This window comes from Papaver somniferum, chromosome 3 (assembly GCF_003573695.1).
Source record: "Papaver somniferum cultivar HN1 chromosome 3, ASM357369v1, whole genome shotgun sequence".
NCBI lineage: Eukaryota > Viridiplantae > Streptophyta > Magnoliopsida > Ranunculales > Papaveraceae > Papaver > Papaver somniferum.
The window spans coordinates 167,018,923-167,091,011 of record NC_039360.1 but is presented as its reverse complement, the minus strand read 5'-3'; the positions used below and the strand labels follow the sequence as shown (position 1 = coordinate 167,091,011).

At 36.7% G+C, this 72,089-nt stretch overlaps 2 protein-coding genes across 2 annotated transcripts; one reads left to right on the top strand and one right to left on the bottom strand.

The window, feature by feature from the left end:
• Window positions 1-27,344: 27,344 nt before the first annotated feature.
• Window positions 27,345-29,125, top strand: LOC113361866 (transducin beta-like protein 2). The gene is made up of 4 exons (XM_026604959.1): window positions 27,345-27,465; window positions 27,582-27,690; window positions 27,908-27,968; window positions 28,049-29,125. The coding sequence occupies exons 1-4, from the start codon at window positions 27,379-27,381 to the stop codon at window positions 28,848-28,850; spliced, it is 1,059 nt and encodes a 352-aa protein (XP_026460744.1). The 5' UTR covers window positions 27,345-27,378; the 3' UTR covers window positions 28,851-29,125.
• An 8,130-nt stretch (window positions 29,126-37,255) lies between these two features.
• On the bottom strand, window positions 37,256-39,900 carry LOC113360305 (F-box protein At3g07870-like). The gene is made up of 3 exons (XM_026603828.1): window positions 39,896-39,900; window positions 39,080-39,689; window positions 37,256-37,447 (listed from the first exon to the last, which is right to left on the bottom strand). The coding sequence occupies exons 1-3, from the start codon at window positions 39,898-39,900 to the stop codon at window positions 37,256-37,258; spliced, it is 807 nt and encodes a 268-aa protein (XP_026459613.1).
• Between the last annotated feature and the right edge of the window lie 32,189 nt (window positions 39,901-72,089).

Here is a 72,089-nt window from a genome sequence, read left to right as displayed (position 1 = left end):
GATATGCAGTGGCGTGGTTCACTTGCTCATCAGTTAACGTTCCATTCTTTTCCTTCTCCAAGGTGCCTCGGAACATATTCATCAAAGCTGTAATGTTGATCTGTCTTGTTCTATAACTGGCATGCCTCCTAAACTCTGTGTTGTTGTCTCTTCATCCCAACCTAAGCACTTGTTAGTTAGAGAATAAAGTTGTGCCCAACTTAACTGCTTTGTGTAGTTAAACTTCACAGCTGTGCCTTGGTCGGGAAGGTTAAGAATCTGCACAACATCATCCGGGGTGATCGTCATCTCCCCAAACGGCATATGGAAAGTATCGGTCTCAGGATACATTCTCTCCACGAACGCCGATATGGCCACACGATCATGTTCCAACAATGAATTCTCGCGGCATTAGCTAACCCCGAGTTGGCAACAATTGTCTTGAACCTTTCACATTCACCGGATAAAGGCCACGCAAGCATTTTTGTTGGTGCGGCGGTAGGTTTGAGTAGACGGACCGCATCTTGATGATCCTATTAAAGTACATAAAAAATCCTTAATACAAGTATTACGATATAACACATAGACAATACATTAATAAAAAAAGTAATTTTATTACCTCGGTTTCATATATTTCTCTGGCCCATGAGTCTTTGTATCCAAATAGCAATTTTCCTCCATCCGCTGAGTCCAAGGATTGTGCCTGCTGGAATACCCTTCTTCTTCAAGTGCTGAGGGACAAGATGTGATGCTTTCTTAGCAATATCCTTCCTTACAACATCTTTTCCTTTTTTGGCTTTTTGGGTACCACTTGGTTGTCCTTCTTTTCTACTCTTGCCACTGGATCAACTGGTTCAACACTTGGTCCTGCACTTTGTTGAGCGGCTTGTTCAACACTTGGTTGCACCCCTTGTTCACTGCCTTGTTGTTCAACAGTTGGTTGCACTCCTTGTTGACTGCTTTGTTCTTGTTCGCTTTGTTGAGCACCTGAATTATCTTTGGCACTCCTTTCCCTCCTAGCACTAGCTGTCACTTTCTTCCTCCCTTCTCGACTTTGTCTAAACAACAAAGAAAGGAACAATATTTACAAACTATACAATCGGAAGACAAAGTATGGAAATATAACCCGAATGTACACATTCGGACGTAAGAAGACATATTGTTCCCGAATACAAAACAATCGGAAGCTAACTAAACATATTTGCAACCGAATATACATCAATTGGAGTTCAGAAGCTGTAAATTTTTCATCCTACACAATCGGAAGACAAAGTGCACATCTATAACCCGAATGTACAAATTCGGAAGTAAGAAGACACATATTTTTTCCGAATGAAAAACAATCGGAATATAACTAAACATGTTTACAACCGAATATTCATCAACTGGAGTTCAGAAACTCTAAAATTTTATCCTACACAATCGGAGGTATAAAACATTATATTGTCTTCCGAATAAATACTGGCCCCAAAATGGGATTTTTCCTATATCAGAAATTTTGAGATTTTTTCAATATATACATTCGGTAGTGAGTGTTCTTCCGAATACTTTGTGTCTACTTAAATATATTCGGTAGCCAAAAAATTCATTAAACTACCGATTATTAGCAGTTTGTATCCAGGAAGATATGGCCACCAATATTCGGCAGATAATCATCAAATCTTTCTCCCGAATACTGTCGATGTTCTTGAAAAATGAAGAACACGACTACATTCGGAAGTAAATGAGCATGCATATCGTCCGAATCTGGATAAATAACCGAAAACCCTAGAAATTTTTTTTCTCGATTCGACGAATTAAAGCGAAATAAACCCCAAAAATGATAGATTCTTACCTAATTGGGGCCATTTGAAGTTGACGAAGTGTTTGAGTCTCGGAATCGCCACCACCGACTACATTGTCGGGTACTTCTTTCTTCGCGTTCTTCGCGTTCTTCTTATTTGCAGCAGAATTTCTTTATTTCTTGCTAAAATTCCAATGTTTGGATCGATACCCCGAGCAACATTTTTGGTTCTAGGTCTGTGGGTTTCATTTCTTTATCCATTGTTTTATAATCGAATCGACGATGTTTTGATTTTACGATTCGCGGCGATGTTTCGGTTGAACGAGGAAATTTTTTCCACAATCGGAAGATAATATGAAACTGGAAGAAGAAGAGTTGAAATGAGTAGAATTGTTTTTGATTTGGTTTCTATACAGTTTTACCAGAAGGGCATTTATGTAACTTCAATATCATATAGGGTACCCCTTAACTAGAGTCTTTGGCTGGGTATAAATTGATGGCCCCTAAATCCTTTGGGGTGGCCCCTAAAAACGCCAGGTTATTTTTGTGAGGGGACCATGATTTTATTAGGCCAACTTCCCTATACTTGTAAGGGGTGTTCTAAAGTGTGCAAATGACTAACCTATCCTTAACCTAATTTAATTGGGTCATTTACAGATATGTCCCATTTTCTAAAGTTGTTTATAAAATAATCTTGTTTTTTTTAAAAACTTACAAAGTAGTCCCGTTACAAAGATTTCCATCCAGTTACAAGTTAACCGGTGTTAACTGAGATGTGGCAGATTTAGGGTGGTCTGAGATGCCCAATATACCCTTCATTTAAACTTGTTTCCTCGTTTCTCCAGGAGATCTCATCGACAAACTTTGTCTTACCTGTTAGAAACCAGACAAAAGAACCATAAAATCGTAAAAACAGAGCAAGGAAAGCCAATGACACTAACACTACCATTTATTGATAATATTGAATCAAAGATCCAATACTCAAAACATCCAAAAACAATATCTCTGGGAGGTAGCTAATATCCAAACAAAGTAAAAGCTAAACTAAAACATAACCAAATAAACAGAGCAAATGAAGGAAGTTTCATAGGTCTCACTTGAAAGCAAACAAAAGACATCCTAACCAAAACTAGTTTCAAGTAAATCTTCAGTGAACACTACTGCTGAGTCATAGCTTTTTTTGGCTTCTTCGTTGCAGGCATAGAACCACCAGCACTTCCAGCTTGTGATGATGATTGGGATTGAAAATGCCAGTCCGCCTTCTTCAGATGTAGACCTCTTTCTCTTTGTATTAGAGCCAATTGCACCACCAGGACAAGTTGTCTTGTTGTGACCAGGCAGCTTGCATTTGCTGCAGCACCTGACTTTCTTCTCGGATAGGGTCTCATTATAGGCCTTCCTTCTGTTCTTCCTAGGCCTGCCTGGTTTCCTAATGAGCAATGGAGGAACAATAATTGGTTCTTTGGCTGTATAAGAAAACAAAGAAAGTTAATATTGCATAAAGAGATCAACAAACTAGTAGTAATGTGTCAATAATCTCCCAAGTAATAGACATAGCAAAAAAAACAGAAATGAAAATACTAAAAATGATTACTTAGCCGCCACAAAAATTAAACATCCTAAATATCTACACTATATATGTTACTGCAGAGTCTGGAATCCGGCTTCCAAGTACTAAAATCCATTAAGTAGCTAGGTACAGGGTTCATACAAGAATTGAGAAGAATTGAGTTCAGATATTTCACAGAGTACTTTGAATTCATGTATCACAATTATACTTTAAGTAGATACACACAGATATTTAAGGTAAACCTAATAATATAATATAGAAGGTTGTCTAAGTTCATAGTGCTCACATAAATCAGATCCAATTAAAGAAAAGTAAACATGAATAGTTGAGAGTTAGGAAAAAACCTCATCCCAGTCCTCAGGCCCTTCCAATGGTACCATATCAGGGGCATAAGTGGTCTTGTAGTTATCCACTGAGTAGTATCTGGCACAATACCTATAAAAATGCACACAAAACAAACAGGTTTAACATTTCACATATTGGTAATAAAGAAAGAATCATAGTTAAAAATACATGTGTTCTGCACACTTACTCAACCCAATTGGGTCTGATTTGCTGCAGAGCACAGATTGCATGTTGACATGGGAAACCCCTCAGCTGCCATTGTATGCAGCTGCAAGTATGTTTCTCAAGGTCAACAGTGAATACTGTATTATGTATGCTTGTGACTTCATAAAGCTTTCCAGCAAGCGCTCCTTCTACCTTATATTCCCCTATTTTCTTAAACATCTTCTTCAGTAATTTTTTGGCAGTAGGAACCAAATCTCCAGAATCCCATCCAACACAAGCATTTCTTCTCTTGTAAAACAGCCCCATCACCAGCTGTCCATACATCAAAACTAGCTTGCAGACAGGTTTCTCCCTAATGTTGGTTATCATGTTATTGAAACTTTCAGAAAAGTTGTTACTCAAGTGTTCACAAGCGCTCTTGTGGTCAAAAAAGGCCCTGCACCAGCTTTTAGGATCCTCGCCCATCAAATACTGACAAGCACTAACATTCTCTGAAATCATACTATCCATGTGTGCCTACAGTTGAAACATATTTAGTGTTACAAGAATTTTACTTTATAAGAATAAAAAATGTCACTCATTTCATTTACGGACTAAAACAAACCTGAAAGTGTTTAGGCTTATAAGCTCTAGCAGCATTTCAGAATAGTGTGTGCAGTTTAGATCCCTTATAGTGCGTTTTGAAGTTTGCATACATGTGCCTGCCATGAATTAGAGGGTTAGTATAGAACATACTTTATGTATTTTATAACGATAAAATGATCAAGTTGAGGTTAGTTTGTAACCTGAAGCAGAACCTATGTGGTGAAGTAGGGAACAACTTTTGGACAACGTCTCTCAAACCCTTCTGTCTATCAGATATGAAGTAGATTGGCTCAACGGGATGATCGGCCAATCTAGGCTTGAGATTATTCACGAACAAGAACCAGTCCTCCGCACACTCATTTCTACAAACCATGATACCCAAAGGAAACAATCCATTCTTCCCATCAAGAGCAGTGGCAGATAGTAGACAACCACCATACTTTCCCTTCAGGTGACAACCATCCATCCCAACCACATTTCTACAACCATATATAAAACCCCTCATAGGGGCATCAAAAGATATGTCACATATTCAAAGAAATTGTCTCTGCACAAAGAAACAAGGAAAGTTTAAAAAGTAGAACTCGAACTAATCAATTTTACGAACAATTAAAGAAATGATATTACCTTCCATAAGAGAAAGTAGCAATTTATCCGGGATTAGTCCTTTTGATCATTTCACACATACTTGGTATGAGTATAAAACTATCATCAAAGCTTCCGTTTATCCTCTCCAACACATTGTTTCTAGCCTTCCATGCAACGTGATACGGGATCAAAGTGTTGTGGTTTGTCCAAAACTCGGCAGCAATCTCAGAAGGTTTGGGTACAGTCTTGCCATGTGACTCCCTTAGCTTGTTAATCACATGTTGAGCTACAAATTCAGAATTTGCACATGAATTCCTCTCATAAGGATCCCCAATACAAGTGTGGTGCAAGTGGAAATCTCTTATGCTCCAAGTCGCCTCACCAGGGATCCTCCTTGCATATATATACCACGGACATAGAATGGGCTCTCCAAAGCCTTTACACACATCATTGATTCTAATATTATCACTCTTAGTAAACCTGCATACTGTCCTAGTAGATACACAATATTTTCTGAGATGTTTCTTAAAAGCGATCTTGTCAGGAAATTCCATCCCCTCATCAATTTTGTCATCAACTAAAAGTTGTACTTCATTTTCTGGTTCAGGGAATAACTCATGATCCACTGAATCAGCAGCAGCAAGGAAATATTCAAAATCATTGTCATCAAACCAATGTTTCCCATTATCAACCACTTTAACTTCATGATTAGGTAATGGCCTACCAACCATTTCAGGAGCATAATCATCTTCCGATCCATTAGCAATTTCCTTCCCTTTACCCTCTTCAATCTCAAAATAAATCAGTGGTTCCTTAACTTCTTTGACAACTGCATGTCATGACAATCAACAATGAAAAAGTAATTAACACACCAGGTATCATTATATCATTATAAAAACCAAATTTTAAAAGAGAAACCAATACTACCTTCAAGTTCATCATACGTCTCCAACAACTGGTCATAAAGATCATCTACATGTTCAGAAGCATATAAAAATACACATTAATATCAAATTGCAAACTTAACATAATCGATGAGTTCTAAAATTTCAAAATATGAACATTACCTTCATCGTCTTCCTCACTATCCTTACCAGTACTACTTTTCATACTAAAATTGTGTAAAAAGTCCTTCCAATCTGAATCATCTTCACCCTCACTGTATATGAGTGGTTGGCTCCATGGTTGGTCTTCCGGGTGACAATCATCTGCATTAAGATTCTGAAGGTGCAACACTGATTCCTTAGTCGCATTGACAGCTTCTTCAACAACATCTACTTTATCCGCGGCTGATTTACAGAATTCGGTACCTAGTGAATCATCATCTAGATTCACAATACCCTGACTGCTAGCCTGTGTCGGCTCCTCAACATGGTTCTCAAAATTCAGAACCATCTTTGCTAAATTAACACCAACTGTCTTTTTAGCTTTTTCAATCAGCCTTGGGCTTTTCCTGGGAGATAAAGTTGTCATTGGCTCTTTCTGAGGTGTTGAATCACTGTTACATAACAAAATAGCATTATCACTACAAGATATTCATCATATGCTAAAAAAAACATTATCACCAACGTACATCATATTATCACACTAGCAGATAAACAATCAAACTGGAAGCAATAAAAAGGATTACCATTTATGCCATCACTTTTGTATCATCGTAAGTTAAGATTAAGACAAGAAGAAACAAATACGGTCACAATGAACTATTCAACAGTTTAAGCAGCAAGTATTAACGAGAGACAAAAACGTCATGCAGGTCAAAACTTAGAGAACATGCTTGAGTCATTACCGCTAGAAATAACAACTAATTTAAAGAGATTCAGAGAGATTTGCCTCTTGTCACACATAAAAAGCTCGGAACATGAAAGACACTAAGTACATAATTAACCAAGATTTGTGATGCGTCTTCTTCCACTCAATCTCTGAATATGGCCGAGTATTCCTCTCCCATAGATTTATATTAATAATTCTCATTCACATTTATTTTCTTTTTTAATAAATGTATAAAAAAGTTGCACTGGTGGCCTTTTTTTTAACTTCATATAGGCCGGTACCTTAGTTACCAAATCCATTCAAACTGCATATATCTAAATTAAGAAAAAAAGATTTGAACTGAATTTCTAAAAAGATACTTTCAAAAATCCCTTAATCCACATGTAAAATGGTTTGGGCCATCTCAAAATTTGTTAATGCACATATGCTATCGATTGACTGATCTCGTCACATGCCAAACATTTTTCAATTATTGTTACCGGTTAAAACAAATAAGTTGATTTAAAGTTGAAATGACCAAACCATTCAGAACTGTACTTACACCCCACATCAACCCTTAAATATCCAGTATCCCCTAAATGGAATTACTGGACTGACAGAATACTGTAATGTAACTACTCTTGGCTTATGGAAGTACATAACGTCGACCATGAGAACACACTCACATGGTCAAACAAAAACATCCCTATCAAACTGCCTCAACTAATGCACTCCTAAGAATGTCATAACATTGATGATTAGTGAGAAAATAATAAATAAGTGAATGAACAGCAAAATGGCGCTACCGATCAGCTAAGGACAAGGACAGACGAAGCACAACAAAATTTGATCCCCGTCGCTAAGAAAAATTAGCTAAAGCATGGTTTAGCACAAAAAAAATATGATCCCCGTCTCAACAGGTGCTACCGATCAGCTAACAGAAAAATATCATCTTTACTAACATATTATGACCAAAGAGATTAAGTACCTCTGATTTGCTTGGGCGTGTTTCCTCCAACTATTTGTAACCACATGTCCAGAATTAGATTCCATGTTACTGCAAGAGAACAACAACAAAAACAAGTCACTAACATTCAAAATAAGTTATCATAGATATGCACAAGAAACATTTGCAGACACGAAAAGTACAGAGAAATTCACAAATACAAGGAATGAAGACAATTTCATAAGCAAGGCATATGCTACGTGCCAAGATTCCATTAATTAAACAACAGTAGTTGCATGGAGATCATCATAAAACTCAAGTCATTCTAATCACTAACAAACATTTCAACATACCATAAGAACCCCATTGTTAAGCATGACCCAGCATAATATTATCAGAAAATAAATTGTAATGCTATGGAAAATGAAATGTAATCTCAGAAACACGTATAAATCAAGAGCAGTGATAACAAAAAGAAGATACAATTTCATAATCCAGGGAAAAAATCCCTTCCACTATAACCACACAGTTTGAGAATATCGCTTGACATCCAACAAGCAGACTATGTACATGGCACTCATAGTATCAACAGAAAGAAAAAAATCTCCACTGGAAGAGGTATACAAGGGAATATTGAACATCCAAATTACACCAAAATTTCTATACAAACTACCCAGATTATCACGTCAAGAGCTAAACAAACAGTAATTCAGAAAATTCAATTTCGGGAACCCATTAATCTAAAGAAAAAATTCCATCGAGTCTGACAATATAACATCTCCATTAAAATTGTTCAGAAAAACTCTAATTGTAATTGGAAAATAAAAACAAATAACCCTACAGCCTGAAAGGATAGATTAAAAAACCCTAATTTTAAGAAGTTCCAAATTGAAAATCTCTAATTTTAAATCGAGCAAAAAAACACCCAAAGAAGAACAAATATTGAACATCTATAACAAAAAAATAGATAAACATAGTTAGGGTTAGACGAATTATACCTATTAGAGGTTGCAGCAGTTTTCCTGTTCATTAGTTCTTCATCAACCATTATCTTCTTCCCTATTTCTTAAAAAAAACAGAAATTACTCACTAGAAATTACTTAGGTTTTCACCAGAAAAATACACTCTGTCAACTGGTTTAGGCATAGAAAACAAACTTAGATATTGATTCTTTATATAATGATAGAGTAACAAAATTCTGAGAGAAATCCTAACCAATTTTTGGTGTGAAATATCTTGATAAGGATACATCAGTTGAATTAATTTGGGATATATCCTAAATTCATGCTTGTAATCTTCTCAAACCAGATTGTTCTCTCTGCTCTCCCGCCATCTTCTCTAACAATGAAATATTTTTTTTGATCTTCACATACTCGATAGAGTTGAAACAAAGAAGAAAGGTTACACTAGTCTTTTTCATTTGCTACATATTAATTCCCACACAACACATGGACCTTCAACTGACAGCTCAGCTAGGCCCCACTTCTCAAACATCTTTGACTGGTAACTTTAAACGGCAGGGCAATTCTAAAAGTTTTGAAAAAAACGGGGCAAGGATGTGTATCGGCCCATATCTTTGGGATATAAATGACTAATTCCCAATTTAATATAAAACTAACATAATAACCACCACCTCTGACTACCACCACCTCTATATAGTTTAATTCAAATCATTAACAAAGATATTCTCACAAACCCATAACTTGTCATTCGTTTTTGGTTGAAACATGAGAAGTAATCATCAGAATGAGTTCAAAATGGAAGTTGCAGAGAGAAGTTCGGTTAGAAATTATGTGAAAACTTTGTCGAACTAGCCGAACTCAACTTCAATGAGGTTTTTTTTTTCAGAGAAAAGTTCGGTTACATCGCAAAAAAAAGTCCCAGCCGAACTCTAAGTTCGGTTACGTCGCAAAAAATGTCCCGGCCGAACTCTTAGTTCGGTTACTTCGCAAAAAGTTTAGTTACGTCGCAAAAAAGTTCGGTTACGTTGCAAAAAAATGTCCCAGTCGAACTTTTAGTTCGGTTACGTTGCAAAAGTTCGGTTGCGTGGCAAAAAGTTCGGTTACGTCGCTAATTTTTTCTCCTAACCGAACTTTTCACTGAAAGCAAAAAACTTTATTAAAACTAAGTTCGGCTACCTGCGCTTTCATGAACATTAGCCGAAGTACATTAGCAGATAAGTTTGGCTACCTGTTCTTCAGATCTTGTAGCCGAACTTGTTTCACTTAGCCCAAATCAAGCTATAAAATTTCTCATTTTCTGAAAATTTTGGCCAATACAAGCAAAAAAAAACTAAATTTGAAGTATGCTTGAGTGGTTTGAAGGTTCAGATTCAAAAAATAAAAATTAATTGAGTTTTTCTAACTCTTATATTCTCTTTCTTCTTCCCTATCAATAATTTAATTTTAAGAAAATAATGTTGATTTAATCTTACACTAATCACTAATTAACCTACGTTAATTGCACTAACTAATAATTACACTAACTAATCATTACACAAACTTAATTAGGAAGGGCAATTTTAGTATTAATATAGATATTTGGATAATGGGTGTCTTCACTTTACTTCTAAATGTCTTACTAAAAATAGAACCATGGTCCCCAAAAAAACCATGGTCCCAAAAAAATCGTTCTTAAATAAAGAAAGCAGGAAATAAATGGGTCGAGACCAAATCCTACGGATGACATTAGATTTAGCCCATTGAGCTATGTCGTGTTGCCATTGGTTCATTGGCAACACGTTAAATAAATATAAAAGAGTGGAATTTAAGGATTTAATATCTCGTTGATCTTCCAAGAAAGTCTTTATATTTATTTACTCCAAAATAATTAAGGTGTCACTCTCAATAGTGATTTGATCAAGTCACTTTTCCAAAACTACCATCAAAGCATTTCTAGTTGCTCGACTATGCTTTTTTTGGTGAGAAACTTACCTAGTAAGTTGATTGAGCATATACAAATTGATGTTTTAAATTCTAAAGATGAAACCAATTCCTCCATTCAGACAATTTGAATTTCAAGCACCATTAATATTTATCTTAGTCCAGTTAGGTGGAATCATCCAAGAAGAAGATGGGTATGGTGAAGAGACTGTAGCTAATCTCTGTAAGGAAGGTATTTTAATAGAATCATCGTCGTTGACTTTGCTCTTGCTAGGATAGTACTCGTTTTTTTTTATATTATTATTTCTCACTATTATCTAAACCATTACGGTTTGTCTAGATATACCACATCAAGCATTTAATCAATGAGAAATTATTAATTCTACCAAACACATCTTTATACGGATGGAGCTGGAGCTAAATTTAATCCACTAGTGAAAGGTAAAGTTTTGAAACTGAGCAATTTGTATATTCCCAAGTCTCGAGACTTTAATAAGATAATTGCAGGTTACAAAGAGTGTGCATAATTGTCTCGGCTTTGAATTTGCATCTTGGACAAGTGTAATCAAATATATAAATGTATTCAAGTGACCTGATAACCCAACAACATCACGATATTTTAGAATAATTAATTGGAGAATAAAAAAAGGAATTTGAGGATATTGATTACTTCCCCCAACTCATGGTGTGTGCTAAGGGGTGATTTTTGTGTATGAAAATACTAAAATACCCTTTGATTAATTAAAAAACATTATGAAAAGACTACTATATCCTTTCCCCTAAAACTTAAAATCTATAAACCAAACACATATCCCCCATTCTTCTCAGTACCGGCACTGACCTAGGTTTAGGTTTTTGAAAAAAAAAATCATCTTTTTTCATCGTTCTTCATCCGTTCTTCGTCGATTAATCGTCGATTCAAAAATTTCTTCGTTGATTAACCTACCCGAATCATAAACAATGCCTCCACGAAAGAAAACGAATGCCCAATCGAACTCAAAATCGATTGCTCAACAAAAACAGGAACAAATAATTGCTAAGATTGCTCAAGAGCAAGAAGAAGAACAAGCAGCAGATTCTGACAATCAACCTCTCGCAACCATGGCTTCTGTGAGAAGGTAAGTGATTTTAAACTACTTTATGAGTGTTTTAATCGATTTATAGCAATGGATTTAAGTTAGAATCGCAAACGCTAACTGAAACAGTTGAGTTTCAGTGATTACCGACACTGAAATATGTATGAATACGGTGCCGGTTTTTCCTTCCGGCATTCAATCTAGGATGAATGCAATGCCGGTTTCACTCCGCAGATTCACCAGAAACTGAATTTTCGATACCGGCATAGAATTTGGGTCGAATTCCCTGCCGATACTGAATAGTCATTTATAACTATTCGCGTATGCCGGTGGTGGTCTAAAAACATACAGGAGAGTTTATGAATTTGTCACCAGTACCGGCATAGACATTTGGTTGCATTGTATGCCGGTTTATAGTACCTACATTCTTTTGTAAAAATTCGAGCATGCCGGTAGTGGACTTAAACCATACAGGAGAGTTTATGAATTTATCACCAGTACCGTCATACATTTTTAGGTTGATTTGAATGCCGACACCATGTTACGACATGGAATTGATTTATTTCGAGCATGCCGGTAGTGGACTTAAAACATACAGGAAAACTTAAGAATTTTTCACCTAAACCGGCATAGATTTTGAGGTTGATTCGAATGTCGGCACCAGGTTACGGCATGGAATTGATTTATTTCGAGCATGCCGGTAGTGGACTTAAAACATACAAGAGAATTACATATGATTACCGGCATTGTCGACAGTCATTGTTTAATGCCGGAACAGACAATCGGCGTGCTTTGTTTCAGTAAGTCAATGCCGGTAGAAAAACTGAAAGTGAGTTGTCTCACATTCATTTCATGTGATTTTATGATATAGGTCAAAAGCCAAGGAGGCTAACAAAAGAAAAACTAAAGATGCTGTCACTAAGAGAAGAAGGAAGGATGGTTTTGATACTCCTCAATCTTTCCCTCCTCGAGGGAAAGATGAAGGTCGTCAAAAGCGTTTGGGGGCTGAGACAAGAGGGATAATTTGGGAGAGTGGTGGTGACCATAGTCGAGCTGTAATCCCGTGACCACGATGATAAAGATGAGAAAGATGAAGAGGAAAGTGAGGATGAGGATAATGTGGTTCCTCCAAGTCAATTAGCAAGCCAAAGCAAAGTTGGTGGGCCAAGTCAACAACCAACACAAGGCAATGGCAAGAAGGAAAATGGCAAAGTGAAAGTTAAAGGTTCCCACCTTCCTCATATTAATGACATGATACTTGACCTTGAACGTGGTAGGATTTGGGGTGAAGCTCCGGAATCGAAAACACTATTTGGATACAAGCACTCGTGGGCTCGTACTATCTATCAAACCTATGTAAGTATTTTTTATCTTGTGCATATGTATTGTTGTGTATTTATGTAAAATATCTTAATTGTATTGTCTCCTAATTGTAGGATCATACGAAGGCTGTGCGTGTTTGCCGAAACCAAGCCGCGGATTGTTGGAAATTGTCCGATGAATGTGAAGAGGTCCAACAAATAGTAATGGAATCTGGTCTATATGCTTTGGTTGAAAATTATGTGAAGCCTGATTCCATCTTCAGTCTTGAAGTGTTTATACCGGTTTGTCCATGCACGCACAAATTTTTCCTTGAACTTATCCAACCATTGAGTCCGACAATACCATACGGCAGTCGGATAAACTTCGTTCCAATCGGCAATAAATTTCTCCAATCTCTTTTCGTACATAACCTCGGTAAGAGACCAATAAACTTTCTCCCAATCTCTTAGAAATTCCAATCACTTTTTATGATTTTCCGCATGTTCTTTGTCCACTCGCTCCTTTATCTTTCCTCTCTCATCTTCTTCTTCTTCGGGGGATAGTTTGTTCTTTCGAACTTCTTCCTCTAGTTGAACAATCATTCTCTTCTTAATATCCGCCTCAGTGGGTTCAAACAAGGCATGGCAAGTTTTTATGATATTTTGACGTATATGATATGTACATAGGAAATTTTGTGCGTCGGGGAAGACGTCGGATATTGCTTTCATTAATGCTTCATCTTGATCGGTTACGATCACCCTCGGAAGTTGATTTTCCCGAAAGAATATATTCAATTGTCGTAATGCTCAATGATAATTATAGTTCCTCTCGTTTTCCAGTAAACACCAAGCCAATGTGAATGTTACCTTGTCCGAGGTTTGCCCCATGATGTTGAACAACGGCATATTGTATTTGTTTGTCTTATAGGTACAATCCATCATAAGAACACCACAACATGTATTTGCCAATTGTGAAAGCAAAGGATGCGAAATGAATATTTGAAGGGACTTCTCGTCCGGCCCTCTTTTAATGATACGCGTGTAGTTGTAATCCCAATCTATCTTTTCAAATTCTTGCATAACGGACCTCCCTTCCCATTCCACCCTTCTAATAGTTGCTTGTGCGCTATAAATTGTACGTAGAGAAGACACGTTGGACTCATCCTTTTCCTTGAAGCCTCTGAGAATTTGTCTCGGTTTGATAAATGCTTTGGTCAATCTCTTTACATCCTCGAACTCATGAGGTTTCAGCTTCGCAACTAGGGAGTGACCAACAAAATCTTTCGGATCCCGGTGGTTATGACAGCCACACAAAACCTCACAATCCCAATTGTTCATGTCATTTAAACGGAAAGCAAGCTTAAACGGGCAATCATTCTTCCTCGTACGAGTCTTGTATACCCTGTTAGTCTTCTTTGGATATACATAATCCTTTCTCTTGTGGCTATTCTTCTCCTTGTATTTCCCACTTCTCTCGCAAGCCATCTCAAAACGCCTCTTTGAACGTTCGGTATTCCTCACCAACACACACATGTTCTTAAGAACCGTCTCTTTAGCCCAAGGGATTGCTTCATTTCGATCTATTATTCCCTACATAAGATCAATTTCACATTCATTAGAAGGTTCATTACTAGCAATCCATTAGTAAAGTATTTTTTGGTCACATACCGGAGGTATTTTATATTATTCCGACATATCCCGATAAAGCGGCTTTGCATTTGTTGGATCAATATATGTCACCACCTAAAGATCAAACGAAAATTAGTTCCAAACGAAATTAAAACACTATGCCGGAAACAAGTACTGGCATGCTCGACCAATGTTTCGGCATTGTCGAACTTAGCCAAAACTGAAGACCAAATTTGAAACATATTCCGGCATACATTATTCATTAGACAGCAACGCCGGAAAACAAGGTGCCGGCACTGTCATAATTTATTGTCCCAAGCCGGTACACACTACCGGCATTCCAATTAATTGATATGCAATGCCGGTATTTAGCTTTGGAAAACATTTATTCTTGTATGTTTTTTTGTAGGTACCGGCATTGTAAATTTGAAACTCAACAACGCCGGTTCCACTGCTGGCATTCTCGAAATTGATGGTACCATGCCAGTAACTGGTTCCGGCGTTGATGGTTATTAATTTTCCATGCCAGTTTTTGGGTTTACATGGAAATGTTTCACGTATGTTTTTCATGCAGTTCCGGCATGGTAACCTATCAATGAACCCATGCCAGTTTAATATTCCGTAGTATATTCCTTGGTAGGTAAAAAAGTTAACTGCGTACCGGCATAGTTTTTTGGTAGAATACTATGCCAGATCAATATTCAAATTGGGGGATATCGCTTTACCGGCATGGTCGTAGTATGAATACCATGCCGGTAACGCGTTTTCCGGCATGGTATTCATACTACGACCATGCCGGCACCGAGGTTTTACAGTTGAAAAAATGGCGGGTTTAAAGAAAAAAATCGATTTTTCAACCTCCTAGCAGCTTTACCTGTGTATTGGGGATGTTTGCATGTTGTGCAAGTTTACTTTCTTGTGTAGCTTCTTCGAAAAACTCTCCATACTCGTCAAAATCCTCATTCAAGGGTGTTGACTTAACAAAGGAGTTGCAATTGAGAGTTGTTGTCGTTAGCTCCTTGTTGTAGTAGAGCTAAAGATTCAGCAGCTGCAATTCTCTCCTCACATCATCTTCCATTTTCACAAAAAAATTTCCACTCAAAAATATTTTTTCCTCCTTCTACTCTCACCTCACTCACCCAAATTCAAATAAAACACACACTAATCATTTATAAAAAATCTTAAGATTTTACTAATTATTATTAATCACTAATCCTAATTAGTGAGGGGTAGATTAGGTAATACGTAAAATACTTAGATAAAGGGTGACCCCGAGTTGATATCTGGAACCATTTTTTGTCCTTTTCTTATATCCTCCAATTCCTTTTTTTATCCCCAATTAATGGTTCATATTTTAGTTTCCAAGTTTCTTGAAAAAATTGTTTAAAAATATTTCTCAACATCAATCTTGCAAAGTATACCGGGCTTCTTAGCCATCAATCTGTTGTACACATATTCATTCGCAGTAAGCACCCCATCAAGTATTTGTTTGTCATGAGTGAAAACATCTTGGAAATCACAAACTATATCGGGCATCACCTTCTTCAATCTAGCTGCAAGAAACTTAGATATAATTTATACAGGCTACCGATAAGACTTAACGTTCTAATGTCTTTGGGAGTACAGTAATCTTCTTTCTTCGAAATTAAGGTGATGAAAGAACAATTAAACCTCCAATCGATAGAGCATTAGAGCCTTAACTACGGAAGTCCTTGATAAGATTCATTAAATCCTCCTTCAAAACGCCCCGGCAACTCTTGAATAATTCGGCTGTAAAACCATCTGGACCAGATGCTTTATGGCATCCCACCTGCTTGATAACTCTCCAAACTTTCTCGGCCGAGAAATCCCTTTCAAGCCAAGATTTGTCTGCCTCTTTGATTTTACAGAAATAAAGATTTACCATACGTGAATTCAGCTCATACTGTTGAGAAAACAAATTTATGTAGAAATTCCTTAGTTCTTCTTTTATAACATTTTGATCGAAACAATCAACCCCTAGACTTGAAGCTTGGACGTCGTATTTCGCTTCCTCCTTGCACTAGCGATACTATGAAAATATTTAATGTTTGAGTCACCCCCATCTAAAATAATTATGTTTCCCCCGCAACTACTATTTACGTGCCTCCGTAATTTCAATGTTCCGCAACTGTAACTTACAAAGAGTCCTTTCTTCCAACTGTCGTTGCTGTAAATCCCCGTCTTCCTCTTGTATATTCAATTCATGAATCCTATCAGTGCCTAGCTATTGAAAAAAAATTCTTGAAGTCTCCCAGGTTTAATCATATGCTTCAAATCTTGCAATTTGAAAAATAAAATGGTTTTTTTACCTTTCTGATCTAATCTCCTCCACACTATCTTCAACTTCGGCTACAGTATTAAGAGAATTCACCTCTTGCTCGTTCTCATCTATGGCACCCTCACCCACTGTCACCATTTCTCTGTTGTGATTGTCATCTACAGCTTCCGAGAATTATGAAAACACTGCCTGTAATTCATCACCAGGTTGGTCATATTATTTTTCAGTGTCTCTCTATGTTGTTGGTTGATGCTACCATATCTACACTGCCACCTTTCCCAAGAGAATTTACTGTGTTTTCAATCAGAGTTTCCTCATCCACTTCATTGTTTTGCTGCACCTCTTATAGGTTCCTCACTGCCTCATCTTTCATCTCCTTTCAAGTATATTGCACATTGTAGGAGTTAGATTCAGTCCTCTCTTCCCCAGACTCCTCTGCATGTTGTAACCGTGGGTATCTCGACCCATTTCCTGTGTTCGGTGTTTATGTTGTATCTATGTTAGCACTTAAACTCACTCGTCTCTGACACAAAGACCCAGCTCCCTTCTTTTTCCTCGACAACGTTAGTTCTATATCAGATTGATTGTAAGATTGAGATGGAAAAATAATAGCTTCAGCACTATATTTCGTGTATGAGTACTAACTAAATCATTTAATCCCAAATCTTAATATTGTCATGAACTTGCATTTCGTTTAACAAATTCCGACATAGTTGCATCAAAATCTTCTACTTTCCTAACATAATCTTGGTCTAACGAAGTTTGTGTGGGTGCATAGTAGTCCCATTGTACTGTCAACACCAACTTCTCGCCTCCTAACTCTGTCACCACCACTACCGGTATCCGATTAAGAGCACCACCCACTGATGCTCAGAAGAAGTGAATTTTAGTGTCCAGATTAATGGACAAGGTTTTAGGATATATTGCTACCAACCCCCTAGTTCATTGCAAATATTCATGAAATTATTCTTGCTCCATGATCTAAGACGTAATCCTATTATCTTCATCCACTTACTTGCGTTATTAATGGACTCTACAAGAATAATTGTGGCTTTATTCTTCACATGTTTTCTTTTAGCTGGTGCTCCCTCTTTCCAAAATTTTTACTGTTTTGGTGCTTCCTAAACAATGTCAATCAAGAAAGTTTTTCTTTCTAATTGAATAATTCGTCCCTCTGGATCTTTTGTGGCCATTCCATTAACATCCTCAAGATGCATTACTGATTCCCTTCTTCTCGCGATGATTGCCTGGTCCTTATTCTCAAAATTCTTTCAGTTGATCTTCCGGTAATCATAGGTTAAAAGAAAAACAAAAAAACAAAACCCTAATAGCGATTGAATCAAAAACTCCACAAACCAATAAATCTCGACCCCTAGAAAAATGATCATAGACCCGTCCTTAGACAACTGAAAAGTTCAGTTAACACACTCTCAAACTGAATCAATCAAAATTGGTAACTTGTTATAGGAACTGATGAAACCATTGGAGGAGCTGGTATAATAAGACAAAAAGGATCATTATGTAGTAATTTCAAAATCCCCTTATCTATATAATTTTCATAATGGCTAAAAATCTCTTATTTAGTTAATGTTGTTAATTTAATTAGCTAATCACCAGGTAAATGAACTTTTTTTATACTTCATGAAAAATTAAATCAGGTTAAAAGTTAGTTTGGTGGAGAGATAAAATAGAGAGTTTTTTTTTTTGGAGATTTATTTCAAAAACCTAAACCTAGATTTTGATTTACTCAAACAAAATGAATGATTTCAGTGGCAAATTGGAGGTGGATGAATATCTATATGATAGATAAACCATATTTTACAGATACCCCACGATGGAGATCCTACTATGGTTGATCTCTTGGCTCCAATTTCCATTTCAGGGCTATTTACCTTTGGAATTAACTATAGAAGACAACCGTAGGAGCCATTTACGGTTGAAATTAACCACAGAAGCAAACCGTAGGGACTATTTACGGTTAATATCTGATGAACATCCCACCGTAACTGGTTAAAATTCGGAAAACCCAATCATAAACCAGTTACGGTTGGATTGTTATCTTACGAGGTGAACTGTAAATAAGTTACGGTTCGTTTCTCGGTTGCTAGTATCCAACTGTAACTATTTACACTTGATAACATTTAAGTCAAAGCCAACCATAATCAAATTCAAAAACTTAAATTATTTTCGCTCGAGATTTTTCGGTTGGTATTGTTAAAATCAAAGCCAACCGTAAATATTATTACGGTTACAAAATGAACCGTAATTGGATATTCCAAATAGTTTTTTAGGATTTACGATTGGTAGCTCTTCAATCACCAACCGTAACACCTTCAGAAATCATAGTTACGGTTGGTTAATTAAGAATAACCAACCGTAACTCCATCTGCAATCCTAACGTAAGTCATGCCGCTCAATTTTTCTGATGGTCTAGGGTGAAAATGAAATTGGTGTTCTTCGACAATTAGAGGATTTTGTTGATTATCGTCACTGCAATCATTTTTTTAGGTTTTTTTACTAAGGTTTAAATATATTTGATGATAATTATCAAAGAAAAACTGATTTTGATTTCGTTTTTGTTTTTTAATGATTAGGTTTGAATAGATAGGAGGGTAATTTAGTTCTTTTAAAAATGAAAGGGTAATCTAAATCTTTAACATGACACTAAAAACCTCCTAACTAATTTGTTAGACATTATTATCATGGTTCAGTTCCTTCATTGGAATCATCAGCCAGCCCCTGTAACAGGTTGCCAAAATTGAGACGATCGAGAGGCTGAGTTTGAAATTTTTGGAAAATCGCCATGAAAAAAATGTCCGAAAATTTTGGGAATTATCGCATCCGTTTAATATTAATGGTTTTAGTAGCTGAATTAGGACTAGGAGGATTGAAGTGTTGGCGGAAGTCCTACATCTAAACAAATTCAATTTGGTATTTTTATTGATTTATGAACTCATTTGAAAAGAGCCCTCGAAGCTTCGTGCATGGGCGTCCATATCCGCATGCCTCTCTGCTCAGGTCAGGCAGGTGCCTACATGCCAACAAAGCAAATTGATGATGTGGGAGGATAAAAGAACGGAAATTGATTGAAGTGGGGTTTGCAATTTGACATATACCAAATTCATTTCTGTTACTGGAGGAGGGGAATATTGTAATAAATTGCTCCCTCCAAAAACAGCTAGGCATTGTTTTTTCTTACATTTTAAATTATTTTGTTGCATAGTGCATACTCTCATGCCTACTTGAGTTGGTGCATTTTGGTAGTCAAGTTGATGGAACTAGCTACTACTACAACAGTGTGGAATTTCGGATTGGAATTGGGATGAGCTAGAAGAATGAAACCTTTGGCACGAGAAGCACTGGCGCTGAGCTTATGTTCAAGTTTGGGAAATTGAACATGATATCACGAGAGTAACCTGGTATAAAGTTAATATGGACCGTATGCAATTATAGGCGTACATCTCATAAGAAAAACATAGGCATTGAGCATTAAGAAATCGGTACTGCTACACTTACCGACAAATAAACCCGCAGAATGCCCCACTAGAAAAATGAACAGAAGAGACCAAAACTTCTCTGCATTTGGATGGGTCACGGGCAGTTATGGGTCCCATTTTTATTAGAAGAGGGAGAAAATTCAGGACTTTTTCGGTCAACTAATCATTTCCGTTAGGAAATTTAAAGACTTTTTTCTTTTTTAATCGCGACCATTCTTTAAAAAGATTTTATTGTATTATATTTTCATTTTGGAATTCTAATAGAAACAAATTCCACTTTGGGTAGGACATCATTTTTTTTTATTTTTTTTTTGCAGGATACAAGAAAAGAGAAAAAAAACAGGAATAAAGGAGAAAAAGCTAAACAGAAAGGATAACTTCAACCTCAATGAGCTGAGAGATACAAGGGGAGAAGAAGTTAACCATAATCTAGAGGATTGGTTAGTTACAGCATAAGCTGCAAGCTGGTGAGCCACATTGTTGGCTTTGTTGTGGATGACCTGGAATTCCACCGTGTTGAAATTATTCAGACTTTCCCTTGTTCTTGTGATAGAGTTATGGATGCGCCAAGGGTATTGATAATGCATGTACTTCAAGGACTTAATGGCTATGAGCGAATCTCTTTCGACAATGATATCCTTCAAGCCTTTCTTTATTTCCGATCCACTGCAATATTAGCGCCATGCGCCTCTGCTTCAACTGCTGAAATAAAGCTAAGAACTTTACTTTGACAACCTTTGAAACCTGCTTCACTACCCTCGCCATGACACTGCAAGCGTAACCTTTAGTGCCAGCTGCACCATCAAAATTGAGCTTCACTCTATTGTTTAAAGGGGGTTCCCATTTGTCTTTCCATTCTGCAAGAAGTCAGTCTCTGTTGGGACTACAATACTAACATCAGTAAAAGTCTTCATACTTGCCCAATACATGCCTTCTTGTATGTTATTATGAATGTTGAAGGTACCCCTGTTGAAGATTATGTTATTTCTGGCTTTCCAAATCGCCCAAAAAAGACAAGCTCCCATCTTGAGTTGGAGATATTCTCCACCCTCATTTAACCATCTAACAATGTACTCCTGGACAGTGGCTTCAAGATTTGAATTGATTCTCAGACTCATACGGGAAGCAAATAACACCGCTTGTGTGGCTTCACAACGGAGAAATAGGTGATTTATGGTTTCCTTAGCTTTGTTGCAGAATATGCATTCATCATATACACCCCTTATATGCTTACTTATGTTGCCTGTCACAGCCAGCCCATTCTTCAGCATTCTCCAGATGAAAAGTTGGATTTTGGGGAGAAAAGTATTAACTTTCCAATATTTCTTCCATGGGAAATCATAAATATATGAACCTGTTGGTTGTCTGTCTACTAAAGTTTCCATGAAAGATTTTGTCGAAAAGGTACCTTTAGGATGGCGCTTCCAAATCAACTTATTAATATTATTTGCTTCATCTTCCACTGGAAAATGGATTTCCATAATTTTTGAAACTTCAAGAGGGTTGAATAGCTGCTGCAACTTGTCTTAGTCCCATCTATGTTCTTCTTGGATTATCAGATCCTTTACCTTTGAAGTATTAGGTAAAACAGCTATACGTTTTTCAGGTACGTTGTTTGGTAAGCTTGGAACCCATGGATCATACCAGATATGAATATTCCCCCCATTCTCTATGGTCCAACAACATCCCTCTCTCATACTCTCTTTGCAAATCAGCATGGCTTTCCAGGTTGAAGAGCAAGCAGCTTGTTTCTTCGCCTTCCAAAAATTACTGTTCTTCGGGTACTTAGCCTTCATCATTTGACCTCATGGGCAGTCCGGATCATTTAAGAACTTCCAAACTAACTTTGCTATCATTGTCATATTTAGACTATGCATGTTTCTGATCCCTAACCCACCTTGCTCTTTCGCTTGCTCCATCTGCTTCCACTCAATGAAGTGCATTTTCCTTTAACTTCTGGAATGACCCCACCAGAAGTTCCTTACAGCTTTGGTATAGACTGATTGTATTTTTTAGGAATTATGGAAGTGGTCATATAATATGGAGAGATGAGCCCCAGTTCAGCTTTTATCAAAACAGTTCTGCCTGCTTGAGAAGTAGTACCCCCCCTTCCAGCCTTCCATCTTGTTGTCGAACTTTTTTTGGAGAAACTCGTGCGATGAATTTTCGTGAGCCGGTTGGAGCAAGTAATGACCCAAGTATTTGTCTGAGTTCTTAATTTGTTGAACACCCAGAAAGCTTGCCACCTCCTATCTTATTGCACTGCTAATACCCTTGCTGAAATAAACTGTCGATTTTTGCATATTCGAATTTTGACCAGGCCATGCAGCATAAATACTGAGAATATCCATTAGGGTTTGGACAGTTCTATTCTCCGTTGTACCAAAGAGAAGCAGATAATCAGCGAACATTAAATGGGAAATATTTGGATCGTTCTTACATATTCTATATCCATTGTAGAGACCATTATTCTCCATTGTTTTCATTAACCAAGATAATCTTTGCGAGCACAGAATGTAGAGATATGGGGACAGGGAACACCCTTGTCAAAGCCCTCTTTCACTGATGAATTGACCTTTAGCTTGTCCGTTGATGCTTATTGAGAAGGTTGCAGTCGAGATGCAGTTCATGATTAAGTCATGTGTTTTACCAATAATACCAAAGGCTCTAAGACAACGACTCATGAACCTCCAACTCACTTTGTCATAAGCCTTATTGATATCGATTTTCAAGGAAAAAGTGCCTATAATTGAGTTAAAAGTAGACATGGAGTAGAGAATTTCTTTAGCTGCTACAATGTTGTCTATTATTAGTCTTCATGGTATGAATGTTGATTGTGATTTTTCAACTAGTATGTTTAGGTGACCCTTTAATCTCTGAGCTAATATTTTTTTACTACTTTATATAAGATATTGGTTAAAGCAAGAGGCCTATAATCAGAAGGTAGAGTGGGGTTTTTTACCTTTGGAATCAACACCAGATTCATGTGATTCAATCCGGGTGGGATTGTTGCCGTAATGAAGAAATTTTGAACTGTCTTGGTGACTTCCTCGCCAATGAACTCCCAGCATATTTTATAGAGCAAAGCAGGCATTCCGTACGGTCCTGGAGATTTCAGGCTTTTCATTCTTTTGATAGTGTTCCAGACTTCTTCAGGAGAGGAGATCAGCATTAAGTTAGAGTTGTTTGTGCTCTCTACTGTTGTAGCAGCTTTAAATAGAATGTCGTCCTTCTGTTCATTATGGTCTCTCTTGAAAAGCTTAGAAAAATGGTTCACAAGGTAATTTATCACCTCCACTGCATCAGTTATCCATTTACCTTCTGTGTCCCCTGCTGATTGGGTAACATCGACTCGTTTTTTTGTGCACAGTGAGGTCTTGGATTTGTTGTAACAACCTCGTTCTTTCTATTTTTTACTTTCTCAGAAATTCTGACGTTGACAGTTGTTTCTTTTCCACTTCCTATAGTGCAAGTGTTATCCCCTCCTTTTGCTTTACACCTGTTTTGCTCTCCACCCTTTGATGAGCATAATTTCTCGCTAAGTCTTTCTCTGCTTTGGATCGTGTGCTGTACTTTGCCAGGCTCTCTCTGCTGGTCTTTCCCTTTGCCAGACCCACCACTATCACCTCCGTGTAAACCACAATTTTCCACCATCTTCAGTGCATCCAAATCCATCTGCAGGTGACACGTATCATCAATCTCGACGGTCTATCATCTTTGCAGTAATGTTGTTTTGATTAGGACTGATAGTACCAGGATCAGCAGTTCTGGTATATGCACGAATCTCTTCCGTGTATCTTGCCAGGGATTTGTCGTTCATCTTCAAAGAAATCTCTTCAGTACTCAGACTGTTATCTTCCTCCATTTTTTTTGACAGATAAGGACATTGCTTCATTCAGGGACGGGCCTAGCAAGGGGCTAACCCGGTCTATAGCCCGTCCCTAGATTTGAGAAATTTTTTTTTATAGCATACGTATTAATCATGTTTTTGGGTTTAGCCCAACACTAATAGATCAGAGCCAAATTACAACCCACCAAACCCACAGTTTAAAATAAATTTCCTACACTACCAAGTCCACCATTAGCGGACTAAGTTTTATATAGATGGGAGCGACCATTCTGCTGGTGTATCTGTATGAATTTTGTTCATTTTAATAGAAAAGCTGCAAAAAAAGAAAAAAAAATTGGCGGCCTTCGGGCCGCTATACACTGACTTGATAAAATAGTCCTATCGAAGAAATATTCTTGGGTCCGTCCCTGGCTTCATTAAGATGGCTTTAGAGTTAAGACAGTTGGGTGTTGCGTGTTGGGCAATTTGTCACTCGATCCAACAGACACAAGTGCTTACATGTTTCCGAAATTAAAGTCGATTAATTTAAATTTAATATTAATTTCTCTTCATTTTTCAGTCTTTTATCTCATTTAGTATTTTTCTTCCCGGTTGTTCTAGTGGTAAAAGTCCCTTTATGCACCACAAGTTCATGTTAGGTTGCTGCTGACTGCACTGGACAACCCAATTTTCATGAGTAGTCGGGAAAGCCTCAAAATGATGCAACTAACAGTTTCATTTTGAGCTAGAATATTTATCATGTTTGGTTTTTCCTCTTGTTTTGTGTTGAGCTAGTAGTAGGCTAGCCGCTATATCACTTTTGACAAATATAAAACACTTTTTTCTTAGAAAATCATAAATAAACTGCGCCAAAATGGCTTAAAAAGTCAATTCGGTACCGACCTCAACTGCAGTTGGACTGTAGGAGCAAGGGCACCCTCCTCTGTGAATGCAAGAATGATTGTTGGGCACATGCTAGTTCAGTTTTTATATTATCTATTGATTTCAACTTGTGTTGCACACCCGATATGGTCATGAAAAAAAAAGAAGGTCCTGCATTTTTCCAAGGAAGGGTCACGAGAGACCTTTTTTTGACATGTCTTACTTTACCAATGAAAAATTGCTTGGCCTTTCAAATTCCGATCATGTATTGTCCTGGTTAAATTAAAACGGTGAGCGGAAGGAAAACTCAAAGAATTTCAGTGTTATTGAGTTTGATAAAATAAAATCCATGCCTAAATCATAGGCTTAAGCCACCCTAAAAATCCAATTAGTTTTCAAGCCATTCCTAACTTCATTTTCCAGTTCGGTCGTTGGTACCCTTCGCTAAATATTTGATGAATTAGCAATATTGTCGTTATTGTTTTTTTTTTTTGCGAACTCATAACCGAAACTGTGAAACAATAGAAATTTGTGTTTTGCATGATTTGTTCCTTCTTAATGATAGGAAAAGGTGTTATGTCAAACTTACAAACCTTTTTCGTAAAAGTAAAAAAAAAAAACTTACAAACCTTTTATAGATGTGGAAAATCCTACAACTACATCCGAAGATAAACATACACACTCCTAATGAAGTAAACAAATAAGAGAAGCATAAGAACACAAGATATACGTGGTTCGGTATGATTACCTACGTCCACGGCGGTAAAGGGATGATCTTATTACTTGATTCAAGGTTACAAAGGATTATCTTCTTACAAACTCACAAATCTCACTCTTAAACTCTCGGTGTTCTCTCTTCCCTCACTGATCACTTGCCCTTTAACTCTCTACATAGCCCTCTATTTATAGCCGTAAGTGATGATACATCCAAGTTACAATGTAAGTTGGGGTACATCTTTCTTGATGTCCTTCTCGGGTTAGGAGCAAAGTTTAGTCCGAGATTCTGGGCCGAGCCTAGCAATACCTTCTCATGATGTCCCCTTGTCCGATGTCGTCTGCTTAATGAATGTTGCCGATGTCGCCCTAGATATGTTTAGCCGAGTCTTACTTTGACCAGATTCTTCTTATCTTTTCAACTACTTCGTCAGTGCATTTATTGCTCTTGTACTCGATGGCAATCTCTTCAATCACCTCCGACCTTTATACGTATTGTCTTCACGGGTCCCTTGGTATCTCTTTTCTCGCGCCAGGGCCAAATAAGATGATTTGGTGCTTCGCAGTTTATCTGTTATCGATGCTTCACTACCTAGGATTGTTCCAGCTGGACTTGTGGATTATTTACACCTACACCTTTCATAAAATAAGCAAATTTTATGGCCCATCTACCAGTACTGGATCTTTATAATCCGAAGGTGGAGGCTCTTTGTTGAGTATTCCTCAAAAAATTTGATTCCACATTGCAGTTACTACTAGTTCTTCTACTGTATGGCTGATCGACATTATCATTCACAGTTATAACAACCTCGTGTTGATATGGAGCTCTCCACACCTCATATGGTCCATAAGGATGCATAATTTGTTGTTGTACTCTTGGTAAAGGAGCTGGTTCCTCTCGATGGCCAAATAAAATACGATACAAGCTAATTAAAAGATGATACAAGCTGCCAAGAATTCTACAGATGAAACGGCATATACTGGAGATACATGAGAGTACAACTGCGAGAATATGCAACACATACGGCATCCACAGATGGACCGACAACAGCGTGATAACCCCAAGAACTATAAAGACAGAATTATGAGGCGACATGTTTATTTTGAAATTCCACAATTACGTTTAGATACAGACTTTAGTTGGAAATATGCGCAGAGATTATTATTTGCTGCAGTTGCAAAACCAAAACTTGAAGGGAAGACTATATAAACATACAGTATATTCCTAAACCATGCATGCTATACTGCAAATAGAAACCCTTCCTAATCTTTAGTTTTTTTACGCCGTATTTAGAAGGGCTGATTAAGGAATGGGCAAATTGAAGTACCTATATGGGGTTCCTTGAATTTTAATGAGGGCCGGCAGTCTTCCCGGCCGCGTGCACTCACGGTTTCGGCTTTGGTTCGGTTATTGGGGTTAGACCCGGAGTTTCCGATAGAAATTGGAAGCCCAATAGAAACTCTACCACTACAAATACTTCCGAATTCCTTTCAATTCCCTCCCTCTCCATTCTATTCTTGTTTCAAGTTTTACGGTTCTTACCAAAAATCTGAAGATGAGGACATTGCCGGATAAACCAGAAGAAACAATTGTGAAGCAGAAACCGAATATATCTGTTCCATCAACTGCTGCAAACAATAAGGTCTAATTTCAACTCAATTTTTTTTATTTTTTTATTTTTTTGTTGAGAAGTTTCAGATTTCTAGGGTTTATTTGTGGTTCGTTTAGTTGTGCTCAAGTTAATGTTAATATTTTCAGGATAAAATCGGACCGCCACAGCGAAGTTTGTTTTTGAATTATTTGAGTGGCCATAAAGAACCAATTACGGCCATATGTTTCTCATCTGACGGTCTAAAGTTGGCTACAGGTGATTTTTTACTGCTAAGTTCCGTTGTTGTTAGTTCAAGTTTCATAAACTAGCCAATGAAAAACATTGTTTTGGCTCTGGTGAATTACAATTATGCGTAATGCTGTGATCCGACTAACTAGAATTTGATGTGGATCTGAAAATAAAATTTGCAACAACGGATGTCCAAATTTCTGTTTTCCCTTCACGTTCTTTTCTTAATTAACTTCGTTTGCAGGTTGTGCTGATGGGGTTGTCAGGATATTCAAATTGGACAATATACTATGTCGAAGCTTCAAGTATGATATTTTATCGATTCCTGCCTGGATTAAATGGATGAAATTCTCTGTTCATGATCTTAATTATTACTCGTTTGCAGATTCAAGGGGATTTCCTTACCGACTGGAGGAGTTCCAACAGCAGTTGCCTTCTCTGATGGAGCATCATCTGTGGTTGCTGCGGCTCAACATGGTTATGGTTCTTGTTTATACATATATGATGATGGAAATCCGGCTAATCAGAAAAAGCATCCGTTTTGCAAACCTCCCTTTCCAGAATTTAAATGGTTACAAACTGAAGTCGATGAGACAAAGGCTTTTGTGACTCTTGCCGGAACCACTGCCAGGTATGACACTACTGGTGGAAGTCCATTTATTGTTTCGTGTTCAAAAAGTAGTGATATTAGCCTTTGGCATGGAAAGACTGGGAGGATATTGGGGAATACTGGCGTGAACCAGCTCAAGAACAATATGGCAGCAATATCCCCCAATGGGCGGTTTATTGCAGCTGCAACTTGCTCTACTGATGTGAAGGTGTGGGAGATTGTATACACCGAGGCTGGTTCAGTGAAGGAGATTACAGGAGCTATGCAACTGAAGGGTCATACTAGTGAAGTAACTTGGTTATGCTTTTCGCCGAATTCAGAACGCATCATAACAGCGTCTAAGGATGGTACCGTAAGAATTTGGAATATTAACGTTCGGTATGATTTTTTTGAAGACCCGAAGATTCTAAAGGTGTTCCCAGTACCGCTTCGTGACTCAAAGGGGGTCACTTTGCATTATGAGCATCTCGATATTTCACCTGATGGGAAAATATTGGCTGCCACCCATTGTTCGACACTACAATGGCTATGTGCTGAAAGTGGAAAAGTTTTGGGGACCGAAGATTGTGCAGATTAAAAAAGCACAGGTTACATAACAGCTATTGCTTGGGCACCAAAGAAGATTTCTGTTGACAGTGAGCTCAAGATGGTTTTAGCCATAATTAGTGCCGATGACACGAAGGTGAAGTTTTGGGTGGCTCCTGACATTAACTTATCATAAAGACATAGCATTTCCGTTACAATATAACCGGGTTCTAGTACAATTCTAGATTGCTTGACCTGTTGACAGAAGTTTAAGTAGTTGAACATACAACAGTCTAAATTTTTAGATGTAATAATTTACTAATTTCAGCTCAGCTGTAAAATGGGTAGAAGGATGTGCATACAAAATTATTGAAAATCGATCGTGATATTGTTTATTTTATCAGACAAAAAGACTTCATTGATTTGTGTTGACTGGGTTTACCCAGTGTTTGTGTTGTCACTTGTTACCATCCATTATTTGAGATCGTATAATTTGATACGAAATTGGTCATGTAACCTTAAAAATTGACTTGGAAATGCCAAAGGCTCTTCCTCTATATACCCCCAGAAACACTAACCATACCCCTTGATCCCTGTACCCTCCCAAGTTATCTTCCTAGCCCATCAATCTACCTAAATTCATATAGGCCCAACTTTATTATTACATAAAAATAGAAACAACGAAGTATTATCTTCGTCATATTTCCTCCCTTCTCAGATCTTAAACGAAACTATGTGATTCTACTTCTTCTCTTCATGAAGAGTAAAACCTCTAACTAGAAAAACTATGTGATTTCCCTTCTCCTATGGCAAGTCACTGCAACTCCCATCCAAATCGCAAGCAGCCCATCAACAGATGTAGCTGATTAGCCATAATCCCTATCTGACCTCCACTCTCAATCCAAATCGCAAGAACGTGATCGACTGTCATCAAGTCATGGTGAACCATTTAGATACAGTTACAAAGAAATTCTCATAACACAGAACTTGCAGATTCATTCCTCTTGATTTCCATCCATTGAGAACTGGTGGAAGCGGAATATCCGGTTCAATAACGCTGTAACAAAGCATTCATTGTGAAGATTAAGGATCGTCACAACTTTGAAAACTGCTGGAGGCAGGGTTGTCAATGGTAACCATGTTGTATCACCTACCACTACAATAATTTAGATATAAATTTATTATCTAGTAAGTATCAGTACTTGATCAGATTAAATACAGATCAATCATTTTAAAATTGACTACTTAAAAGAACGCACATATATGTTAATCTTCTTTCGACGAAAATGGGAAAAATGGACGGTCTGCATTATATACTTGGGGTTTATCAGAATATGTTTTCATCTCCAAACCTTCGTGAACGATTTCATCTTTTATTTGAGTAAAAATTCTCAAGATTTTAAGAGCATCTCCAACAGAAGGTGTAAAAAATTTTACGTGGATTTTTTATTTAGTCCTAGGCCTGTTAATGGAAATCCGTTAACCGTTAGCCGAATCCGATTACCTGGTTGCCGTTACGTTTAGTTCCATTATATCCGTTATCCGTTATCCGTTACCGATGTAGCGGTTAATTTTATCCGACGGTGACGGCAACGAAAGACCTATTTCCGTTAGCCTTAGTTCCGTTAACCGCTAACGTGTGCCTAGCACGTGTAACATTCATCTATACCTAGGTTAATATACTCGAATGAACATCATTTTCATCTTCTTCTGTTCTTCAACTCACAAACGAGAGAAGAAAAACTCACCCCTCAGTCGATTAGAAAACTAGGGTCATCTCCTTCCTTTCAATTCGAGCAAAATCATCATCTTCATTCGATTAGAAAACTAGGGTTATCTTGTACTTTTTATTTCGAGTTTAATTTCAATCCTAAAAACTAAATTTTCAATTTAGGGTTTCTGAAAATTGAAATTAGGGTTTTCAATTCGTGAAATTAATCATGACCCAAAGCGAAAGAGGAGCATCCAATTGCGTTGGTTCATCAAAAAGAAGTCATCCCTCTCAATCACTTTCAGTTGCATCTGAATTACCTTCTGCATCTCAAGTTCAACAATCAGGAATTCAATCAACACCTGCTGCTGTTGCAACAGAAGAAGCAGTAGAAGAAATAGAAGTAGATGAAGATCCAATTATAGCTGAAGCAAAGAAGAAACTGCGTGCAGTAAGGTCTGATGTTTGGGATGATTTTGAAAGGTTAACTGAAAAGAAGATGGTAAAAAGTAAGGAGATTGGGATACTTGTAGCTAAATGCAAACATTGTAATAAGAGAATGACTGCACCCAATAGCCAAGGAACTAGCAAATTGCATTACCATGCCAAAACTTGCCAAAAAAAGCCTGCAAACAAGAAAGGACAAACAAAGATTACTACAGTCAGAACAGGTAATGCACAAACTAAGCTTGCTAATTGGAAGTATGATGCTGATGCTACTAGGATACTAGTTGCCAAAATGATTGCTAAACATGGTTATCCAATCACTATAGTTGAGCATCCATATTTTGTTGAGTTTGTGAAGTCTTTAAATCCTGCTGCTAAACTTTACACTAGGAATACAGTTAGGGAAGATATCATGAAACTAAGAACTGAGTTCAAAAAAGAATTACAAGACCAATTTGAGACAATTACATCTAAGTGTAGTTTAACAACAGATATGTGGTCATGTAAGCATACAAAGGATGGTTATTGTTGTGTGACAATGCATTACATAGATGATGATTGGAAACTGATTAAGAAAACACTTGCATATACTTTAGTGCCATCACCACATTTTGGAGAAGTTCTAGCATCTGTAGTGAAATCAGTATGTCTAGATTGGAACATAGATACTAAGCTTTTTGCTGTTGCTGCTGACAATGCTAGCTCCAACAATATTATGATGGACCATCTGAAGAAATGGCTTGATAGCAAAGACTGTTTAGTTCTTAATGTGGATATGTTCCAAATGAGGTGTAGTAATCATATATTACACTTGATTGTAGGGTGTGGAATGAGAGTGGATGCTCCATTTATAGATGCAGTTAGAGAGTGTGTAAAATATGTCAAAGCAAGTCAGGCTAGAAAAGAGAGATTTGAATTTTCTATTGCTCAAGTTAAGCTTCCTTCTTCAAGGTCTGTGGGTTTAGATGTGGATACCAGGTGGAACTCCACCTATAAGATGCTAAAGTATGCAATCTTTCTGAGACAAGCTTTTGTTAGGCTAGCTGATTTAGATAATGACTTCAAGATACTACCAACCTCTAAGGAGTGGGAACAAGGAGTACACATATGTGAATGTTTGGAATTGTTTGATGTCATTTCAACCAAATTTGCTGGGATTAAGTATCCCACAACAAATTTATATTATAATGGGGTGCAAGAAGTTAATAGATGCATTAAGATATGGGAATCAAGTCAGCATGAGTACATCAGAGACATGGCCAATAATATGAGGATGAAATTTGATAGCTACTGGAAAGAAAGTAACACTTTGATGGGCATTGGGGTTGTTTTAGATCCTAGGTACAAAGCTAAATGGGTGGAGTTTGTTATGAAGAGAGTATATGGTGTGGATCACTATAAAAGTCACTATAACAAATTTGAGCTTGCACTCAATGCTCTTTTCTGTGCTTATGAAACAAACACTACAGCTCCAGATTATTTTGATACTGCAATGCATTCAACTGCATTTGAGAGCTGTGCAGGTACAAGTACAACAACATCATATGGATTTGGTTATGCTGATTTCATTATGGAAAACAATATGTTTGAGGTTGAGAAGTCAGAATTGGAGACATACTTAGCAGAACCAGTTCTTCCTAAAGGCACAGCTGCTGAAGAAATGAGGTTTGATATCTTAAGTTGGTGGAAGAATCATTCTTCTAAGTACCCAATTCTCTCAAGGATTGCAAGAGATGTATTGGTTGTTTCAGTGACAAGTGTAGCATCAGAATCCATGTTTAGTATTGGTGGAAGAGTTCTCACATCTCACAGGAGTTCATTAGCTTCAGATCTTGTTGAAGCTTTGCTTTGTTTGGGTGATTGGCTGCCAGATCTCACTCTCAGTGAGAGCAATAGTTGTGTTACTGGTAAGTTTCCTTATATCTTAATATTTTACTAGCTTTTACTGATAGTTGTGACTGCACTGACATTGCCATTTTTATTGGCTTATTGCACTGACATTGCTACTTTTATTGGCTTATTGCACTGACATTGCCACTTTGCCAACTTAAGTTGCTTCACTGACATCACTGTCTAACACTTTTCATTTTCCTTTCAAAAAGCAGAAGTTGAGGACTAAGGAGGAATGCAGTTGGCATCGGCAGTGGAGAATTTGGAGATGGAGGAATGCATTTGCAGTTGCAGATGCAGTTGGCATCCCTTTGTCTTTTCTTTTGCAAAAACTTGGTTTTTTTCTTTTGATAGAACATGTGATGATCTGAACATGTAATTTGGTTTAGAACATGAACATATGTATGTTTTTTTTTCTGTGTGTCATGGATTTAGAACTTGTTTGCTTGGATTTAGAACTATTCTATGTAATTGGTTTGTGTTTTAAACCTGCTTTTGTGTTGTCCTGTGACATACCGGTTAATACCGGAAAATTAACCGTTAGCCGATAAGTCCGACGTAACGGCAATGGTTTTGGATTTTACAATTCCGTCGGCATTTAACAGATAATGGTTAACCTCTAATTTAAACGGCAAAGGTAGCGGCAGAGCCATTATTTGTTACGTTAAGTGCCGTTGACAGGCCTATTTAGTCCTTTTATTTATGGGGCTACACACAGAGTAAATATAGGACCTCATATCTAAAAAACCATCTCCAACAATGAGAATTTTAACCCTTAAATGAAAAGAAAATTGGTTAAAAACATGACGTGGAGGTGCAACCGGAGGTGTAGATAACACTTTCTTGAACACCTTCATACTTAGTAATTGGTCCCTCCTAACTTGTAGGACCCCACTGTTGGAGATGAATTTATGTCAAACGGGGGTCTAAAATCCTATGTGTCACTAAAAATAAATAGATCCACCCTCTCTTGGAGATGCTCTAAGGGAGTTTTTTTCCTTGTTTTACGGTTAGATAACTATTCGCACGATTATATGGGAGATGTATCCAAAACTTCGTGGTTTTTCTCATAACTTCTGTAACGGAAAATGGGTCATTTGTCCAAAAAAATTTAAAACATGGTTGAAATGGACGAGTAAAAATTAGTATGGGTGAGATGGACAAAAAAAATTAGCAAGGATGAAACTGGATTCATCGCAGCTTAAACTTAAAAAATAGCAAGGATGAAACTGGATGCATCCTGATATAAATTAAAAATAGGGTTATTTGGTTTTTGGTACTCAGGTTTTGACCATAACCTGAGTTTGGTCTAACATTTGTCCAGCCTTTGCGTTTGGTCTAAAGACCAACGTTGACCTGCATTGACCACGTTAAACTTTGACTTCCGTTAAGTAATTAAAACTAGACTTAACCAAGTCAAAGTAAGTCAACGTTGGTATTTAGACCAAACACAAAGGCTGGACAAATGTTAGATCAAACTCGGTTTTCGGTCAAAATCTGAGTACCAAAAACCAAATAACCCTTAAAAATAATAAAAAGTATTTGAAAATTGGTAGGATGAAACTGATTACATCCTGGCTATTTTTATATTTTTGTCCATTTGAACAGTATCTTTTTAATTTTTGGCTATTTAACAGTATCAAAATGTACAAATCTTTTTCACCCAGAAATTATTAATTTTGATCTTTTTAACCAATTTCGTGTTTCTTTAACCTCTAACTTCAATTACTTTTCTAATTGATAGGGGTATCACTGCTGTTTTTGTGGGTACATAGAGGAAGAGCCATGCCAAAAGTGCATTGTAGCCAAAAGTGCACCGTGTAAAACTCCTACTTCAGTGTTAAAAAATTTCTTTGGGGTCCAAAAGCAGACATTATGACCAAACATTGTTTGTAGCCTAGATGTACACAATGGCTAATTCAACCGGGGCCACTGAATCCTGAATGCACTCAAGTGGGTACCATTTCCACGTAATAAAGTTGAGTTGAATTCTGGCTCGGAAAATGGACATTTGTACTAAAACCATGAAGAAATCTCCGAACCAAACCATTTCCACCCTAAGTTATACGGAAACTGAAACTTTTTAGGAAGCTCGTTAAAACCCAAAAAAAGATGGTCTCTTCTGTAATTTGTAAACGAGCAATAGCTATTGACCGAACTTAAATTAAGCTAATAAGCACTACTGCTAGTGGTGTGCTCTTCGTTTAAGTTAGATTAACTAACTTTAGTAGTGGGTACTACTACATGTATATATATTAACAGTAGAATGGAGTGTAAACATTCAAAGCGTAAGATGTACACAATAGCGGCAAAGTGGAAGAGATTTTCTATTAACTTCGCTCAACTTTGTTACAAGCTCTCGGCTATTTATAGCCTGAACATAAGATGTTAGAAGGACAGAGAATTAGCCACGTTGGCCTATACGTGTCAACTAGGGGATATAAACTAATCCTTATAGATTAAGAATCCAAAGACTTATCTTAGATAAAGCTAAGTCTCGAGAAGTCTGGATTGTTTGCAGCAAATGGTGGGCCATTCAATAACGTACCTCTTGCAACACTCCCCTCGGACCACCATTTTAAGTATTTCATTATCGTATTTTTGCGGGCAAAATTCGATGGGACGAAAACCGAACACTGGAAACTTCAAATGAGTTTGGTCTCTTCAATGAATCTCCTCTTTTGTTGGAACTGCTCCAGAAAAATCACTAGAAAAAATCTGAACTACATGGAGCATACAACGATGTTGACAACGTTGCTCATTTTGCATCATTAAAGTCTTCTGGAAAACTTTGTGCAGTAAAAATCCTGATCACAAGATATGTGCAATTATCCAAAAATACGATAAGTCTGGATTGTTCGCGGCAAATGGTGGACCATCCAATAACGTACGTCTTGCAACACTCCCCTTGGACCACCATTTTAAGAATATTTTATTATCGTATCTTTGCCGGCAAAATCCGATGGGACAAAAACCGAACACTTGAAATATTAAGGTTCCCTATGATTTTTTTGAAGACCCGAATTCAAATCTTTCTTCGAACCTAGCACACCAACTCAATGACATTTCATTTTCACTCATTATTACCTCGGCTTCTCGTTAATTGCTTCATACCAATTGCACTACCAACTTTCCTTTGGACGCTACTACCTTCTTTTGTTGTTGAACCTTATTGGGATGCCATAACCACCTTCTTCTTGCGGCCTTTTTCTATTTCCTTTCCCTTTATTGAACCTTCTTGGGATGGAACAACCGGTTCTTTAATTTTGACTCCATCATTAATCCGGGTAGTTATCCCATTTTTCCAATAGAAAATGCTCCCTTGCGAAAAAAACATCTTGCGTGAGCGACCATATTAATTGTTCCCAATCACGTTCAAATTCCACGCATTTCAACTCTGCTATCTCATCATCGATCTTAAACTTATCTTTGGCTTCTTGTTGTTTCTCCATTGGTAGTTTTTTTATCCTCTCCATTTCGGACTTCCTTGTTGGCAAAATAACCTCTTGCAATTAGTTTGCACATTGTTCCATATCTGAAACGTGCAAAGATGGTGACGCGCATCGGGAAAAACACGTGGTATAGCCCACATCTATGATTGCTCCTTATCCGTAATCAACACCCTAAGAGTATAACCTTCTTGATACAATAGCTTGACCTTTTGCAATCCCCACAAATAACTTTCCTTGGACTCGTCTTTCAAGAAACAAAACGCAACGCTAAATGTCGACTTTGTAGATGTTTGCCCAACAAAGTTCAATATTGGCATGTTGTACCTGTTTGTTTTATACGTGCAATCCATAAAGAGAATTTGATGGAAGCATCTTGTCAATTCTACACATTCCGGATTCGCGATGAAAAGATATTCCACTTCACCTTCGTCATTCGTGTCGTAGGTGGTAGAGTAGTTTGCCTCCTCAAACAAAAACAATAATTGTTGCATGAGCACCCTATCTTGCCATGACTCATTTATAAATTTTTCTCTTTCGTTATAGATAGTCGACAATGAGGATGAGTTCGAGGGATTTAACACCTTCACGCCACTAAGAATATCAATAGGTCTTGTACGTCTTTTACTCAACACGCGTACTAACTCTTTTTCCAAAGGGTTGAGCTTTGCCGAATAAAGGATGGTTGATCAAACTTTTCGGAATAGGATGATTATGATAACCCGAGACGAATTTTTCCATATACCACATTTTCTTGTCGTCGTTAAATTTAAATTTAAGCTTAGAAGGGCATCCGCATTTCTTCGTATTATGACGTCCCCTCTTCCTCGTTGTTTTTTGATTATACTCACTACCCTTCTTCCAATGGATCTCATACTTTCCACTACACTCGCAAACCATTTGAAAGCTTTTCTTTGTAACTTGTTTATTCTGGACTATGATGCACATCTTTTTCAGTCCTTATTCTCGAGCCCACTTCTTTGCATCTTTCGGATCTTTCCACTCATAGTTGTTTTCACAGTGAGCACTTGTGTCCTCGAAAACTTGCACCGGTGGCGGTTGGTCTTCTATAACCACCTCTTGGTCTTGTATAACCACCTCTTGGTCTTCTATAACCACCTCTTGGTCTTCCACCGGAACGTACGACACGATCTATAACAAAATTAAATATGTCACATCATTTTTTAAAAATAAATATACAGAAACGGCTGGGTCAAAAGGGAAAGTTAGAGTCGTAACAGCATTTACGGCTGGGTCGACTAGGTATATCCTAGCCGTAAAGTGTTTACGTATAGGAGTTTTTCGGCCGTTTATTTCCTTATTTTTTGGATGAGTCTGATTTCGGCTTAGAAATCCATCCGTAAACCTGTAAACGGTTGGGTAACCCAGACGACGTCGTCAACATTAAATAGCATTTAATACTTTCGTCCAGGAAACCTAACCCCGCCGACAGTATTAAATGCTACCCATGCACGTAGAAAAAACCTGGCCGTAATTGACTAATTACGGACAGGAAACTTTCATCGTCCCATCCGTAATATATTGTTACGGCTGGGAGATCATGAACTGTGAGTCGTATAACAGAGTTACGGCTAGGAGTTCATGAACTGTGAGCCGTATAACAGAGTTACGGCCGGGAAAGCATTGTTTCCGAGCCGTTATTCTACCTGGCGGCTGGAAACCTAGGGTTTTCGGAATGAAAAAATCGAAACTTCTAGCCACTATGAGCTTAAGAACTGAAACCAGAGCTAGAATAGAGGTATACCTGGTAATCTTGAGCATTGGGTTCTTCGATTTCTTTTTCTTCTTGGGTTGGTCCTTCGAAATCATAGTAAGGTTTAGGGGTTATTTTGAATTTGAGAAAAAAATTCATGATTTTCTGAAAAATCAGCAAAGAACTGATCGTTGTTGATGGGTAATAATATGTTATCATATTCTGAAGATGAAGGGTCACCTACATTAAAAGTTTTGCTTGAATCACTCATTTTCTCCAAAAAAAAAAAATTCCTTCTTCTTCTTCTCTTCCCTCTGAATTTCTTTAATTTTGATTTTCAGTTTCATCACTTCACTTAAAGAGATGAATTAGTCTTAATTCATTTGTTAATCATGATTAATAATATTAATCAGTTTTTATTATCTAAAATCATATGGGATCATATTAGTCTTTATAGAAATATATATTGAAGGGTATTCCAATTGATATTTGGTGATCCTAGAAAGTCCCCAAAAAAACTTGACTTTCTAAGTCCCGATAATGGGATTCAAAGGAAGAAAAGGATGGTACCCGGTTTATAAGCAGTAAAAGCACTTCCTAGTTCCTACGGATATTTGCGACGTGAAAAATAAAAGTGACGGAAGGAGTATGTTAAAGGTGAAAGTAAAACTCTTAAGTACAAATCCTTGCATAATAAAAAAATAAAATACACACGAGACCCAAAATTAAAATATAGCATAAAATAATCATTTGTCACTGTAATGAAATTATGGGGAAAAATATATCTAGCCCATTTCTCTTATTTTCATTGTCTATCTTAAAATTACTGCCGAGAGACCCGAAATAAAGATTATAACCAAAACGTTGACGCTCAAAGCAGTAAGGAATGTCTATCTTATTATCATCCTTTTTCGTATCTTCGAACGTACTCCTATATCTTTTAGTGAAACAAGGCTACTCTTGTATGGAATTCCTTGAAAAATTGATAGCCTCCTATCGTTATTCATGTTCCTAATCCTTTTGAAAATACCAGTTTGGTGATCATAACAACAGAGATTACAATCACTCACCCAAAATAGAAATTCATTTTTCTCTGTTATAGCAAATGGCTGATAGTAATCAACTATGCTCATGTGCTTCCATTCTATTGAGAACTTTTTACTCCAACTCCAAGATTCAAAATCCTTTTCTCTTCGCTCGTAATGATCCCTATTCTCGTTATGTTGGAATAACCATATATCTACGTATTCACCACTTTGTTGATGAACAACGTACAAGTGCCCTCCCAAAACTTGGACTTGAAAAGAAGGATCCTTAAATTTTTGGAAACAAGGTGGTGATGGGAGCACCCCAATCTCTTCTGATTCTAAATCGAGCGTCACAATCTTCCAATTTACATCGTCCATAAAATGCAATGCTCCGTTTGCTTGGACGCCCGACAACCATAATGTGGCGGTGATTTCTCCGACGACTCTCCAACCGCTATTGTTATTATTCCCAAGAGTGTACACCTGAACCCATCCTGCAGCACTGCTTTGAGGGTAATCGAGTTTTTCAACCCATCCTGCAGCACTGCTTTGAGGGTAATCGAGTTTTTCAGTAGGGTAGCAAATTCTGACGACCTTGTATTCGTTAGTCGAAGTAAGGTAACCAAATCCGCTGACGATATAACCACCCTTTCTACGGTTAAATCTTGGGAGATTAACGTATTCTCCAGATGTAGGGTTGTATATGTAAACAGGATCGTTAAAACCATTATGGGGTACAGAAAAACAAACCAAACCGTTGCAAGAACCGATGGCGACGCACAACTTGTTTCCTTTATTAATCTTATTGATGGGAGGATGGTCGATCTCAATAGCACTTTATACCTAATTTTAGGTCACCCCATATCTAGTTATTTATTTAATACCTAATTTACCCTCTTAATTAATTTTAGGTTATGATTAGTGAATGATTTAGTTAAAAACAATTAGAGTGAGATTAAATTAAAAGATGGGTTTATTATTAGTTGAGTAGAATTATTGAGAGAGTAGAGTTAGAGAAGATGAAGGAGAAAAACATGGAAAATAAAAAAAAAATTCCAATTCATTAAGTTGGAGTATTCAAATGATGAAAACTCATCTGATTCTTTATCTCCATCCTCTCCTAGAATATTTGTTAATCTTCAAAATGATCCGGATTTGAACTGGATTTTGAACAGTTCGGTTACTTTATATGAAGAACAAGTAACCGAACTCATCTGAAGTTGTAGTTCGGTTTCCCCGTGAGATGAACAAGTAATCGAACTCATCTGAAAGTGTAGTTCGGTTACTTGTTTCAAACACGCAGGTTACCGAACTCTCAAATAATAGAATTTCTAGGAGTTACAGCGTTATGTTCGGTTGGTTCTCAATTAACCGAACTTTGGTGTACAAAGTTCGGTTGGTTCGCAAACTGCATGCACTTTTGATCTAACCGAACTTTACGTAATATAAGAGTATATAAGTTTACAAAGTTCGGTTCTTTCGCAAACTTGAACTTAACAGCTAACCAACCTAACTCTGAGTTCGGTTTCCGCGATAAAATTGTGAAGTTACCGAACTTAACAAACAAAAAAAATGTGAAGTTCCAGCGTCTATTGGCTAAGTTCGGTTACTTTGTAGTTTTAAAAGTTTTTGCGAACAAACCGAACTCTATTGGCTAAGTTCGGTTATTTTGGAACTCAACATAGTGGCCACAACAACACAGTTCGGTTAGATTGGATTTATTTATTTTCGGTTTTAAGGGTGGAGTTCGGTTACTTTGTAGTTTTAAATTTTTTTGCGAAACAACCGAACAGAGAGTTCGGTGACTTAGTTTTTAAATCCAATAGAACCGAACTGTTCTTTGTGTTCTTCATTTTCAAGAAGTTCGTTTAGTAAACTAGGGCTTTGGAAAATCGGCCTAACCGAACATGGCTCTGTAACTCCTATTAAAGCCCTATTTTGATGATTTCTATTTGATTGAAGCAATCAAAATCAAATTAAAGTGAAGGATTTGTCGGAAAATACCTCCGGAGTGGTCCCATAGCAGAATCAGGTTGCGGCTGGCGTCTTTTATACTCGATAAAATTATTATGTAACCGAACTTAATGGTGATTGCATTGATGTTGTTACATTTCTTAAATAGGCGGTGGTGGTGGGAGGAGGTGGTGGTGGTAATCGGTGGTTGGTGATGGTGATAATCGTAGGTGGAGGTGGTGGTGGTGGTAATCGGCGGTGGTGGGAAGTGGTGGTGGTAATCGGTGGTTGGTGGTGGTGATAATCGGAGGTAGTGGTGGTGGTAATCGGCGGTGGTAGGCGGTGGTGGTGGGAGGAGGTGGTGGTTATATATATAGGTGGTTATTCGGTTGGTTTTAAATTAAATTAGGTTATGGGTAGGTTAGTCATTTCAACGTTTTAGGACGCCCCTTATCACTATATGGAAGGTGGCCTAATAAAACCATGGTCCCCTCAAAAAAACCATGGTCCCTAAAAAATCATTCATAATTAAGTCATTGTGGGATATATTCGGCTCAAACTCTATAAACTCTTCTCGATTTCGGCCTGCAAAGGCCCGCTAAAAAAATCAACATGGTTCATAGCCTCAGGCCCAATAGAAAATAGGTTATTCGAGTCCCGACGCCTAGAGAAAACAATAGAACACCGAGAGGCGCAAGCTTTCTCTATTATTAGGCCACGTACTATGGGGGTATTTCGGCTTGGCTTTCCCCACAATAAGGCCAAACCTTAAGTACTATGGGTTGTGTTAGAGCATTGCTCGGTCGAACTTACAAGTATTGTTATCTCAAGTTTGTTGTCAAATTTAATTTTAAAAACTATATCTTGATTTCTAGTATACAATTAGTTAAATCTCGGATTAGGATAAAAGTATGTAGTTGAGAAATGGACATCGCTGCGTTCTGTCGTTTGAAGTCGAAGATCAACCGAAGCTTTTGGACAACTTCTTCAACAAAAGGTAAGTGAAGACTAAACCACCTATTTCTCAAGTTATATTCATCCTTCTATCTATGAGACTTTGTTGCATAACTAATTAGACTATTGCAAGCATACCAAGAATTTCGGGTCAAGTTTATCCTGGTAATTAGTTCTCGAAATATATATGACTAATCTTAATGAACATTTGTTTATACTTGGTGAATTTCGTTAAGGATAATTTATTGTTCATAATCTAAATCGTTATTCAAGATTATTATTCGAAAATAGCCTGGAACAGTGATATGTGTAATTGATGTTATTCAGGAATGTTTCGAATTGATTTAGATAGAAATATATAACTATTGTAAATCTGGATACAAAAAAGTATGCATACCAGTTTCACAAACTGGGAATTCTGTTATAGGTCCAAAACAGTAGTACATGTATTCAACACACGTACCAGGGTAGCTATATGTCGACAGTGACTTAGTGGTACACATACCCGGTATCCATACCACAAAAAGTATGTGAACTCGTGAACCTGGAATGGTACACATACCTAGTATGCATACCAAAAAAGAACTTTTGGTTTTGAAACCGGTGTGGTATCCATACTCGGTACGTAAACCGAAAAAGTTATGTAAGTTCTGGAACTTATATTTGTCTTAAGGGTACACATACCCGGTACATGTACCATGACAAATATAGTCACTAATAAGGTTGAGTACACGTACCTGGTACACGTACTTGCGTTGTCGCATATTTTAAGATGCACATAAAATTATTTCTATGAGACAATTAACATTTGAATAAATATCTAAGAACACTATATATAGATATGATTGATCACATTATAACCTATGGTTGTGACTCAAACTTTAAGTATTAAGTGTTATATGAAAATGAATGAGCTTATAGTTAAATCGTCTAGTTTCATCCTAACCAGAGCGCATATCTTGATATGTCAATCAGATTTCAAAGATTCATCTAACAGTGGATATTGTTTGCTTGGTTCAAAAGTTATCTTAGCTTAAACCTAAAACAACCTATACTTTGAAAGTTTATATAATGGGAACCTCAAGCAACTGGGATCTTTGAATCCCGACACTACTCTTTATGTGTCCTAGTTGTAAACTAGAGTCGTCTGCTTCCTAAAACCCTTCTAGGGTTTAGAAACTAAGAAGACTTCATAGTGATTCGTGAATACAAGTCCAACTATCTTTTATCTTGATAGTTTGTGTATCCTAATCTTGTTCGATTATTGAGTTGCTCACTCGAGCAAGATAGATGGAAATCGCAAAGTTCTCCTTGTCTCAGACTTTGTGATTCCATAGGTTTAATATTTGTGAAGTGAATAATAATCTAGGATACTCTTCGGGAAGCATAAATACAGATTTTGAGGTTAGCTAGACTTTTTCTTTTGCTATCGATTTCCAGTATCAGATTGATCCATTTATTAAAAGGAAATCACACGTATAGGTTCATCTGTGGGAGACAGATTGGTTTAAATTCTTCAATTGAGTTGAAGAAACTCTTAGGCCTATTCCTATGTGTTAGAGCATATCTCGGTCAACCTCGCATGCGTTGCTATCTCAAGCATGTTTTTCAATGTTAGTGACCAAAATTATGAGTCTTGATTTCTAGCCTACATAGCTAAGTCTCGGACTAGGATAAAAAAGTTTAGTTGAGCTCAAGGACTTCATGGCGATTCATTATACAACGACGAAGATCTATACAAGGAACCGTGGAACTTCATCAACAAAAAGGTATGTGGAGATTTGAACTTATCTATCACTCAAAAGTCTATCAATTCTATCTCCTACTTCTTATGAGACAAAAGTCGTATGCTATATATAATAGATCATACACATTTGATATTTCGAGCTGAGCATTCATTTCTTATCTTTTTCTCGAAATCGTTTGTTGGTAAAGCGTTTCGCTTTGATCAAGTTTATCTTCACCTAGTGACGAAAGTCATGAAAAGTTTCAATCACTTTGAGAATTTCTCTGACGTGAATCGGTCTATGAATAACGGATACATAGCGTCCTTTGAGAATGTCTCAATGATTGAAATGAGAGTTTATATTACATAACCATATATTCCTTGAACCGAAGTTTTCGAACTTTGTTGATCAAGACAAATCGGAAGGATCGTGGAATTGGCTTGCCAAGTCCGCAAACCCAGTCCTCAGACTCAGTCCGCGAACTGTCGGAAGTTCTCGACTGAGAATTTCTGCTGGATTTTCCAAAACTCGTTTGTGTGCTCAGTCCTCGAACTGGCGGAAGTTCTCTTTCCGAGAATTTCTGCTGAGTTTGGAAAACTCAACCGACAAATTTAAGTCCGCGAACTTGTTTGTGAACTTAAGAGGTTATGATCTAAAGATGTGATTTGAACATGAAACATTAAATTACTAAGGAATGCTTTATGCAAACCGTGGCTATAATGTTCATAAGCTGATTCAATCGAATCAGATCATCTTTGTTTCAATTGTGTCTTGTGTAGTTACATAAGATCTCATAGCAATTGAACAACTCTTTAACTAGTTCATTTGAGTCAATTGAATTGGTTATGGTGAATAAGAACAAGGTTAATATGAAATGCTCATATGGTTAACCTTTTGGGTTACTATGTTGAACCAACATACACATACACGTTTGGGCATGGTTTTCGCAAACCCAGTAAAAGTTTACCCACGTGTGTGTGACAAGCTAAGTTTTCGATCTAACGGTTGAGGACTATTAACTTGAATCTAAATCAGGTTCTCATCTAACGGTGAATAAGGATTGCTTTGTAACTAAGGCAAAACCCTGATTTGAAGGCTATATAAAAGAGATATCTAGCTTTGAGAAAAACCAATCCCCACACGTCTGTGTGATACTAGTGCGCTCGCTAGATTCGATTCTCCTTTAACCTTTGGTTTTCTTCTCTAAAACCAGGTTAACGACTTAATACTTCATTGGGATTGTGAAGCCAGACCGATACTACTTTTATTATAGTTGTGTGATCTGATCTTGCATCTTCTATCGTACGAGTACAATCGATTGATTGGCTTGAGATCATGAGAGTTCTCCGATAGAAAAGATAAAGAAGTCACAAACATCTTCGTATCACTGTTTGTGATTCCTCGACAAACCGCCTGTGTATTCAGGAAGGATTGTAGAGAGGTGATTGATTAATCTAGGCTGTTCTTCGGGAATATAAGACCTGATTATCAATTGATTCCAGTTCACCTTGATTTTATATCTTAAGACGGAACAAAACCTAGGGTTTATCTGTGGGAGACAAATTTATCCTTTGATAGACTTTTCTGTGTGAGACGGATCTGTTTATTATCAAGTCTGTGATTTTGGGTTGCAGAAACTCTTGGTTGTGGGTGAGATCAGCTAAGGGAATCAAGTACGCAGTATACTGCTTGGATCAAAGGAATAGGAGTACAACTGTACCTTGGATCGGTGGGAGACTGATTGGGGTTCAACTATAGTCCAGTCCGAAGTTAGCTTGTAGTAGGCTAGTGTCTGTAGCGGCTTAATACAGTGTGTATTCAATCTGAACTAGGTCCCGGGGTTTTTTTGCATTTGCGGTTTCCTCGTTAACAAAATTTCTGGTGTCTGTGTTATTTCTTTTCCGCATTATATTTTATATAATTGAAATCATACAGGTTGTGCGTTCGTGATCATCAATTGGAAATCCAACCTTTGGTTGTTGATTGATATTGATTGATCCTTGGACATCGGTCTTTGGTACCGTCCAAGTATTCCTTGTATTTTGATTAGGACTCGCTGATTTCTATTAGCTTGAGTAATATCAAAAACAAGAGAGAGATATTAACTCCTTGAGATACTTTTATCTAGATTGAGTCTGACTGTCTAGTTGATTCTCTAGCAAAGTATTTCGGAGTTAGTCCATACAGATTTCTAAGCAAAATATTGGGTGGTGTTGTTAGACCCTCGCTTTTTGAATTGGTATCAGAGCAGGAAAACACGTTTAAGACCTCAAAAGTTTGTGTTTGTGGCGATCTGACTATATGGGTAAAGTCTCAATTGACGCTTCACCAGTTTCAAAAATAACCGTAGGAAAAGGTCTGATAAACTGGTTAATCTTCAAAAGAAATTGGAAGAACAAATCCGGATCTATTCTGGTCTTGTTGCAGAAATTGAAACTCTTAAGGATTTGATATCCGGTAAGAATCTCTCGTTGAATCTGAGAGAATCCAGTTATTCCTTTCTAAAGAATTGTCATCTTTCAGATAATTCTCAACGATCATTTGTTGAGAAAACTGATGTGATTAGGAACCATTCATACAAATGCCAAGGGTCTGGTTTTTATGGATACTCATCCGATCATCCTCGACGACCTTGTACGTCGTTGTTAAAGAGTCTGAAGGCTGCAAGTAATCCTTGTAAGAATACTGTGCAACCTTGTGTTACTCAAAAGGGGCGTACAATACTATTAGGAAATTCTCTACATAAAAGTACCGATGGTATAGGAAGTTTTACTTCTTGTCCTACTTCCTCTCTTCGATGGTACAGTCGTTGTGGGTCTTTTCTACATGTGTTAGGCGATTCCTCCTTGTGTGTATTTTCTATCATCTCCAAACGTGAAGAAGACTCTACAACCAAGACTGAAGGACATCTTTCAATTGGTTGCTATTCGTCTCATTCAGAACCAGGAAACATTGATGTAACTCTGAGAAACTTCTCTTGGGAAAAATCAGTGAATGATGAGTTAGATCAACTTCATAGACAAGTTGTGTGGAACCTTGTATCATGCAAGTCCAATGTCTATAATGAAGGTTCTAAATGGGTATCCAGGAATGAGGGAGATTGTTTAAACACCTTCAGAAATAATCTCAGGATCATTTCTCAAGGACACTCACGTGTTGAAGAATTTGAGTTTAAGGAAATGATTGTTCCTATGAAATGCTTTTTAGCTTTTCAGCCCACTTATAATTGTCACAGGTCCTACGTGACAAGTGCTTCAGGGAACAAAAGAAGAAGAATCTATGCACATGTGCCTTACCTTAGAAAGTCACTATGGGATAAACAAGGGGAGCATTTTGATCCCATCATGTCTTTCTAACCCTAGACGTTCGCGTCCCCATGTTTGTCTTTAGAAAATGGGGATTTGCGTCTTTTGGCTCAAGAAGTGCATTTTTGGTTATTTTTGTTTTCACCTATATAAATCTCTAAAATTAAAAAAGATTTTTTTTTCCAGGGTTTCAGTCGTTCACGGACGCTGTATCTCAAAAGCTTTTGTTCCATGGCACCCGTTACTAGATGCAGCACAAGCAAGAATGCAACTCTGGGAGCTAACGCACGTCGGTGTACTGGGATCCCTTCCACAAAGTTGAAGAAAGTGAAGGCTACATTTAATGGTAAAAATACTTCCTCAAACTGATTCTTGTGATCGTATCAAAGTGATGTAAACTTTAGGAACCTGGTAAAAGAATTCATCATCAAAGGAAACAGCTTAAAATATCGGATCTCTGTATCCTTAGAAGATATAATTCACTATGAACGAATGTTGTCTCAATCTACAAACATTGTACGAAAACTGGAAAAATAACTTAGTAAGCTGACAGTGTTTTCAAAATATTTGTAGGAGTTGAATAATCCCATTGTCAATGGATTCTTCAATAACGAGAAAGAGTTCTCTGAAGAAGCTTTAAAAGAGATTATTGATGCATAGTATGTCTTCTTTTTGAATTAGTTGGAAGAATAACTAGTTCTTTGAATAGCGATGATTGTGACTACACATAGCTATTTTTGTTTTCATCTTCTTATGTTATTTTTTAGGTTTATTGGTTTTAAATTCTAAAAATATTTGGAGGATGATGTTATTGCAGTATTGATCCTTATGATTTTGTGATATTGCAATTTGTTTATGGGATATGTATTGTTTGCGTTCATGAACTTGAAGGTCCCATATGCGGTCAAAAGTAAAGTCATTCATGAATTAGTATTCGTATTGATGAAAGTACGAATGGACTTTTGACAATTACAAAAGTTATGCCTATGCAGTCATGTATTTGATGGAAAATAGGATTAAATCTTTTGTTTGGCAAGGATAAAGTCTATTATGTCGTTATGATAGAAAATAGAATAGATCCTTTATGTTATCCACGGTATTAATCTTCATTGATCCATCTTGTTATGTATTACCGTGAAGACTCCATTGTGTGTCTTATGTTGAGCACGACATAACTAAGTCGATTTTTCTTATTGGCTTGTTGGTTGTTCCATAAGATGCTATATGTCGAGCATTATGAACTAAATTAATCATCTTGGTTGGTGATTTAGTTATTTGCTCCGAAAGTATTCTTTTGTCGAGCAAAACCTTTTGACAATTAAATTGATTACTTTTGTGATTAGTTTGGTTGTTTGTATTCCAATTAGATTAATTATAAGTTCTCTTGTAATTAGTCTAGTTGAGTTTTCATATATTCCACAAATTCTTGTGTTGAGTATATGAACGGCTATACTAATCATATTCTATTAGTTAATGTAGTCGTATGTTCCGTAAGGTTTTCCTTATGTTGAGTATGTAAACGATTAAGTTAGTCATATCCGCATGATTACCTTAGTCGTAGCTCCGTAAGTTTACTTATGTTGATCACTTTCAATTAAATTGATCACTTTTGTGGTTTGATTTAGTTGTGTATTCCAATTGAATTAATCATGGGTTTTCTTGTGATTAATTTGGTTGAGCTTTGGATATAGAAAATCATTTCTATGGTTTTTGGTGTCTATTTAAAAAATCCTTCTTTTCTTTCGAAATTAAGGTCGTTCTTGTTGTTCTTTCGGGAATGACATCAAATGGGGGAGAGTTCTTTTGAACTTGTGCTTAATGGTAATATCTTGCGGGGTGTGCGGCTGTGGAATTTTATAGGGGTTATATTGTATCTTAAAACTCCTTGATGAATGCATTTAGCTTCGGATTTATGATTGCATCTAAATTAAGTTGGTATGTATTTTTCTTTTAGTCTATGAAATGTATCTTGTGGAAATTTCATTATGATCCTATTCTTGTACCTTTGCCAATTTTATTGACAAAAAGGGGGAGAAATAATGTAGTTCACACTACAAATACATATGGTTTTCGGATCATTGTGTAAGGGGAAGTGGTTTCCATGATCGAGATGGAGTATTGATTAAGGGGGAGTGATACATATTACCGTAGTATTATTGTTAAAGTCGTGATACAATTGGACTTTGATGTTACATAATAATACTATGACATTGTATAATGATGATCGAGAATATCGATTTCTCTCATTGTTATAGATACGGATCTTAAACAACGGTGATGCTAAACTTACAACCTTTGGGATCATTGGAGTACTTGGAAGGACGAAGATTTCAGGGAACATTGAAGATTAGACTATGGAATATGAGCCACTAAAGTTTATCTTTTTTGTATTCCATATGTATTAATAGTTTTGTCACTAAAATTGACAAATAGAGAGATTGTTAGTGCATAGCTCGGTCAACTTCGCATCCGTTGCTATCTCAAGCATGATTGTCAATGTTAGTGATCAAAACTATGAGTCTTGATTTCTAGCCTACATAGCTAAGTCTCGGACTAGGATAGAAAAGTTTAGTTGAGCTCAAGGACTTCATGGCGATTCATCATACAACGACGAAGATCTATACAAGGAACCGTGGAACTTCATCAACAAAAAGGTATGTGGAGACTTGAACTTATCTATCACTCAAAAGTCTATCTATTATATCTCCAACTTCTTATGAGACAAAAGTCGTATGCTATATAGACTAGATCATACACATTTGACATTTCGAGGTGAGCATTCATTGCTTATCCTTTTCTCGAAACCGTGTGTTGGTAAAGTGTTTCTCTTTGATCAAGTTTATCTTCACCGAGTGACGAAAGTCATGAAAGTTTAAATCACTTTGAGCATTGCTCTGAGGTGAATCGGTCTGTGAATAACGGCTACATAGCGTCCTCTGAGAATGTCTTAATGATTGAAATGAGAGTTTAGATTACATAGCCATGTATTCCTTGAACCGAAGTTTTCGAACTTTGTTGATCAAGAGAAATCGGAAGGATTGTGGAATTGGCTTGCCAAATCCGCGAACCCAGTCCGCAGACTCAGTCCGCGAACTGTCGGAAGTTCTCGACCGAGAATTTCTGCTGGATTTTCCAAAACTCGTTTGTTGCTAAGTCCGCGAACTTACGGAAGTTCTCTTTCCGAGAATTTCTGCTGATTTTGGAAAACTCAACCGATTAACTTAAGTCCGCGAACTTGTTTGTGAACTTAAGAGGTTATGATCTAAATATGTGTTCTGAACATGAAACATTAAATTACTAAGGAATGTTTTATGCAAACCGTGGCTATAATGTCCATGAGCCGATTCAATCGAATCGAATCATCTTTGTTTCAATTGTGTCTTGTGTAGTTACATAAGATCTCATAGCAATTGAAAAAATCTGTAACCAGTTCATTTGAGTCAATTGAACTAGTTATGGTGAAGAAGAACAAGGTTAATATGAAATGCTCATATGGTTAACCTTTTGGGTTACTATGTTGAACCAACATACACGTACACGTTTGGGCATGGTTTTCGCAAACCCAGTAAACGTTTACCCAAGTGTGTGTGACAAGCTAAGTTTTCGATCTAACGGTTGAGAAATATTAGCTTGAATCTAAATCAGGTTTTCATCTAACGGTGAATAAGGATTGCTTTGTAACTAAGGCAAAACCCTGATTTGAAGGCTATATAAAGGAGATATCTAGCTTTGAGAAAAACTAATCCCCACACGTATGTGTGATACTAGTGCTCTCGCGATAGTCGATTCTCCTTTAACCTTTGGTTTTCTTCTCTAAAACTAGGTTAACGACTTAAAGACTTTATTGGGATTGTGAATCCAGACCGATACTACTTTTATTGTAGTTGTGTGATCTGATCTTGCATCTTCTATCGTACGAATACAATCGATTGATTGGATTGAGATCGTGAGAGTTATCTGATAGACAAGATAAAGAAGTCACAAACATCTTCGTCTCACTGTTTGTGATTCCTCGACAAACCGCCTGTGTAGTCAGGAAGGATTGTAGAAAGGTGATTGATTAATCTAGGCTGTTCTTCGGGAATATAAGACCGGATTATCAACTGTTTCCTGTTCACCTTGATTTTATATCTTAAGACGGAACAAAACCTAGGGTTTATCTGTGGGATACACATTTATCCTTTGATAGACTTTTCGGTGTGAGACAGATCTGTTTATTATCAAGTCTGTGTTTTTGGGTTGCATCAACTCTTGGTTGTTGGTGAGATCATCTAAGGGAATCAAGTGCGCCGTATCCTCCTGGGATCAGAGGCGTAGGAGTATAATTGTACCTTGGATCGGTGGAAGACTGATTGGGGTTCAACTATAGTCCAGTCTGAAGTTAGCTTGGAGTAGGCTAGTGTCTGTAGCGGCTTAATACAGTGTGTATTCAATCTGGACTAGGTCCCGGGGTTTTTCTTCATTTGCGGTTTCCTCGTTAACAAAATTTCTGGTGTCTGTGTTATTTCTTTTCCGCATTATATTTTATATAATTGAAATAATACAGGTTGTGCGTTCGTGATCATCAATTGGAAATACAACCTTTGGTTTTTGATTGATATTGGTCGATCCTTGGACATTGGTCTTTGGTACCGTCCAAGTATTCCTTGTGTTTTGATTAGGACTCATTGATTTCTATTAGCTTGAGTAATATCAAAAAAAAGATAGAGATATTAACTCCTTGAGATACTTTTATCTAGATTGAATCTGACTGTCTAGTTGATTCTATAGCAAAGTATTTCGGAGTTAGTCCATACAGATTGATAAGCGAAATATTGGGTGGTGTTGTTAGACCCCCGCTTTTTCACTATGCACATGCCAAAAAAAAACTGTTTGGCATACCAGGTGGCATGACAAACCAATTTCGCCACTATGGGAAAACCACTAAGCGATATACTTTCTAGCGAGCGATATTAGGAATGACGCCAGCAATAATCACTTTATCGCCAGCACAGTATAGTCTAAATCGCTTTCCAAGGCCGGCCGCTATAGGCTATATGACCGAGGCGATTTCCGGTTCCAAGCCATTTTCGATTTTTAGCGATTAAGACGGACGATTTTGTCGATTTCGACCAGTTTTTGAGCAAAACGAGTTAACGGTTTTTCCGAGTTGGCGTTCCATGCACTAAAATCAGAGAATAAAAACTTCGTAACCCCTCAGATGAGAGGTATCAAATAGAAAAACCTCTAAATACATGATAAATACGTTCAATATAACAATATTACACACTTAATTACATGATAGTGTTAAAATTTTAATTTCAGTTACGTGCAAATCATGACTAATGAGCAGCAATATATAAGTGTCTAATAAATTGATTTCGAGTATTAGACCGAGTTTTGGCGATTTCCAAGTCCGAACTTATTGCTCCTCGCTCCAAGCTCCCCAACCGAGTAGGACAGAGGAACTATTTCGACTACTTTGCACCAGCGATAATGACTTTATCGCCAGCTTTATTGACTGTAGCGCCAATGGCTATTTCTTTATCGCTATAAATATGTAACTTTCCAATTCAAAATTTATCCTAAATTTTTTACACAAAAAATTTCTCTTTTTCTCAATCTAATCTATTTGTTCTATTTTATCCAAAAGGCACAATTAACCCAACTTGATTCGGCAACGCAACTTGATTTTTCTGGAGTATAGTGATTGAAGATGTCGTTTAAGAAGATATGTGATAGTTATAAAGAAATAGGTAAGAAGCAAAGAAGTCTTCAAGTTTTTGATATTAACCAAGTCAAAACCGCAACTAAGAAAAGGTAAAGAAAAGTTCAAGGCGAGGAAAATCAAGGAAAAACAAATTTGAAGCCATAGAAGAAGATAAACAAATGAGACTCCATTCAAGAGCGCATTGATTGGAAGTTTTGTGAAATAAATAAGATAAACAAGATGAAGAACATTGTCCCAAATTTTTATTTTTAAAGTCTAGTTATTTATTTTTCTTAAATTATTATTGTCTAGTATTATGTCTTGTAAAATGACTATTAATGATTCATTCGAAGTTTGAATTTGAAAATAAAGATTAATTCTATTTAATCCAATCTTAAATTAGAGATACATTTAAACAAATATTAAAACTTAGGACTTAGACTAAGTGGACAATTAAGAAATTAAATATTGGACAATATTTGGGCAAGTATCTTAAAATCTCGAAACAACTTCCAAATGCGAAGTCTTTTTCGTAGATGCGACGATATTTCACACAAGCCCGTTGTTGAAGTTCCATCATGCTTTCACCACTCCTCATGTTTCGATCTTCTTGATGAATTAAAGCAACATACCTACTAACTTCCTGATTGATTGTAGTGAAGCGTTCACTCAACTCAGAAACATCACGATTGTTGAGGTTCATTGTTTGTTCTTGAAATTTCCCAAAAACCCTTTGCCAAAATGTTTGGGATGTAATGCATCTCGTAATAAAGTCTCAGTAAAAGAAATACAATTCCTGCAAATACATTCATCTTCCGCAATGGTGAATTTTGGTTTTCGCCTCCTAAATTGCCTTCTCCTAATTTCACTTTGCACATTGGCACGATTAATAACTCTTTGATTTTCGGGAGCATGTTCGCCATGTTCACATTATCAGCCGTGCTCTCTGAGGAATTGGAAGAGTGATGAAAAGAGTTGGAGATTGAGAAATTCTAGTGTGAGTTGAAATGAGATTGAAATTAGGTATTTATAGAGGGGAAAAATGGTAGCCGTTGGATGAAGATCTGATAAGCGATGATCAGACCTGCGAGCGATAGCATGACTAGCGCTGGCACTTTAAAGACTAGCGAGTGTAATTATAACCATCGAGCGATGGAAACTCTATCGATCGCTGGAAACTCCATCGTGTACGCCTATATGTTATTCCTGGCATATATGCATATGAGTTTGGCAGTTTGTCATACCCATAGTGGGTGCATATATGCCAAATATCAGTTTTTGGCATGTGTATACACTACACCATTTTTAGTGATTAGCAACGGCACATTTCTGTTGCAAAGCGGGGTAGCAACAGTTTCACACTGTTACGAAAGTCGATGTTGCAGATTTTCGGAACGGCTCATAAGCCGTTGCGAATTTTCGGTTGCAACAGTTCGACACTGTTGCAACAGCAATTTGTCGCAACAGTTTCATTCAGTTGGGAAATTACGAGGTCGCAACAGTTTGAAACAGTTACGAATTGAAAAGTCGCAACTGCACCATGCGGTTGCGAAATTTTAGCAACATCAAAAAAATGGTGGTTTTGACCAATCAAAACCAGGTCAAAATTAGAGTTCCTGTAATAAAATCAAGCTACCCTTTTAATTTTGGTAATCAAATTAATCCAACAAAATTATCAAAATGATTGAGATTGGATGAAAATAATTAACTGACTTCATTTTACAAGTTCAACAAACTATAATCTCTCAAGTTCCAAATGTGAAAACAATTACATAACACTATAGAAATATGAAAAGTATACATTCTTATAGAGAAACTACCGAAAAAGTATAAACAAAAAATAAAACAATTCAGTTTCGAACCGAAATAAAACATGGAACCGTTGGCAAACCTGGACTAGCACATGGACTTGCAGAAGTATTGACCATGAGAGCCGGCCAGCTACTTGTCGAGCATACTTTGCTGTAAACACAAGAAAAACAATACATTAGTAATTGATCTTAATGAACTTGTCTAATGAAGACATGAAAAATAAGATAAGTTCAAAGTATACATGTGCTTTCTTGTAAGCAGACATGACTGTTTTATCTGAAGTTATTGTGCTTTAGCTTTATATGAAGATGAACCTGTAATTATCATCTATCTCATGTTTAACTACAAAAATGTGAAACATAACACCTAATTATATGTCAAAACGCAAAAATAAAAGGGTTTTGTTAAATCTAACCAAGCCGGCCTTCTACAAAAACATAACCAAGCTACCCATGCATGCATCATATAACTTTACATAAAAAATCTAATGAAAAAAAAGAAAAGGGTTTTGTTAAATTACCTGGTCGGCAACATCCTTAGCCATTCTACTGAATCCCTTCTTCATGACAGTTTTGTGCACCAAACTTCAAGGGTTATGTTTCTTGTTAGTCTTAGTAGTAGCAAGAACAACACCTTAATCTTTTCCATCTTGACTGAAACAACCTCTGCATTTTCTAACCCTACAAGATCCCAAATCACCAACAACAACAAATCATTAACAATATACCTAAAAGATCTAACCCAACAAAATCAAAACAAGCCCAAATCATAACTCATAACTCAAAAGTGGAAGACCAGTTGTGTTGATTTATCTTACCAGATTGTTTGAAGGAGTTGATGTTGTAGAGATTGTTAGGTTCTTTAATTACCGAACTGAACCATGTGATTTCCATTTCTAAAATCTTTGATGAGGAAAGCCTTGTTCCTCTTCACGATCTCTCAAATCAAAAACCCTAGATATTTAGGAATTTCATACAAATCAAATTCAATCAAACCCAGAATCAAAAATCAAACATCCGTAAGAATCCAAGCGAGACACCATATTATACTTACAAGGAAATAAGAAGTTTAGGGCTTTTCTTATTCTTTGTGCTGCTTCTCTCGATAGTTTTTGGATACCAGAGAAAAGAGACTGAACCCTAAAACACCGTCTATATGTAAACCTTAAAACCTTGAGGCGAAAAATAAATAGGGTGGCTTGATTTGGATTTGAGATCCCTGAAATCGAATTCCAGACATGATAGAATGATAAAAGAGAATGAGAGATGAGAACGAGAGAGAAATAAGATAATGAGATAGAATAGAGATCGATGATAACGTAAGGCTAAACCCAAGTCAGTTTCACATCTGAATGGGCTGAAATCGAGTCAGCTTAAATGTGTGTGCAACTACACTCACGATTTGCACGCGTATAACCCAATTCAGTTGTGAATCGTAACAGATTCAAACAGTTTCGAGTTTTGTAATTGACGTGAACGGTTGCAAAAATTTTGCAACTGAAATTTCGTAACATGGGCTAAGCTGTTGCGACTTCTAGTTACTAATCCCTGAATTTGGTGTAATGATAGGAATAGGTCTTAGGCTGTAAAGGACGTCATCTAAGGGAATTATTTGCACAAAGTCCTGCTGGGATTCAAGGGGTGTAAGGAGCGCGACTATAACTAAATTGCTGTGAGGGTTTAATTCGGTCTCAACTACATTTCAGTCCGAAGTTAATTAGTAGTAGGATAGTATCTGTAGAGGTTTAATACAATTTGGTATTTAAATATGGACTAGGTCCTGGGATTTTTCTGCGCACGCATTTTCCTCGTTAATAAAATTTCTGGTGTCTGTGTTATTTATTTTTTGCATTATATTGTTTGTCTTTGTAATTGAAATATCACAGATTGTATGTAAATCATTCAAAATAGATACATCCATACTTGTTTGTTGGATATGACTTGATTGATTCTTGGATATTGATTTTTGAGATCGTCCAAGAACTCCCACACGTAAATTAGGTTCACGGATTTGGTTCTGTCAACTTTCTGATTGTGAGAGAAAGAGATATAACTCTGAATGTTATTCCTCGATTGAGATTCATTTAAGTTGAACTCTCGGAATTGTATTTAGGTTTTGTCCATACAGGTTGCCTAAGAAAAATTTGGTGGTGTATTTTGGTACCTCTACATTTTCAATTTTTATCAGAGCATGCAAACATGCACGCGGAAGACCTAACAAGTCTGTGTTTGAATCAATCTGACTGTATGGACAGAGGCAAAATCTCTGATAAACGTTCCACAAGTTTAAAAGAAACTTCTTTTATGGATTCTGTAAAAGAGTCTGAATTTTCAAACTCTCATATATATGCACACTCTGTTCCCATAAAACAGTTGGATATTGATAAGTGTTATTCCTATTATTTTACTGATGAGTCTGACTCAGAAGTACAACGGGAAGCAACTAAAGAAAGTGTTGAAATCAAAACGTGCAGAATTTCAGTCCTCTGAGGTCAATCGGATGAAACACAAAACCAATAATCTCATTGGTATTATTTCTGATTATGATTCAAGAACAAGGATTTTTCTTGAAGAACATGCCGAAGTGAAATTAAACATTATTTCACTTGAGGCTAAACTTTACGAGAATGCATTAGAAATCGAGCGATTACTGAGTACTACTCCACGTTTCGATAGTAAATCAAAGGAATCTACCATGAGTTCATTTTATGAAAAAGACGATGAGTTGGAAGAAGTAAGAACACTTGTTATTCATGATAAGCTAACAATATCGGACTCAGAAGCTAATAAACAAAGTACTTCTACTTTGCTTATAGATGATCAGTTGAATTTTTTCGACCAAGAAAAACTATGTCTCTAAGGAGGAAGAGTTCTTCACAAAACGATGTTAAAACTACCTGTTTTGATTTTATTGAAAAAGGTAGTATGCAAAGTCGGTTAAACAAGAGTTCGGAAAAAACATCACAGATATGGGTTCGTAAGGATACTCATATGCCTCCTGAGAAAATTGATGTTCTCATCAATGAAACAATTCAAGAAGCTAACATGAATTTGATCATTACATGATATAAAAATCTTATTGATAAAATTTCATCTTCCAGACAATCAACCTCGGGAAAAGGTTCTAATCTCGTCTCCTTTCATGATGATAGTAATTCCTATGATCATTTTTCGTATCCCAAAAGGATTTTCTTAGCAAAATAAAGGGGTAAAAACAAGGGTAAACGTCAGTAAAATTCCTCTGGTGAGAGTTCAACTCACTCTTGTGCAAGTTAGCCACAAGTCTGGAACAAAAAATCCTATTGGATAAGGAATTGTTGTGTGACAGGTGTACTATTTGTCTCACAATAATTCTTTGAGTGATGAGCTATAATCTTTTTCATATTGTAACCTTTACATATTTTTATGGTTTATGGTATCCGACCATTCCAACTTCCGTCATAAACCCTATTTTAGGAAAGGTCACGAACCGACCTCTTACTTAGAGTAAACTTCGTACAAACTTGTTTATATACCAACTTGTGTTGAGAAATTCTCGTCCAAGGAGTTCCACAACCAAGCATGTATTTTATGTCAAAAATTATTGAATGCATCGAAGAAGCTATTCGAGGTGGTATTGAAACGAGAGGGGAGAAGAGAACTCTAGTTGATGACGAAGTGGTTGAATCATCTGAAAGTCTTCCTGGTGTGAATTGCTATTTCACCTATGATCATCAAGATGTTGAACGGGAAGAGATGATCTCTGCCAATGTTGTTTATTATTTTATTAAAATATTTGAGGAATCAAAGATGGAACTTGTGGAAACTCTGAAAGGTCTAGACATGTTACGAACTGAGTTAAAAAAGGGTTTTGCTGACCTTATTCTCATGAAGTCTAAAAAAAATGGGGGTACAAAAACCTCACCCAATATTTCGCTTAGCAATCTGTATGGACTAACTCCAATATACTTTTAAGAGAATCAACTAGACAGTTAAACTCAATCTTAATAAAAAGTATATCAAAGAGTTATATCTCAATTTCTAAACTCAATTATTATTCAAACAAATAGAAATCTGCGATCCTGATTGAATACAAGAGAATTACCTTGAACGGTACCAAAGACCAATGTTCAAGGATCAATCAATTTCAATCAACAACAAAAGGTTGGATTTACCAATTGATGGATTCAACGCACAATCTGTTATATTTCAATTATATAAAAAAATATAATGCGGAAAAGAAATAACACAGACACCAGAAGTTTTGTTAACGAGGAAACCACAAATGTAGAAAAACCTCGGGACCTAGTCCAGATCGAACACACACTGTATTAAGCCCGCTACAAACACTAGCCTACTGCAAACTAACTTCGGTCTGGACTGTAGTTGAACCCCAATCAATCTCATACTGATCCAAGGTATAGTTGCGCTCCTTACGTCTCTGATCCCAGCAGGATACTACGCACTTGATTTCCTTAGCTGATCTCACCCACAACTAAGAGTTGCTACGACCCAAAGTCGAAGACTTTAATAAACAAATTTGTATCACACAGAAAAGTCTACAGGAATAGATAAATCAATCCCCTACAGAAATGCCTACGGGTTTTGTTCCGTCTTTTGATAAATCAAGGTGAACAGGAACCAATTGATATACCTGACTTATATTCCCAAAGAATAGCCTAGAAATATCAATCCCTTTACAATAATCTTAATCGACTAGCGAAACAAGATATTGTGGAATCATAATCGATGAGATGAAGATGTTTGTGACTACTTTTCTATCTTTCCTATCGAAGAATTTTATCTCAAGCCAATCTTACGATTGTACTCAAATACGATAGAAACAACAAGATCAGATCACGCAACTATAGAGAAAATAGTTGGGTCTGGCTTCACAATCCCAATGAAGTCTTTAAGTCGTTAACCTACAGGGTCTCGATAGAAACCTAAGTTTAAAGGATAATTGACTCTAGATTACACAATTAGTATCACATATGAGGTGTGGGTATTAGGTTTCCCAGTTGCTAAAGTTCTCCTTTATATAGTCTCCAAATCAGGGTTTGAAATCTAAGTTACCTTGGTAACAAATCAATCAATATTCACCGTTAGATGAAAACCTGATTAGATTCAAGCTAATATCTTTCAACCGTTAGATCGAACTTAGCTTGTTATACACACATTAAATGTAACTTCATTTAGGTTTGAGTAACCGTACCTAAACTTGTACAATTCGTTGGTTCAACAGTAGTTAACCAATGGTTAGCCATATGAGAACTTTCATATCAACCTTATTCATCTTCACCTCTGCTAAATGACTCAAAAGAACTAGTTAGAGAGTTATTTAATTGCTAAGATATCATAGAAGTATACAACACACAATCGAAGGAAAAACAGTTTAGATTCACTCGAATCGATTCATGAACATTATCGCCGCGGTTTGCAAAGATTGCATTCCTTAATTTATCAATGTCTTAGTTCACGAATTAAACTGTTTTTAGAAGATAACCCACTTAAGTACGCATACCGGTACGCATACTTAAGTACCCGGAATGAGCTTGTTTTCAGTTCACAAACTCCAGCAGAAATTCACGGGATGTGAACTTCCGACAGTACGCGTATAGGTACGCGGACTTAGCTCCGGTCATCCTAAACAAGCAAAGTACTTTGGTTCAAGGATTTTGGACTTACACAAGTATGAATACACATACAGTGTTTATATACAAACATGGTTATATATTTTAAACTCTCATTTCAATCATTGAAACATTCTTAGAGGATGTTATATAGTTGTTATTCACAAACTACTTTTCATCAAAGTGATTTCAAGTAATTGAAATAATCAACATGACTTTCATCACTAGTAAAGATGAACTTGGCCAAAGCGAAAGCTTATGAACACATATTTTGAGAAATAGATAACCGAGATAAACTCGGCTCGAAATAGTAAATGTGTATAATCGAAGTCTATATAGCAATACGAGTTTTGTCTCAAGATAAGAGATAGAGTAGATAGACTTTTGAGCGATAGATAAGTTTAAGTCTCCACATACGTTTTTGTCGATGAAGTTCCACCAGTTCCTTGAGTAGTTATTCGTCTTTGCATGATGAACATTGTGGAATCTAGAGATCAACTACACTTTCTATCCTAGTCCGAGACTTAGCTATAAGTAGACTAGAAATTAAGACTTACAGTTTTGGCAACTAAACTTGACAAACAAGCTTGAGATAGCGACGCTTGCGAGTTCGACCGAGCAGTGCTCTAACAAGTCTCATGTTCGTGATGTTCTTAATGAGGATATTTTCTCGGAAGAATTTGTGAACACATTTAATGACAAATTCAAGGATCTCAATACCAATGAATAGTCTGAAAAAACCTAGTTGTATTGTTTTCGTTTATTTACTAGGAAACTTCTTGTGAGAATTTATTCTTGATTTTGAGAAGGATAACTAGGGTTGTTATAGCAAATATTTTGATTACACAAGCTATTTCGAACAATTTTCATCTTGCATGTTTTTAAATTTATTTATTTAAATTTTAGAGTTTTTGGAAGATGAACTTGCAGTATGTAATCATTATTGGTTTAGTTATTTCAAAGTCTTATGATATATATGTGTCATTACTTTGTGCGAATTGAAATGATATCTCATATATGCTCAGAATTAAATCTAATATGTTTTCTACTCGTGATCACACTTCTGTGTTATTACTGCACTGTATATTCTGTAATATTTTCTTATGTTGAGTCTGTTAGAGCATAGCTCGGTTGAACCCACTGAGCGTTGGTATGTCAAGTTTGTTTGTCATATTTTAGTGAATCAAAACTCATTTAAAGAGTCGCTTGGTTATGTACTAGAGTCAACTTCGTATAGGTTAGCTTGAAAGTATTAGGATATGAGACATTACCAGTATTGCGAAGACTTGAAGAAGTGAAGAAGTAAGAAGCTACAACGGCAACATCATCCTTCCATTTGAGGTTAGTGATATTTGACTTGAACTGTTTCATTCCCTAACGTATCTTTCAAGTCGTGCGTATTGAAAACGAAACTGCGAAGCATGAACACTCTAGATATACATAGTATTGAGGAATACAATATGAAGTTTATTGCTTAACCATTAAACTTCGTAGATAAGACATCTCCATAATCGTTTAAATGCTATTGTGATTATGTATGGGTATGAGGTGAGGATTTCATCCTGGGAAACAATATTTTACATGTGTTTTAAGGAAATAAATTCATGAACTTATTTTGTGAATTGAAAAGGAAATCACCATGAATTATTGGTATTGTTATTCATTGCATATATTTTGAACTACCAATATGTGTGATTATTATAACCTCTCATGACTTTTTTATGTTCTTGGTAAAACTATTCACAAAGGCCTGACTTTTGTATTGTTATGACTTTTATTTGTGAAACCGATCTTAAGTAATCACCTGAGATGGTATGATCGAGTTTGTGATTTTGTGTATGACCGACTCTGGGTAAAGGGGAACCGATCCTAGTAAGAGGTGTAACACATCACAAATGGGAATCAATCCTTGTATGAGGTGCAGCAAGTTTTTAGTAGAAAGGGGAACCGATCCTATGGACATGTGCAACACGTTTTTAGGCAAAGGGGAACCCATCCTATGGACATGTGCAGCTAGTACAAGTTAGATACCATATATATGTGGGGAACCGATCCTAGTACCTAGTCAACCTAATTTTGGAAAGATATTGTGACTATGCACAGTACTCACATGGCGGTAGAACCGAAACTTTTTTTGGTAGAACCGTTAAACCCGTGATTTGTGATTGAGTGTTCTTGATCAATCACATAGTTCTTGAAATTCAGATGAACCAATTCTAAACTTGTTTGGAAGTGTGGAAAATCGGTTTCAAGGTTATAAGTATGAAAGAGGACTTACAAAGTAAGGATGTCGACATACTTTGCAAAGTAAGGATGTGCAGTAACGCTTATCTTTAATTGTTCAAAGTTATTCCTTAATAGCTAAAGGAAGTAAATCCCAGGATCGAAACATAAATAAGTTAAGAATCTGTTATTTAAGGTTTTTAAATTTATTTTAGGAAAATGAAAATTAGTAATGTGCATTTACTAGTTGGAGATTTTCCAAAGAGATTTTTGGTCAATATTTTGGACAGAGCATTTCTAGGAATTATGGAAACCGAATTTGGAATATATTGCATATCTTGAGAATATTTCCGGTTTTGGAAATTCCTTGGTGCCCAAACTTCCTTGGTCTATAAATATGAAAGTTTGTATTTCTAGCAAACTAATCCTTCGTGACAGCAAACTTCCTCGGTTGTGTTGTTACTGGTGAAGCCGCCTATCCGGAGAGGAGAGTAACCTAATTAGGCAAAATCTCTTACAGCCTCTCAGTTTAAAGTATTTTTTGGGATTGAGAAGTTCTATTAGTACCGTTGGTGGGAAACTAGATAATTGCGGTTTATCTTGTGTTTTCGATTAATTTGATTGACTAACGATGGTTGAACTTTGATTGCACCTAGTTTGTTTATGCTTGAGAATCTTCTCTTCTGATATAATATTCACTCAAACTAAATCGAAGTTTCGACAGGGATCTTTAGACTGTTTATAGATCTAAAGACATCTTGTGATAATCCATTGTTAACAGACTCCGTTATGTGCGTGATTGATCACAAGAGATTCCAGTTGTTATGTGCAGGTGTTTATTGAAGATCTAAGAAACTTTGAATAAAAAGAAGATATTGAAGATTTCTGATTTGGGGTTCATAATCTCTGGTGTGCGCAATACTTGTTTAAGTATAGAGGATCCAACTATAATCGGTTTATCCTTGTGGTAGATTAGATTGATTAGTTGTGTAGATCAACATCAATACAATTCTTTGTGATTAAAAGTATTGATTGCAAAATCTTAACAATTACCTTTGGTAGTTGATCATAAGATAGATCTAAGAACCCGACGAAGGAGTTTATTGAGATAAACAGAAGAGCCTTTGTCAAACTCACATCACTTGGTTGAAAAGAGTTGCTACCAAATAAATTTGTTGTTCCTTTACTATTTGATATACGAACCAAAGGAATTGTTCCAAGTACGTGACTTATTCATAAGTTGGAGGTGTGGGGATACAGACGGAACTAGGTGAACTATAGGTTTAGTTTCTTGGTTTCAACTATACGAAGTTGGTTTGATTTTGTATAGCGTCTTAATCCTGAGAGTATTCAACTCTGGACAAGGTCCCAAGGTTTTTCTGCATTTGCGGTTTCCTCGTTAACAAAATCTTGTTGTGTCTTTTACTTTTATATTTCCGCAATTATAATTATTTTTATTATAATTATAAGTAAAATACACAAATTTTAATTCCTATTTACTTGATAGAAATCCTATTGTGTTTGGTTAAGTCCAAACCTTTTATCAAGTAAACATACTTCGTTGTTGTATTGTCTCGATCTCGTATCCATAGACGATCACACGAAGCGTGAACCGGTTAGTTGTTTTGTCTCGACTCAGTCCATAGACAATCACTTTCGGAGAAAGGACTTACATAGGTAGGAAAAGTTATATCTCGAGGTACTCTCCTTTTCAACTGGTATCAGAGCAGGCAAACACGAAAATATCTAACAATCTGTGTTTGGTGCGATCCGACCTATAAGAATGAACTTGAGTTCTCATGAATCGACTTCAATTAACGTACCACCAAGATTTAATGGGACAAACTACCAATTATGGAAATCGGCTACGAAAGTTCAATCCCGAGATTTAATACATGGCTATTAATCAAAGACGGATACCAACGACAGATGGATTATTCAGAGTCAGAGTTTAACCACTTAACGTCTTATACTCTTTAAGAAAGAGTTCTTGCAAAGCATAATTCTGATGGTTTGAATGCCATCATACACGCAGTTAGTCATGATCTTCTACATCATGTGCTGACCTGTAGAACTTGTAAAGAGTCATGGGATATTCTTGAGAGCGTATTCGAGGGAGATGAATATAAAAAAGAAGCTAGACTTCTTTCCCCTTCATCTGAATGGGAACATCTCAAAATCGATGATAACGATACTTTCGAGGAGTTTAATTCTAAACTTTTTGAGACTGTCAACGCATCTTTCTTTCTTGGAAAGGCTATACCTGAAAAGGAAATAGTATGCAAAATTCTTAGATCGTTACCTTCCATATACGAGTCTAAGAAACATGCCATAATAGAAGGTAGTGATCTTTCTATACTTTCTCGGAGCTCTCTTATAGTAAAGTTAAAGATCTTTGATAGAGAAATTCTGCTGAAGAATGACACCAAAAAACGTTGCCAAGAGGACAAGGTATATGTTGAAAAAGTGCTTGACTCAACTATTGTGCTTCTAGCGCAACGAATGAAGGACATCTTATCTATTGATAAACATGTTCCTGATACATTATCATTTTGCCATAAAAGGGGTAATGATGAAGTACAATGCTTCAAGTGTCGTAGATTCGGACATATGGAAAAACACTGTCCCAGTAGAAGAAGTCAAAAGTGCAACAAAGCATATGTCTTCACTCTTGATGATATTCCATAGGAAGAATCGAAAGAAGAAATATCTAAGTATAATGCACTTCTTTCCAACTCTAACAGTGTTGAATTCTGTGAGTCTAATCAACTCCTAGAAAAACTTGAGTTGGAAATTAAGAAAAATAAAAGGTTAAGCTTGGTACTTGAAAACCTTTTGAAATTCCTTTCAGATAAAACCCGTATGGTAAAATCTGAACAAGAAAAATTTGGTGAAAAACCAAGAGAATCGGAAACTAGTTTTTCGGATAACATGATAAGTTCTTCATGTGGAGAAAATAATTTCACTACGATCCTTCTTGGAAATAAACTTATCAAAGATCTTCGCAAGGGGATAAAGAAGACTGGTAAGTTTATCAGATCTCAAAAGGAAATTGCAAACTCTTGCAATTACAAGAGAAAGAAAGAAAAGGAAACACAGGCTATTGTGTTTATAAGTCATCCTAAGGATGTCCTTGTTAACTATGATGAGAATAATTCTCACCTCAACACGCATTGATTGTGTTGAAAGATGCATCCTCACTTGTTGCCCAAAATTCTGATTGTGAGGAAGCATAAACTTGGGCAAGTTTAGGGATGCACATGGGACGGGACGGTACGGGTTTTTTCTGAGCTGAGTACATGTACCTCCCTATGGTCGGTACTTGTACCAGTAAAATACTAGATGGGACGAGACCTGTACCTGTTTAACTCGGGATGGAACAGGACAAGGCCGGTTCTTTACCTTCTTCCTGTTCTTTGAAAATCCATCGTAACCCCTTGTATGAACAGCCATGGTTGGTGCAGACTTGGCATGGGCACTGGTTCAGTGACAAAACTTGGCAGCAAAATGGTTTAAGCCTTCTACCAAACACTTTTTGTACGTGTAGAAAACTGGCCATGGCTAGCTACTTGCTGTAAATTGGATATTCAACAACTTATTCCTTGTGTAGTACAAATTCAATCACACAAACCCATTCTCCTAATCAGTCACAAGAATTCAAAACACAACTGAATCAGCTACAAATCGTTCAATATCAATGGCAGAAAGAACTTGTGTTCTTCCCTGTTTTCTACATGAGTAAACTCTGACCAAAATGGTACCGAAAACCCATATTTCCTTACTCGTTTAAGAGCTCAAATCTCTTCTTCACTTTGTTCGTCTCTATTCATCCCTTCCCATTTCAACGGAAGTAAAAACTTTTTCTTCCCTGTTTTTCACGACTTGTATTTCTTTATATATCGGTACTACGTGATGGGATAGGAATAGCTTAGTGAAAAACGGGGGTCTAACAACACCACCCAATATTTCGCTTAGCAATCTGTATGGAATAACTCTGAAATACTTTGCTAGAGAATCAACTAGACAGTCAGACTCAATCTAGATAAAAGTATCTCAAGGAGTTAATATCTCTCTCTTGATTTGATTTCTGCTCAAGCTAAAATCAATAGCGAGTCTTTACCAAATACAAGAAATAACTTGGACGGTACCAAAGACCAATGTCCAAGGATTAATCAATATCAATCAAAAACCAAAGGTTGGATTTCCAATTGATGATCACGAACGGACAACATGTATTATTTCAATTATATAAAATATAATGCGGAAAAGAAATAACACAGACACCAGAAATTTTGTTAACGAGGAAACCGCAAATGCAGAAAAACCCCGGGACCTAGTCCAGATTGAATACACACTGTATTAAGCCGCTACAGACACTAGCCTACTGCAAACTAACTTCAGACTGGACTATAGTTGAACCCTATCATTCTCCCACTGATATAAGGCACAGTTGTACTCCAACGCCTCTGATCCCAGCAGGATACTGCGCACTTGATTCCCTTAGATGATCTCACCCACAACCAAGAGTTGCTGTAACCCAAAATCACAGACTTGATAATAAACATGTCTGTCTCACACAGTAAAGTCTATCAAAGTATAAATCTGTCTCCCACAGATAAACCCTAGGTTTTGTTCCGTCTTAAGATATAAAATCAAGGTGAACAGGAACTAATTGATAATCCGGTCTTATATTCCCGAAGAACAACCTAGATTAATCAATCACCTCTCTACAATCCTTCCTGACTACACAAGCGGATTGTCGAGGAATCACAAATGGTGAGACGAAGATGTTTGTGACTTCTTTATCTTTCCTATCGGAGAACTCTCACGATCTCAAGCCAATCAATCGATTGTACTCGTACGATAGAAGATTCAAGATCAGATCACACAACTATGATAAAGTAGTATCGGTCTGGCTTCACAATCCCAATGAAGTCTTTAAGTCATTAACCTTATTTTAGAGAAGAAAATCAAAGGTTAATGGAGATCGACTCTAGCCAGCGCACTAGTAGCACACAAACGTGTGGGGATTAGGTTTTCTCAATGCTAGATGTCTCCTTTATATATCCTTCAAATCAGGGTTTTTCCTTAGGTACAAAGAAATCCTTATTCACCCGTTAGATGAAAACCTGATTTAGATTCAAGCTAATATTTCTCAACCGTTAGATCGAAAACTTAGCTTGTCACACACACTTTGGTAAACGTTTACTGGGTTCGTGAAATCCATTCCCAAACATGTACGTTCATGTTGGTTCAACATAGTAACCCAAAAGGTCAACCACATGAGAATTTCATATTAACCTTGTTCTTCTTCACCATAACTAGTTCAATTGACTCAAATGAACTAGTTAAAGAGTTGTTTCAATTGCTACGAGATCTTATATAACTACACAAGACACAATTGAAACAAAGATGATTCGATTCGATTGAATCGGCTCATGAAAATTATAGCCACGGATTGCATAAAGTATTCCTTAGTAATTTAATGTTTCTTGTTCATAGCACATTTTTAGATCATAACTTCTTTAGTTCACAAAAAAGTTCGCGGACTTAAGTTAATCGGTTGAGTTTTCCAAACTCAGCAGAAATTCTCGGAAAGAAAACTTCCGCCAGTTCACGGACTGGGCTCGCGGACTGAGTTCGCGGACTAAGCACACAAACGAGTTTTGGAAAATCCAGCAGAAATTCTCGGTCGAGAACTTCCGACAGTTCGCGGACTTGGCAAACCAATTCCACAATCCTCCCGATTTTTCTTGGCCAACAAAGTTCGAAAACTTCGGTTCAAGGAATACATGGTTATGTAAATCTAAACTCTGATTTCAATCATTGAGACATTCTCAGAGGACGCTATGTAGCCATTATTCACAGGCCGATTCACGTCATAGCAATTCTCAAAGTGATTGAAACTTTCATGACTTTCGTCACTAGGTGAAGATAAACTTGATCAAAGCGAACGCTTTACCAACACACGATTTCGAGATAAAAGATAAGCAATGAATGCTCAGATCGAAATGTCAAGTGTGTATGATCTAGTCTATATAGCATACGAATTTTGTCTCATAAGAAGTAGGAGATATAATAGATAGAATTTTGAGTGATAGATAAGTTCAAGTCTCCACATACCTTTTTGTTGATGAAGTTCCACGGTTCCTTGTATAGATCTTCGTCGTTGTATGATGAATCGCCATGAAGTCGTTGAGCTTAACTACACTTTTCCTATCCTAGTCCGAGACTTAGCTATGTAGGCTAGAAATCAAGACTCATAGTTTTGATCACTAACATTGACAAACATGCTTGAGATAGCAACGCATGCGAGGTTGACCGAGCTATGCTCTAACAATCTCCCCCTTTGTCAATTTTAGTGACAAAACTATTAATACATATGAAATACAAAAAAGATAAACTTTTCTGGCTCCTATTCCATAGTCTAATCTTTAACGTTCCTTGGAATCTTCGTCCTTCCAAGTACTCCAATGATCCCAAAGATTGTAAGTTTAGCATCACCATTGTTGAAGATCCGTAGCTATAACAATGAGAGAAATCGAGATTCTCGATCATTATTATACAATGTCATAGTACTATTATGTAACATCAAATCCCAATTGTATCACGACTTTAACAATAATACTATGGTGATATGTATCACCCCCCCCCCCCCCCTTAGTCAATACTCCATTTCGATCATGGAAACCACTCCCCCTTACACAATGATCCGAAAACCATATGTATTTGTAGTGCGAACTACAATATTTCTCCCCCTTTTTGTCAATAAAATTGGCAAAGGTACAAGAACGGGATCATAATGAAATTTCCACAAGAGACGTTTCATAGACTAAAAGAAAACATACATAACAACTTAATATAGATGCAATCATAAAGGTGAAGCTAAATGCATTCATCAAGGAGTTTTAAGATACAAGCTAACCCCTATAAAATTCCACAGCCGCACTCCCCGCAAGATATTACCACTAAGCAAGAGTTCAAAAGAACTCTCCCCCATTTGATGTCATTCCCGAAAGAACAACAAGAGCGACCTTAATTTCAAAAGAAAAGAAGAATTTTTTTATTGGATACCAAAAACCATGAGAATGATTTTCTATATCCAAAACTCAACCAAATTAACCACAAGTAAGCCCATATTTAATTTAATTGGAATACGCAACTAAATCAAACCACAAAAGTGATCAATTTAATTGAAGATGCTCAACATAAGTAAACTTACGAAGCTATGACTGAGGTAATCATACAGAGACGACTAACTTAATCGTTCACATACTCAACATAAGGAAAACCTTACGGAATATACGACTACATCAACCAATAAAACACGATTAGTATAGCCGTTCATATACTCAACACAAGAACTTGTGGAATATATGAAAACTCAACTGGATTAATTACAAGAGAACCTATAATTAATCTAATTGGAATACACAACCAAACTAATCACCGAAGCAATCAATTTAATTGTTAAAAGATTTTTCTCGACAAAAGAAGACTTTCGGAGCAAATATCTAAATAACCAATCAAGATGATTAATTAAGTTCAAACATATAGCATCTCATGGAACAACCAACAAGGCCAATATTAATCGACATAGTTGTAAGGTGCTCAACATAAGATACACAATGGATCCTTCACCGTAAAACATAACAAAATGGATCAATGAAGATCAATACCATGGATAACATACAAGGATCTATTCTATTTTCGATCACTATTTGCATAACGACATAATAGACTTTATCCTTGTCAAACAAAATATTTCATCCTATTTTCCATCAAATAAATGACTGCATAGGCATAACTTTTGTAATTTTCAAAAGTCCATTCATCCTTTCATGTTACGGCCAAAACAAGTTTACCGAATATCGACGTCAAGTATGCATACGGGTTTGCAAACTTAAACCCCTGGATTTTGATTTTGAATGCTGTTATGCATACTTGGTATGTGTACCATGAAGTTCAAACATCCCGAACTATTATTTTCAAACCTAAACATTTAAGAACCTTAAACACATATCAAGTTAGGTAGAAAAGAACGATAAGAAAGGTACGTGAATCATTATAAGTTCTCTAAGCAAATAAAAGCACAAAGATTGCTCAAGTTTATAGACATACCTTTTTAGATGAATCCAGTCGAATTCTAAAGCCTTACCGAACATAATCTGTGTGCCCCAATTCTCTTGCTTCCCTCACCGTATACATAACAGGGCATTCCTTGGTGAGGATGCACTTACAACACAATCAAGTTGTGTTGGGGTGAACAATGTCTTGCTCACCACAAGTGACCTTTGGATTATCATGAAAGAGATCGCTTTTAGAACCTTTCACATCCAATTCTTTTTTCCCAAAAAACTTGTTAAGTTCCAACATCATGTTTATTGCCTTCTCCATAGTCATGGAATTTTCTGAGAGATCATTCCTTTTCACACTAAAAACATCATCGACTTTCTTTGGTATCCACTTCTGAGTGCGTTTAGGAACAATTGGAACCTTCTTCCCATTACTCTCTTCTAGAATTCTCACAAGAGAATTGGATTGACTATTCTTTTGAAAGTTAGTCTTTCTCCAGTTGGGAGCATCATATCTTGTCTTCGTCTTTACGAAGTTATCCTTTTGATCACCATTACGATTGTGAAAAGGATTCGTACGACGTTGATAGGAAAATCTAGGTTTATCATAGCACTGATTCCCTTGCCTAAAGGTTGGACAATTATAACCTGTAACGTTAAGAGGATCAGTCTTAACGTATGATCTTGGTTTCAAAACTTCTTGTGATGCCCAAACAAGAACATCATGAAGTTTCTTATTCCTTATACGGAAACGACATCTCCTTTCCAAGTGACCTTTATTTCCGTAATAGTGGAAAACATAAGGAATGTTCTTACCTTGATCTATGTGTGATGTCTTTGGAGGTTGATAAACTTTGCTCTTTTGAACCTTAACTGCAGGTGAAGGTATTTCACTTTTGCCATCAGTGGAAACCTTTTGTTGAGAAGAATCATTAGCCTTGACAAATTTTACCTCTTTGCTAATACTTGGAGCATTTATTCCCTTATAGCCCAATCCTTGTGTATCACGATAACTTTTACTTGCTCCTAGCATAGTGGTTAATTTGCTTGAACTAGTATTGAACTTTTTCAAGTCATCTTCCAACATCTTGATTTTATCAAGAGCAACAGCTAAATAAGCCTCAAGGCGTTTTTCTCGAGCGAGACAAGCACTTTCTCTGTCATCAAAACTAAGTTGTTGAGAGTTAAACCTTGCTTCAGATTCTGCAAGTTTCTCTTCCAACAAAAAGTACTTTTGATAAAGATTATCACATTCAAGTGACTTCATACGTAGGTTTTCCTCAGAATCCTTGAGGATCGATTCGCAAGAACGATTCGAAAAATAAACACCTGCATAACATCTTCTCAATTTCTTGTTTTCTCGACAGAGAGGAATCAGAAGAGGTGAGACATGAGAAGTTGTAATATTCTTCATTTTCCATGAATCCAAAAACTTAACATACTCTGAGACTTCCTCATCAACATCTCTATCAATATCTGAATCACCTTCATCAGAAAGTTCATCCAACTGTTCTTCTAGGAGAGTTTCCCAATCAACAGTTTTTACATCAAGAGAATGTTTAGATATTGACTTCGATGTGACAGTTCTCTCAGGTGAATCCAAGCTTTTAGAATCATCTGGTAATTTCTGAACTAGTACGTTATTAGAGATAGACTCGTCCATAATCAGATCGCTACAAACACAGACTTGTAAGGTCTTTAAC

Bases quoted from the DNA above. Each gene is read 5' to 3' on its own strand.
- LOC113360305 (XM_026603828.1), bottom strand. The intron at 37,448-39,079 runs GTGAGTGATTGT...ATTTTGTTATAG, and splicing joins AAAATGAATTTCTATTTTGG to ATCGTGTCGTACGTTCCGGT.
- LOC113361866 (XM_026604959.1), top strand. From the start codon at position 27,379: ATGAGGACATTGCCGGATAAACCAGAAGAAACAATTGTGAAGCAGAAA. The intron at 27,466-27,581 runs GTCTAATTTCAA...TAATATTTTCAG, and splicing joins CAACTGCTGCAAACAATAAG to GATAAAATCGGACCGCCACA. The intron at 27,969-28,048 runs GTATGATATTTT...ACTCGTTTGCAG, and splicing joins ATACTATGTCGAAGCTTCAA to ATTCAAGGGGATTTCCTTAC.